Below are 72,089 nucleotides of genomic sequence, written 5' to 3'. Positions count from 1 at the left end.
TATTGTGGGCAGCATTACCTGTATACATGTCATTCCTGTAAAAATTGCTATGTGTCTTCTAGTGCTTGACACTCTGATTATTTATGTAGTCATTAAAAAAAAATAATGGCTAAATCCTATTTCTAGATCTTGTCATTATTTGTGACTCTGCCCCTTTGTTTAAAGGCCATTTAATACTCTTGGCCAATTAGAGCTAAACTGTTTCTAATTGCTACATGTCAACTTGATCTACTATTGTCAATTTCTAGCAGTCAACATCTGTGTTGTTTCATTTCATATATCAGTGTATTCTAATGCTGTTTCTTCTGCCCACCTATAACAGATGCTCAAATATCTTGGTGTCATTAATCCTCCACATGTGTCTAACTTAGCAAAATGGAATGACAGTGAACATCACTCCAATGCTGATTAACTAATCCCAATCTTAAAAGAGAAAGATCACATCTTCCCTTTAAGTACATGCTGTAATCTGGGATTCTTTATAACCTTCTTTGATTAAACAAATTAACATAATTATCCCTTTTTCTCCTTATTTACCATGCATTTTACATTGTACACCTAGTTTCTGAATCAATTGATTCTGAGAAGGCAAATTGTATTCATTTATTTAATTATTTTACAAATTCAGTGTTTTCTAGCCCTTAAATATGGCAAAATATGATGGTTTATTCTATTTAATGAATGGAAATCATACAAGTAGAAAATAAAAATTTGTGCAAGGGTGACAAACTATTGGAACAGCTATACTTTCCTTGTACCTCTTCTAACCAATGCATTTCATGCATTTGTAAGATTTCCAAATGGTGTGAGAGCACATCTGTGGCCATGGAATAAAACTCTTCTATGATGTAGAGAACCTATACTGAATACTGCATAAAATATCTAATCTATTTGGATGACAAATAACAACTTAGTACAATGGATGAGCGATTAATCCTAATAATTGGTGACATTTTAAGTTAGTAAAAATTATAGTGCTCTGTGGTGTATCTGTATTTATCTAATCCATCCAGTCCAATATTTTAATTTAACAAATTAAAATTCTGGCTCAAAGAGGTTCACATAGCTGGAAGTAGCATGGATTTAATTCCTATTATGAAAGTTGATTGGGAATCTTGAAAGATCTAGGGTAGAACTCCAACTCTGTTATTTTATTTATTAATTTATTTGTTTGTTCATTAATTTATTTATTTTCAGAACATGATCTTGAGCAAATTATTTCTTTCTAGGTCTCAGTTTCTTCCTCTATATGTCTTTACACATATATTTTAGCATTTAAAAAATAAACTGAAGTAATTTATCCATTTTTCAGGTATTACACTATTCACATTAAAAATGAAGTATATTGTATTTTTTGTCAGTTGATATTTTATTTTGTACTAAAAGTGTTTTTTTTTTCCTTCCCCTTTCAGTACTATACTGTTTATATTAAAAAGTAGTACCTTAACAGGGCAGTAGTTTACACATGGCAATGAGAACTTTAACAAAAGGAAAAGAACTTGAGACCTCAAGGACCACTTACAGCATCAGTTACAGTTACATTGGTTGCATGGCTTGCATTTGGAGTCCTCTTCTCACCACTTCTAAAACTTCAACACATGTAGTCCATTGACACATGTTGCTTGCATTAAAAGTGATATTCAGTTTAAGTATTTGGGGATTGAAAACAGTGCTGGTATGTGAAACTTGGCCCAAACTGTTCCTTGAAGAGAGGATTCTGATTTCAAAGAAAGGAGGTGAAAAGGATTGTGAATATGGCCAGCTATGACTAGATGGGATATGCCTTTCTGAATGTATGTCAATGATAAGCACTCATAAAAAGGTTTCTAGGTAAGCAAGTAACATTTGTGCTCCCTCTTTCAATGCCTTGTGAGCTTGGGTCTGGTTTGGTATGATAAGAGAATTTAGGCAGAGGGAATGATAACCTGTGCTTTGAGGTTCAGCACTACGGATTCCTACCTAAAATAACTCCTGTCATGAGGTTGCACTTGATATTATCTAAGTGCGTAACACCTCTAAAAAACAAAAAATGAAAAACAACAACAACCCTGCACCATGGAAAAAGTACCTGGTGCTTCTCATAGTTTGCTTTTGTGCTGTGCTTGTACCCACAAATCTGTGATGATAGAATCTAATTGTTTCAGTCCATGTGTTACTGACAGGAATGAGCACTTGACAAAGCTATGGAACAATGAGTAGCATGATTTAACTGGAATATATGAGTGTGTGGGAGGCAGGGGCAGGGTGGAGTGTGTGTGGTAAAAGTCTTGTGAAATAAGGCTGGAAAGGTACTATGGTCAAATTGTGCAGGGCCAGCTTACAGACATATTTGGTAGGTAATAGGGGCCTATAAAGAATTTTAAATAGAGTAATGTATTTTAGGTTTTATAAATGGAATATTAATCTGGCAATAATATGAAAGATAAATATACACATATATATATATACACACAATAGAACTGCCAAATATAGCAATTGATTGGATATGGGAGTTAAGGAGAAAGAGGAATCAAAGATAACATTGATGTTTCAAGCTTACATGATTGGTAATGCTATCGATGTATAGGAGTAGAAAAGTTAGGTGAAAGGGGGCAAAAAAAAACCCTTAAATACAAATGACCTTAAAACATATGACATTCCAGGTCTACCTGTAAACCTATGAAAACCATAGAAAATGATGGCTTTCCTAAGATGGTACCTCTGTTAGCCTCTGGGGGGGGGGAGTTAAGCTCTTAAGTAACCCATTTTTCAAAGTCGCAAAGCTGAAATAGTTGGCAGTGGTGGGTCTTTACTTTCTAGGAAAAAATGTGAGTAAAAATAACAATAACATTATTTTGGCTGGTCAGTTCATTAGTGGGATTATTGCAGGAGATGAGGAGCCTAGTAATGAGGAAAGCTTCCCAAATGGAAAAGGAGATCAATTACTTTGTCTAGGATCAGCTCTAAACATTGCCTGACGTGGAATTTGGCTATTGAAAAACCTGAACCTGGAAATTGAAAAAAAAAAAGCCATATATGTCCAGGAACTTGGTGATTTTCCTAAAGCAGAGAAAATAGGCCCTTTGCCACTCATAGCTGCTGCTCTTTTTCTATGACAGAAGTACAGAAAGAGAAAACTAGAAATACACATTGAAAGCTTGCCAATGCAATGACAGCCACACAAATGAGCCAGTGATTATGTCCTAGAGGAAGTACAGAGGGCTTGATCCCTAGTTCCTCACTGGGCATATCTTCTTTTAGGGTTTCCAGACAGGTGCTTGACCATAGAAAATACCAATTTACCACATGAAGTGTCAGTTACACTTTTCTGCACTGTCCCAATACCTATCAACCATGCATGAGAACATTCATTTATGTGAGCTCACAACCTCTTATGCAGAGGGACAGTCAAGCTCGTTACAAAAGTTCATAAGTCTCCATGGACATGAGCTAGCTGCTTAAAGCAGAATATTAATGTTTCAAGCAGAAATCAAAGAGAAACAAGGACACTGGCAATGTTCATTTCACTTGATGTAGATACTTTAAAAAAAAAAGGTGATGATTTGTATTTCTAGACCAAATTTTCCCAGAGTTTTGCTTTTTGTCAGTCTGATGGGGTTCATAAATTATTTAGAAACCTAAACTGCCTTCCCATCATCAAAGACTATAGAAACTACAATGAACATGGAGTTCTTTAAAAATCCATTCTCTGGAGTTGCTATAGCTCTATGCTACTGACAAATTCCTACCTCTGATGACTCTTTCAGAGGTAGTCTTTAAGAAACAGATGCTTCCTTCAACACTCAGTGAAAGAACTATTTCTGGGAGTCAAACTGTTTATAACCACAGTTAACAAAGTTAACAAAATGTGGTCCAGGTACCTCAGGATACCTGAAGCCTTTTTAGAGGCTCTGTTGCACTACGTGACACAATGAATAAAGTGCTGGGCTTGGAGTTAGGAAGACCTGAGTTCAAATCCATCCTCAGATACTTACTACCTATGTAACCTTAGGCAAATCACTTAACCCTGCTTGACTTATACACATATATGTGTACACATATACATACACATAATAATACTAAGATATTTCAGTTTATAATAAGGTAAATTTTGATGCATATTACCCACATAAACAAAAGCTCTTTGGCATCTGCTCAATAATTTTTAAAAGTGTAAAGAGGTCCTGAGAGAAAAAACTTAAGAATTGGGGTGCTATGTGATATAATTAGATTCACAGTAAATACCAACATCTGAGTAGAAGATTAGAATGCAAGTTCCTTAAGCAAAAGGACTGTTTTGATCTTCATGTCCCCAGTACCCAGCATAGTACCTGGCACATGGTATGTTCTTAGTAATGGTTTGTAGAATAAAAGAATGGATAAATTTAGAGCAGGAGGATAATTCATGGAGACTTAATCCAGCCTTCTTCTTTTGCATATGATGAAATTGAGGACATATCTATATTCACATCTATATCTATCTATATATCATATGTATATAATATATGTGTAAATAATGGAATGTGGTATAGTATAGAATCCTATGACATATACACAACATATATTTGTGAGTATATATACAATTTTGGGGGGCTGTTGATCTGTGATCAATTTGTCAATAACCTCATCCTGGAGCAGCATGTTTTTGTTTGTGTTCTTGTTTGTTTTAACATTTTGTGTGTATCATCTACCCTTTTTGGCAGTTTAATGAATTCTATACACTCTAATAATAATGTTTTTAAATGCCTAAAATAAAGTACATATTATAAAGGAAACAGATTATATTGAAATAGTTTTCAAAATATTTGAAAAGTAAACAAATTCACAGACTCTAGAATAAGAATCTTTGCCTTCTAGAGTGATCTATAAATAAAATTTTCACACTTAGAGGTATTATACATATACATGCATGCATATATGCAATATATTTATACTGACATGTGAAAACTAATACACACATATATAGTTATATGCACGAACAAATATAATTATGATTAAAAAAATCTTTATCTTGGCTAATGCTTGCTTTCTCAGACTTATTTCGTGCTGTTACCCTTTTAACACCCTATATTTCAGGCAAACTGGACTACAAACTAATCATTGAACTTATAGCTATCTCTGTTATCTTCATTTACTTATTGATTTCTTCATTCCTCATGCCTGGAAGACTCTTCCTACTCACCTTTACCTATTAAAACCTTTCTCTTCCCATACAGATCAGCTCATGTCATTTTCTTCACAAATCCTCCCTTCACATATCTAGATCTTCTGGAGGAAAAAAAATGATCTAATCTTTCCAAGATTTTTCTAGAATACTCTCTGTATCCAGCATTTGCCCCATCACATTAGTACTTATTTTCAGAGTTGTGATATAATCAGCCCCTTGGTTAATTATAAGCTTCTTTGGAGCAGAAGCTATCTTTGTTTTTCCCATTCATCTTTCACAGAATCAAAATAAATAAATAAATAAAAGCTCACTCTATTTTATTTTTTTAGGCAATTGGGGTTAAGTGACTTGCCCAGCATCACACAGCTAGTAAGTGTCAAGTGTTTGGTCTGAGACCAGATTTGAACTCAGGTCCTCCTGACTGCAGGGCTGGTGCTCTATCCATTGCGCCACCTAGCAGCCCCAGAAGCTCACTTTAGAAGGGACTATAATGATGATCTAATCCAACCCGTACCTAGAAATGGATCTGATTTACAATATACTTAACATGTAGCCATCTAATCTTTGTTTAATAATTTCTAATAAGGGGATCCCATTATTTTCTGAGGCAGCCCATTGCATTTTCTATTCCCAATTCCTTGTACATAATAGGGACTCAAAATATATTTATTGAATGTAGAATAAATATTTCATTTGATAAAATAATGTATTCAAAAGATTCTAATAGACTGGAATAGTTGACACACTAAAAATTTGAAATTTCCCAGCTCATGAGATCTTATGTTCTATTATTGTAAATAGAGGAAAGTAATAGTGACACTCTACTCTGTGCTATTCTGACTACATTTGAAAGACATTTAGTTCTAGTTGTCACATTTTAATAGTTCCATTGATAAAATGACATGTGCTCAGAGGAGGGTCAAATGTGTTCAGAGGAGGTTGAAATGAATAGTGATTACTGATATGTATATCACACTCTGTGGCTTATGAATGTTTTTCACGTATCATCTCATTTGATCCTAATAATAAGCCTGTATTAAAAGTATTATTGGTTACATTTTACAGATAAAGAAAAGGTGACTCAGAAAGGTTAAGTGATTTACCCAGAATTACACATACACCGAGCAGAACTAGGTATTGTAGAACTCTTTCCACAATGTTATGCTCCTTTCATAAGTTTGAGAATTGATTGGGGATACCACAAATTTAAATAGATTTGCTAAATGCTATAGTTAATATATTTTTATATCAGGACTTCAATTCATGTCATCCTGAGTATAAGGTAAAGTATAAGAACATTATCTACTAAATCATACTACTTCTCAGAGAAAATAAGATAACTATGTAGTTATTATTAAATCTCCTCATCTCAGTATCATCAGAACCTTAGACTGTGTCCCTGGAAACACCCTTAACTCTTGTATTTGAGCTCTTGTGCTATTTTTCCAGGAATCAGGCCTCAGTGTCACTTTCTGGACACCTTTTCCAGGATATTCTCTCCACTCTATCCCTAGAGGGAATTTGTGGATTCTCTCCGTTTGATCCATGTTTTCTGTATTCAGAAGTTTATTGCAGTTTTCTTATATTATTTCTTGCATTGTAGTATTCAATTTTTTTTTTAACTTTTCATGTTCTGGTGGCTCATGATCCTCAAGTTGTCTCTACACATCCCATATTCAAGACCAATATGTTTATATGCTTTTCCTGTATAAAAAATATATTTTATTTTAATGTTACTACATTTAGCTTCTCTTCTTCAAGGTTTTCATTAACCTCAATGCATTTTTATTCCTATTATATTGTTCTCTTTTTTATTTCTTTAGAAAAAAACTCCACCATGGATTTGTTATCTTATTTTTCTAATTATTTCTTCTGTGATGAGCATAAATTCTACCACTGGTTCCCTTTAATGTCTACATTCAAAATTTAGGAGCATCTTGCTGTGGTTTTGTAATCTCTTGGGAATTCACAGAATCTTCTGCCTCATTAGGGGTTGATTTAATTTCCTTTGTCTTGAAATATTTATTTAAAGATATTTGGACTTGTCGAGGTGTGTTAGTAGCTATCTTCTCTTCTGTTTTGCTATCTTTGCTTGTAATTTATCTCCTTGTGCCTTAGGTTGTAACTAAATTTACTCCCTCCTAAGATTTTGTTGTTATTATTTAGTCATTCAGTCATGTCTGATTTTTTGTGACTACATGGACCATAGCACACCAGGCCCTTCTATCCTCCAGTATCTCTCAAAGTCTATCCAAGTTTGTGTTTATTGTTTCTCTGTTATCTTTCTATCTCATCCTGTGCTATTCCCAACATCTTTCCCAACATCAGGGTCTTTTCCAATGATTCCCATCTGTTCATTATGGGACCAAAGTATTTAAACTTCAGCTGCAATATTTGATCTTCCAGTGAATAGTCGGTCTGATTTGATCTCCTTCCTGTCCAAGGGACTCTCAAAAATCTCCAGCATGACAATTTGAAAGCATCGATTCTGTGGCACTCAGCTTTCCTTATAGTCCAGCTCTCAGCCATACATTGTTATTGGAAATACCATTGCTTTGACTATATGGATCTTTGTCAGCAAGGTGATGTCTCTGCTTTTTAGTATGCTGTCCAGATTTGCCATAGCTTTCCTTTGAAGGAGCAAGCATCTTTCAATGTCATGGCCACAGTTGCCATCTGCTATGTCTTTGAGCCTAAGGATATAAAATCTAACAATGTTTTCATTTCTTTTCCCTATATTTGCCAGGAAGTGATGGGACCAGTTCCCAAGATCTTAGTTTGTGTTTTGTTTTGTTTTGTTTTTGATGATAAACTTCAAACCAGCTTTTATACTCTCATTTTTCATACTCATCAAGAAGCTTCTTAATTATTCTTCTCTTTTTGCTATCAGAGTGGTATAATCTGCATACCTGAGATTGTTGATATTTCTCTTGGCAACTTTAATTCTGACTTTTCCTTCAACCAACCTGGCATTTTACATGATGTACTCTACATATAAGTATGAATATTGTTCCTTATAATAGAATAGCTGGCAATGGAGAGGAAACTACCTAACTCCAAATTTCATGCTGTAGTTTTGTAACAAATAAAGCATTGCAATATTTTTTGTATTAAAAATTGTTGACAGTAAGACAAGTTGCCTTGTAAAGTAAAATTTTCAAAAGCAAATTAAAGACATTTAACATTAAAAAAAAATAAGATGACAATATGCCGCCTTGTCTTACTCCTTTTCCAATCTTAAAATAATTGCTCCGTGTTCAGTTCAAACTGTTGCTTCTTGTCCCCCATCCAGATTCCTCAGATGACATCTCTTTGAGGACTTACCACATTTTGTTGTGAACCACAGAGTTAAAGGCTTTAGTGTAGTCAATGAAGCAGAAGTAGATGTTTTTCTAGAACTCCCTTGCTTTCTCTGTAATCCAGTGAATGTTGGCAATTTAGTTTCTAGTTCCTCTGCCTCTTTGAAAATCAGCCTGCTCTTCTGGTAATTCTCAGTTCACATATTACTGAAGCCTAGTTTATAGAATCTTAAGCATAACCTTGCTGGCATGTAAAATGAGCACAAATGTTCAGTAATTTGAACACTCCTTGGCATTGCTTTTTAGAATTGGGATATAAGCTATTTTTTTCCAATCCAGTGGCTAATACTGAGTGTTTGAAATTTGCTGGCATGTTGAGTACAACACTTTAATATCATTGTCTTTTAGGATTTTAAATAGCTCAAATGGAATTCCTTTACCTCCACTAGCCTTCTTGTTAGTAATGCTTCCTAAGACGTCATTCTCCAGCATGTATGGCTCTGTATTAGTAATCACACAATCTTGGTTATCAGTGATGTTAAGATTGTTCTAGTATAGTTCTTCTGTGTATTCTAGCTACCTCTTCTTAATCTCTTCTACTTCTGTTAAGTCCCTACAAGGTTTTTTATCATGCTCATTTTTGCATGAAAATTTCCTTAATATCTATTTTCTTTAAGAGATCTCGTCTTTACCTTTCTGTGTGGTTTTCTTCTATTTCTTTGCATTGTTATTTTGCTTATTCTAATATTCCTTTATCATTAATTTTCTGTTTCTGTTGTCTTTTATAAACACACTAGCATGTCCCACTTCACTCCTTCCCTGCACTGCCCCAGGGCTAAACCTTAAAGCTCTCAGCCTCTTTCCTCATCATTTTCTTCCCCAAATTACTTCTGGAGCAATAGAATATGTTTCAATTAGAGTCCAAAACCTTATCCTTCAGACCTGATACAGCCACCTTTCTCCTATACACATACATATGATGGGATATGGGCCCAAAGTGAGACTGTTGTCCCAATTTGGGCCCCATTTGTCTATGGGCCCTAGAAAACCCTTGGACTGTCCTTGAATTCTCCCACTTGATCAAGGAGATCTCTGGCATCCCTCTGAGGCCATGATTCCATCAATTGGCCTTTCCTTTTGACTACACCCAATCCCTCAATTCTATTATCCTTGACCTAGCCTGGTCCTCCATTGTCTTGCCTCCCTATGGCCCCAGGCCACTTCCCACCCTTGGTCCTATCTAGGTTCCATTTCCCTGGAATTCTATTACCTCATAGACTACTTGGCCACTCCTAGATCCCTCCCACAGTCTTTCGGTATATAAGGTCCATCTTGTCTCCATTAAGATGGGCAGATTTTCACAATCTAGCCAATAGCCCACAGATGCTCAGATTCCTTAAGAGTCTGGCTAATATGGCGAATCTTCAATAAACCTTGTTTTTGGCTGAAAGAAGGTTTGGGTCGAATTCTTTCAGGCAGGACCTGCGTGTTGTGACTTTGGGATTCCAGGACCCCTGACCTCTAGACCTCATCACATACACATAGGTGGCCTGTCCATTTTTCTCTGTTCTTTCCTTTTTTTTTTTTTGGCTCAACACTGCTATAACATGCTGTCACACAGAGCAGAGTATATTTTTGTTTTTCTTTCATTATCCTCCTCCTCCCCAAGGGGATACTTGTAGTTGAGTTCTATTGTTCTCTTAAGTTATTGCCACATAGTGGTAAGATGAGGCAGGGTGTACTAGCAAAGTCTGCAGCAGCAGCAAGAAAGTGGTTTTGAAGTGGTTACACAGAGCATAAAGTGGTGGACCAGATGGTGCCACCCTTATAGAACATGGTGGGTGGGGAGAAATGGAGTACTGAGTGAGTAGATTAGGGCTTAACCTTTTCTGGTATTAATTTATCAGGTTGTTATCTTGTTCATCTTCTTGATTTTAAGTGTTGGAGACAACTACAATTGTTTCACCTCTTAAAAATTCCTACTTGAGGGAGTTTTGAGAATTCCTGAGGACTGGAGAAAATGTGACTACTGACCCCAGTCACCATTTCCAAACCATGCTTCCATGTACATCCCTCTCCTTTTTCTAGCTTCCCTTTGTGTTATATACTATCTTTCCCCATTATAATATAAACTCCTTGAGTGCAAAGACTATCTTTCTTTCTTGTCTTTATATACTCAATGCTTAGTACAGTAACTGGAAAATACTACATTTTTCACAAATGCTATCATTCAGAAGTGTCATGTAGTAAGGTCGGGTGGTTTGCTGTGGACATGTTATATGATTTGGTGTGTTTAAAATTGAGGTTAGTGTGTAGTAGTTATAGTGGGGTGGATCTTAGCTTTAAATGAAAGAATATTTAATCTTTCTGAAAATGGAATAGTTTAATCCATAAAGTCATAAGCCTCCCAACAATGGAGATGTTCAGTAAGAAACCAGATGAACACTTGTAGGGGCTATTGTAGAAGGTAGAGAGTTGAACTTGACTTCTAATGTTTCTTTTAATTCTAAAATTCTAGGATTTGTTCTAGAATTATAAGGATGTTATTGTAGGTCTTCTTCATGTACAGAGAAGAGGTAAAATATGAAAGGAGGGCCTTTGATATTATTTGCTATTATAGAAATTGTTTTTTAATTATCTTGAATTTTTTTCTAATCTCTAATCCCATAATCACCCATATCAGGAACAATTCATTCAATCTGTAATGAAAATAAGAACATATTTTTGGTTTGGGTTTGATGAATATTTATCTGTTTATTCAATTAACTTAACTTAAAATAAAACCCAGTCTCTACTGAGGTAATCTACATTCATTTTAATGCCTCTGTAGGGACCCTGAAATAAGAGATCAGTATTGCTTTCCTTTCTTGTCAAGATTACATTGCACAATAAGAATCAAGCTCCAGATTAGGATCGCTGTTGGAGTATTTAAGACAAATCTTTGGAGTTTAGTAGGATACATCTTAATACTAAATGTCACAATCGCTATAGATTGTCAGTCAGTATCCTGCAGCAAAGTGGAAAAAAAAAAACCAAAACAACTTGTTTTAAGGAAAAGTGCCCTAATCATTTTAACTATTCCCAAGATTGGGATGTCTGGGAAATGGCAGGATTCCCTTCATTAGAAATCTTCAATAACGGCCTAATGACCCAATTGTATGTTGTAAAAAGGATTTGTATCAGGTACAGTTTGGACTAGATTACTTTGATGTGCTTTCTGAATCTAACAGGGCATTTGAGTAGTGCAGTGGATAAAGTGCTGGACCTGGAGTCAGGAAGACCTGAATTCATATATAGACATTCAAATAGCTTTATGCGTGTTGCTTAACCTCAGTTTCCTTTTCAGTAAAATGGGGGTAATAAAAATCATCTACCTCTTAAGGTTGTGAAGATCAAATGAGACATTTGTAAAATGCTTAACACAGTACCTGGTACATAGTGGTTCTATATAAAATGTTAGTGCCACATTCCTATTTTCTTGTTTATAATGACTATATGAAAGTTACTAAGGAGCTCATAGAAATCTAAAGGCATTTTTTTTAAGTAATTGCTTATAGCACTATTTTAAAAATGTAGCAGTTTGTAGAATTCTAAGAAGTATCCTATCTAGCATCATAGCTTCTTAATATTTTGGAAGTGAGGGGCAGCTAGGTGGTGCAGTGGATAGAGCACCAGCCCTGGATTCAGGAGGACCTGAGTTCAAAAATCGGCCTCAGACACCTAACACTTACTAACTGTGTGACCCTGGGCAAGTCACTTAACCCCATTGCCTAGACAAAAAAAAAAAATATTTTGGAAGTGAAAAAACCTTATAGGTCATCTTATGTGACCCTTTTAATATATATAGATGAAGATGCTGAAAACCAAGGGAGTTAAATAACTCCCAAGTTTACCCATCTAGTGTGAGTAATTATTAATAACCAATATCTTGGAGAGATTCAGAGGCTCTCCCCTTTTTCTAAATTCCTCATTTTAAAAAATCTGTTATTCTTGAAGGACATTACTGATGATGAGATTGCATTGACTCTCCTCAGACTCTCCTCTCTTGGTCAGATCCTACCTAATCTAGCAAGGAATTTAATCTAGGGTGGGAAAATTCATTGTGTTCTGCTCAGGCTTTCGTGGGGTATACATTCTTTGAATTGATAGCCTAAAGCTATGCAAGGTCTGATATAGAGATATTTTCCCTATCTAAGAGATACTCAGCTCTTCATTTTAATATAGCCCACCTGGAATCACATTAACCAATTAGATTTGATTTCTGTTTGATGGACCATCTACTGTTTTGAAGGGTATATAAACCGTGACTCCACCACCATGATCCTCTTTGGTCTAAGGGAGATAACCAAATGACCATTGTTTTATTAATAACCTGCTGGCCTTATTAATAAAATGATTAAATAACCCAGAAACTATGTCTCTCCAACCTTTTAAAATGTCATATAGTTAGTGACAAAAACAGAACTGCAACTTAGGTTTCCTCATTCTGGATCCAGTTCTCCAATCCCTGTTGTAGTTGTTAAAATGTTTATTCAAGATGCAATATTTTATTCATGTAAAATTAGAAACACAGAACCAATTCACAATAAGGCCATAAATTAGCCACAGTCTGCATTTCAATAATACAACCAAATTGACCTCAAAATACGTTATAATGTATTTTTAACTATTTTCACAATTGCTTGTGTAGCAGTCAATCCTATGACTGTGTTGATCCAATATACTTATTGAGAAAGCTGATAAGGTCAGATTGACAAAGCTCTCATTTGTTTAGGGCTATCTTTTAATTCCATTTTTTTCTTTTCCAAATTTAATCATCTAAGCAAAGAAATATTGTTTACATAAGGATAGTTTTCCCATTTCAAGATAGAAACAAACGAACAAACAAAAGCTTTGAGTATCATTTCAATAATGTTATTACCACCTAAATTGTCAAGTATGACTTTTTTTTAATGTACATGAAGTGATTCTCTCTCAAGAAAAAAAATAAAACAAAACAAAAAACTTCTAATTTTAACATTCTTCATGGAATTAGGTTCTGGACTGTTTTTTTTAAAGCACTATTAATGAATTAATAACTATGTCCCAGAAACATATCTCTGGGTTTGTATTGAGTGGGTTCAACCATGGGAGTTTCTCATTAAATATTTATTTAACTGTTATGCATATCCAAGACTTCTCCTGGAAATCTTATAATTTTGCTCATATTCAAAACTTAATAGAAAATATAAATGCCCCTCAGCTCCAATGCAAGCAGGTATACTAAAACAAAAGCACAAACAGCAACAACAAACCAGAAACAAAAACTTACTACAGCAACAGAGATATTGTACATATAACTTACTTTATTTAACCTGACCCAAAATGTGTAAAGCTCACCCTTGAGTATGTATTACAGTCAAGGAAATTCTTTGTTCTCTAATGGGCCTCTACTTTCTTTTAACTTATAGTACTTCTAGGGTACTGAACCCCTAATGCATGAGAAATGTATTCAGAGTCACTACAGAGGCACCACCTAGCTGCCCCTCACTTCCAAAATATTAAGAGGCTATGATGCTAGATAGGATACTTCTTAGAATTCTACAAACTGCTACATTTTTAAAATAGTGCTATAAGCAATTACTTAAAAAAAAATGCCTTTAGATTTCTATGAGCTCCTTAGTAGTGTCTTCCTTCTTGTTGATGCAGTTTAGAGGTTTAGGGGTGCTGGGACCCCAAAATCACAACCCACGGATCCTGCCCGAAAGAATTTGACCTAAGCCTTCTTTCAGCCAAAGACAAGGTTTATTAGAACATCCATCATGTTGGGCAGACTCTTAAGGAGTCTGAACATTAGTAAGCTATTGGCTTATTGGCTAGATTATAGGAATCAGAGCCTCTTAATGGAGACAAGATGGACCTTATATACAGAAAGCTTGTGGGAGGGATCTAGGAGTGGCCAATTAGTTTGGAGTGATGGGAGGAGGGGCCTAAGAAGATCTAGATGGGAGTGGCCAGTAAACTGGGGTGAACAAAATTCCTGGGATCTGGACAATGGAGCCTAGCTAGGATTAAGTGTGGGAAATGGCTGGGGTCATAGGGAGGGCTAGGCTAGGTTAAGGGTATTGGGTGTAGCCACAAAGAAAGGCCAGTTGATGGGATTATAGCCTCAGGCTAATCAGAGATTTGGCCATGTGGGAAAGGCCAGGTTTTTTCCTTTCTGGGGCCCAGATCCCAACCCCATCATTTTGAGTCCCATTTTCCAGGGATTAGTAAAGCCCTCTTGATTTATAGTACTACCTTGGGCTTGAGGTACCCTTCCTTAGAAGAGCATTCAGTAGTGATAAATGGTGTACCTTTTTCCCTAAACCTGCACAGTTTACATAATTCACAGCACCAATGAAAGTTAAGGTGATAAAATCATGAAATCATAAATTTAGAATTGAAAGAATACTTAGATACTATCTATTCAAACTGATGGGTTAATCAGACCTGGACTCCTAAAGAGAAAAAAAGACTATATATTTTAAAGCAGCCCAGTCCCTGAATTTTCCTATACATTTCAGTAACCCAGATCACTGGTGCCTGTGCCCAAGTCATCTGGCCTACCCCTCCCCACCTAGATCACTTAATTAGCTTACTTGACAGTCCTTTCACTGTCAATCTTTCCCCACCTCAGATTTCTTAATGTTCCTTTCACCATTACACCAGTCCCAACCCAGACTACTTACCACTCCTTAATCCCAACCAAATTCTTTCACTGTCTTTTTTTTTTTTGGTATATAAGCATCAGTCTCATCCCCCTTAAGATGCAGGTTCCCTAAGAATCTCTGCCTCTAATATTGGCATTACAATAAACCTTGTCGCTGGAAGAAGGTTTGAGTGCATGAATTAATTTCAGTTGGAAGTTGCTCTGTTCCCTGACATTTCAGGGCTCCCAGCAACTCCAAAACACATCAGAACCATTACATTTTACAGGTGAGGAAAAAAGAAGTTAAATGATATACCCCTTTTCACACAGGCAGGTGACATCTGAGGTGGGATTTTAACTCCCTCTTCTAACTCACCATGGTTTATCCTCTACTTGAAATCAGAGAACCTGTGTTCGGATACTGTTTATGGTTTGTTCAATCAGTTTCTTATGGGCATCCTCTGCTGTCCAGGACTGTCCACACATGAAATATTAAGTTGGACAGCAGCTGTCTCCAGATGCAAGGTCTCCAGTTGTCTCCCCATTAATTGTGTTCAGGTTTCCTGGTGGGAAATGAATAGTTAGACTGAGGAGCAGTTTGCCTAATTTAACATTTATGTTTGTACCTATAGAGACTATATATTTCTTGTCCTTTACTTTTCTCAATTTTCCTTTGGTTTTTTTACATGAATTTTTCTCTCCCTTTGTGTGAAGTCAAATGTCTTTTCCATTCAATGTCTTTCTCGATTATTCTGTTTTTATCTTTTTCTATTTCCCTTATTTTTGTATTGCTATTCTTTCTGTCTCCTAAATCTTCCCCTCTATCTTTCTGTCTCTCTGTCTTTGTTTCTGTCTAGCTATCTTTCTCTTTTTCTCTCTCCCTCACTTCTACCAGTCATACCATCCATCACACACATACCTTTTTCCTTTAACATGGAACTCCATACATATATATACATTCTTATTTACTATTTTTTTTTCTCATCTATGACTTAGAGTGATTGTACTTTTCCTCTGGGACTCTTTTTAAAAATGCTCCTTTTTCAGGGTAAAACAAATAATAGGCCATTCTTATTTTTGATAGCTCTTTGATCTTGTTTTTGTTAAGTGATGGTTTTTTTTTTATAGATATGTAGTATAGGAATTTATATTTATCCCTGTTTCATCTTATCTGATTTGACCTGTCCTTCTAACCTGTCAATATTTTTGGGGATTCTGATTCTGTCAAACAAAGTTTTCCTATTCAGTTTCATGCACCATGCAAATTTGATAAGCATTTTGTGTCTAACTTTAAGTTACTGATAAAACTGTCAAATTATGTAGGACCGTGACTTTACTTCCTCCAGATTCTGTCATTAAGGAAGGAAGAAAGGAAGGAAGAAGGACGGAAGGTAGGGAGAAAGGCAGGCAGGCAGAAAAGAAATAAATGTTTATTAAGCACCTATTATGTGCCCAGCACTTTAAAAATATTTCATTTAATCTTCACAATGACACTGGAACAGTTGAGGAAACTGAAGCGAACAAGGGTTAAAAGACTTGCCCAAAGTCACACAGCTAGTAAGTGTTGGAGGCTGGATTTGAGTTTAAAATCTCCTTGGCTGCAGGCCAGATACTCTCACCATTAGTCACCTAACTTTCTCTTACAAATGGAAGTGCATGACAAATAACAATAGCAACCTCATCATTCTTCTTTCTAAAAATAACTAAAAGTTACAAATGTTACAAGTAGCATTATAGCTATATCTATTTGTATATGTATCTATGTATAGTATTTCTTTTACTTTACTCTCAGAATCTTACTCTATTACCTCAACTGGAGGTGACTCTGGGTTCTTGAAGTCTAAGTGTTAAGGTTAAGAGGTATAGGGGTGATGGGACTCCAAAATCACAACACACAAGTCCTGCCCAAAAGAATTCCACCCAAGTCTTCTTTCAGCCAAAGACAAGGTTTATTAGAACATCTGCCATATTGACCAGACTCTTAAGGAATCTAAGCATTTGTATCGCTAGTGCAAGCAGGCCAGATTTTAAGAATCTGAGCACCTTAATGGACCTTATATACAGAAAGACTGTGGGAGGGATCTAGGAGTGGCCAAGTAGTTTGGCTTGACTGGAGGAGGGATCTAAGAAAGATCTGGATGGGAGTGGCCAGAAAGCTGGGGTGAACAGAAGACCAGGGACCTGGAAGTGGTCAAGGGAGAATGGAGTCTAGATGGGATTAAGGGTGAGAAGTGGCTGAGGGCCATAGGAAGGTAAGACAATGGAGGCCTGGGAATAGAGAATTGGAAGTAGGCAATAATGAAAGGCCAGTTGATAAGATTATAGCCTCAGATGAACACCAGAGATTTGGCCATGTGGAAAGTCCAGGGCTTTTCCTTTTTGGGGTCCAGATCCAAACCCTCATCATATGTCAGTGGAATATTAACTCTGGAAAACATTGGCTTCAAGTAAAATGCTGAATTAATGGATTAAAAAAAAAATAAGAGCTTACCCTGTGCCAAGCACTGTGCTACTATGTATTGGGGGGGTTGGGGGGAGGTGCGAGGGGGAAGCAAAGAAGCTCCTGCCCTTGTGGTGATCACAATTTAATTTGTGGAGAAAACATCCAAAAGAAATTTCAGCTTCAGGTCATATGGAAAAGTTCTAAAGTCCTAAGGATGGAATGGTCGGGCAGATGTCAAGGTGCAAGTTTTCTTTAGGATGCTTACATCACTGGGTAAGAGAACTGTGCTAGGGTTCTACAGGGTTAGAGGTAGGAGAAATGGCAAGGCCTGGAGAATTTAAAGAAAAAATGTCAGAGTGAACGGTCAGGTGTGGATAGGCAAGTTCTTCTCCTCCTTGAAAAGAAATACTCTCTTCCCTAGTAGTTTGAGCACTAGTTGATTAATTCTTTTGATCATGGCAAAACATAAAACAAAACAAACAAACATAAAATGGTTTTCATTCCCATTTATCTCCCTTATGTTTCTATGGTGACAATGGAAGACTGGCAGAAAAGTAATCCTAAAACATACTTTTTAGGATAACTATAAATATTTACTTAACTATAGGTAGGTACTCTAAATATTTATTTCTCTAAAGGAAAATGAATGTATATAATCTTGGAAGAACTGAACCAAATCAATATTGATGTTCACATAGAAAAGTGGATGGGTTGATTAAGTAATCATGGATAGTCTAAAGGTCCCAATGGCATACTTGAAAAGTAAAAAGACGTATATTAGGGAATCTTAATCTGGGGTCCATGAGCTTTAAATATATAGGTATACGTATGTCTATGCCTATGCCTATGCATATGCATATGTATATGTATATGTATATGTATATGTATATGTATATGCATATGCATATGCATATGCATATGTATATATGTGTGTGTCTATATATAGGTAAATGTATTGACAGTTGGTAATTGGTAAATATATACATATATTAAGTATATAATATACAATAATACATAGTACACCATATATAATATAATACACAAAATATATACAAATATAAAATATAATATATAAATATAAATAATATATTCTATATATAAAGTATAATATAATATATATGCTGGTAAATGTGTTGTTACTGAGTTGTTTCAGTCATGTCCAACTCTCTTTAATGCCAATTGTGGTTTTCTTGGAAAAGATATTGGAATGGTTTTCTATTTCCTTCTCCAGTTCATTTTATAGATGAGGAACTGAGACAAACAGGGTTAAGTGACTTGCCCAAGGTAGTGAGTATCTTGCTCAAGTAGTATACCCAGCTAGGATGCATCTGAGGCCAAATATTTGAACTCAGGTCCTTCTCACTCCAGACCAAACATGGCATAATGGGTAGATATAGAGAGCCAACATCGAGAATATTCAGTTTCATGCCCCTTCTCTAACACAAACTGACTGTATGGACCTAGATAAGTCCCTTCATTTATCAGTGTCCCAGAAAAAGTTTAAAGACTATAAGAATAGTTACCAAAGGGTATAAGTAGAAAGAAATTCTACAATTTCAATAGGAATTTCCTATCCTAATAAAATTACAGGTCCAAAGGAAAAAATAGGCAGACATATCAGTGTAGATGGAGAGAGACAGCAAGAGAGAGCAAGAGAGAGCCAGAGGAAAAACAAGACAGAAACAAAGAGAGTGAGAGTAAGAGAGACAGACAGACAGGCAGAGACAGACAGAAAAAGACAGAGATAGATATAAACAGAGACTCAGAGACAGGGACAGACACCTACCCAGAGAATGAAAGAACAGATGATTTATCATTTTACATTTTTTACATGTTTTACATTTTTCTAAAGAAGAAAAAACAACAACCTCTAAAGTATTTAATAACTGTTTTTTGACTGATTTGCCTATTTTTTTTTCCTGTGGGTTAGTTCCCCTTTAATAAAAATTTCAAATTCATGTTCTACATGATACTTTTACAAATGAACTATGCTTTTTTTCCCCATTTTTTTTCTAACAGGCTATTTTCATTTAGTAAATGAGTAAGTCTGTCCTATGGTGGTGGGAAGATATTTGATTATTCAAAGGATGAGATCATTAATTCTACCCTTTTAGACAGACTGAGATACTGAGACATCATGTCAGTCTTTTATAGATTTTTTTTTAATTCTAGCTACCATCCCAAACCTCACTCACACTGATAGGTCAGATCTCCAATGGGCAGCTGCCACTTTCCCCCTCAGCCTCTAGTGTCAATCAAGAGGAGGTTAAGGGTGTTATTTTCTACTACTGTAGCTCATAGGCACCCCTACTCTTGTGCTTCACCAGTGGTTATCTGTTGATATAAATTAGCCTGTCAGTTTTCATTAGCTTTCAGAAAGGGATGTTTACTAAAGTAATATATTAAAAAACAATTGGCCAAAATATCACCCTGCCAAAAAATAAAACAAAGCACTGGAGGAGAGGAACACATTCTCTCATGGGTATGTACTCAACTCAGGGTAAAGTGGGCTCAATCTTCAAGCACATGATGTGGCAAAATGGGTTAACTCATAGTTCCTCAAACTCCTTTTCTTCCCTTGATGGAGCCTTATGCACCTTGCCCTTAAGAATGATACAGATTTCTATTGGGCTCCTTGTGGAGTTCTGAGTTTGTCAAGTTTGTCCTTGGCTCTGATGCTGAGATTGATATGAGCCGTGATGAGGACACTAGTAGGATAGCAGTGAAAATTCTGAATCCTCTGAACTTTCAAAGTTTGTAAGATTCCCGCTCTGGTCAAGGGTTGGGAAGGAAGAAACAACAAAGTTCTCCTCCACCTCCTTCCCCCAAGCTATCCCACATGTGTTTGGTTGGGCCACACTATCTTCTAAGCTGACCAAACACATAAATCCTGTTTTCTGGATTTTTTTTTTAATTCAAAAGTTACAAAGCATGACTGAGTCACTTCAGCTGATCCCTGTATTTTCTCCTTATAACATTTCATTTCATCCAATGGATGGAAGCATTCTTCTCTTTTTTGACTTGACTAACTAGGCTGTCATTTGGGATCTGGTTTTTGATTGAATTTTGGTCAGTTTCAAAGACTAGTGGCATAACAAACAGATACAACAATATTGTAAGTGCTTCAGATGAACCCAAGCAAAAGTAAATCTTTTAAAGAAATCTTAAGAGGAGTAAGCATCACGTATCTCAATCTTAAACCTGGTTAATCATGTCAAGTAACCAAAAATATTCCATTTAGTCATTCAGAACAATTTTGAATAGAGGTTAAAGTCCTACTTTTTTTGCAATTTGAATAATCCTTTTATCCAATAAAATTGACTTTCTTTCAGCTATTTATCTGGAAGCATGATAAATATGACAGAAGTTTGTGGTCAGGTGATATTGCTATTATTCCTTTCAAAACAGATTAAAAATTCTTAGACTTTTAATTTCTTGAGTTTTATCATTAAAATATTATGCCCAGCTATTATATGCATCACAATTTAAAGCCTTCCGAAGAGATGCAAAGCTGATCCCCTTCACATGCCTATTGATACCATCTGAAAGGTCCCTAGAGATTGGTCCCTATAGCAACTAGTCTGTCAAAAGCAGAGATAGCCTGAGGTGTCCTCAAGCCATAGTTGCCTCAAAATGAAATGTCATATTAGTAAACAAAATTAACATCATTAATGTATTTTATTTCTCTCTCATACAGAAATCATGATAATTTTGTTTCTCCCCTGGAACTATTTATTATATTGTTTGATTGCTTCTCTTTCAGGGTTCAGTGCACCATAGACACTAATCAAAATTGTGACAAAAGGAAATGATAGATGGCTGTCATTGATTAAGCAATAGGTGTAAGGGGAAGAAAAATAAAGCTTTATGCATGTGAATGTGATAGTCTCAAATTTTCCCTTTCATTTTCTGTTGCATTCAATAAATTTTTGTGTGTCCTTTCATGGATAGAAGCGGTCAATCTATTACGTAGTCTGTGCTTGTATATGTTACTGTGTCCTCATTGGGTTATACAGATTAGGTGTTTTTTTTTTTAAATGCTACAAATTTGCTTTTAATGTTTATCTATTGATTTCATAAATTACTGTATTTGTAATTGAGCTGTCTGCCAACTGAGGCAGGCCCACAGCAGGGCAGAAACATCTTAATGAGCTTTTTCAGAGTTTCTGCCCACTAGCCTACACAGCAGCCTTGTCTTGTTTACGTGAAAGAAATCATTCTATCAAAACCACTATAAAACTGTGGAATTTTTTTTTTTCTAATTGACTTTCCTTAATGTATGAAGGAGCCTGTTGTCATGCTGGATCTGATTTGAATGGACTTTGATCAGAGAGTCTCAAAGACTATTTGCTTATCACAATCCAAAATCCAATTACATAAAAAACAATTATTATTATTATTATTATTTTTAAAAATCCTTATAGTCTCATTCAGTGTTTCTTTTTTTTTTCTTTTGCAAATCTCAGGTTAAACCATCCTTTTGGCAAAAGTGCTAGTTGATTTTTTGTAGTTGTTGTTTAATTTCTTCTTGTTTATAAGCTAAAAACCAACTTTGATCTGTCTAATTCAAATGTATGTGAAGAACAAAACATGAAATCCAAACCAGGCTGAAGACATTGAGATGGTGTTTGAGGGAAAAGAAGTTATTTGAACATCATCCCTACCCTCAAGAATTTGTGAGTTTAGCTGAACTCATTGCTTTGGCATACTGAGACAAGGTCAAAGTAACATCCGGCAATAATACAATGACAGGTTTCAGCTAGCCAATCCAGGTAGTTCGTTACCAGAGAACCACTGTGAAATTAGTAATAAGGCACCCCTGCTAAAAAGCAGTAAGTAAAGGGAATCGTGTTTCTCAGTAACATCATGAAGTAATATGAAGCTAATTGCAGGCCTTAATATTGATTAAAAAGAGATAGAGTAACTACCTGGAGGGGAATCACAGGAGGCAAAAAACAATGGAAAAGGGAAAGATTGGAGACCATAAAGGGGAATGCTTGGAAAAAGTAGAGGCATTAATGGAATGCAAATCTAGGTCGACTGCCTAATTCACCTACCTATATACAATATTTCCCCCTCTATCAGGCTTTTTTAAGTTGTACAAAGTGACTGAGCCACATATAAATGAGGTTATTGAAGAATAAAAGGGGACCAAGGAGGTGACAAAACTTTATGCTAATAATAAAAGAAGCCCCTGAAGGTCATGGAAAAAATAGAGGGGAACACATGGTAAAAATTAGAGTTTTCCAATTGGATCTCAAGTACCTAATAGTGATGATACTAGAATTTAAGAAGGATACATTTCCAGTATTTAAAAAAAAATGGCAATTTAGAAGAAAGGATAGACATTTTTAAATATATCATTTTGCCAAGACTACAATTCCTTGGGCCTATAAAAGAGATCCATTATATCAGTTATATACATTTGTAATGTTAAAGATATGCTGAGATTTAAAATTGTCATTCAAAAAAGAAGTTAAGGGGACAGCCATGTTCCCTACTTGCCGATAATGTGAAACATACAAAGATTCAAAGGTGATATTTATCCTTTCTGCCCATAGAAAAGCTAACATCTTCACCTTCCTAAGATAATATGGAAAGTAAAACTGATTGCAAAAGAAGTGTACATAGATAATTCCAAAGCTATTTCAATGTCTTAGGTTTTTCTTCTTCTCTTTCAGAAAGAATTATAAAATCTCAGATTTGGAAGGGACAACAGAGATGATCAAATATAACTAGGAATCCCTTTATAACATTCATCATAACTGGTCGTCCAGCCTTTGTTACAGTACATCTTTTAAGTTAGAGAATTTATAATTTTACATGGCAGCCCATTAATCTTTTGGTTAACTCCAATTGGTAGAAATAGTTTTTGTTTTGTTTTGTTTTTTTCTTTTTAGGCAATTGGGGTTAAGTGACTTGCCCAGGGTCACACAGCTAGTAAGTGTCAAGTGTTTGGTCTGAGGTTGGATTTGAACTCAGGTCCTCCTGACTTCAGGGCCTGTGCTCTAACCACTGCACCACCTAGCTGCCCCTTTTGTTTTGAATTTACATATATTGAGCTGAAATCTGACTCTGATACTTCTACCTGTTGCATCTTTTTCCAAACTCTGGGGCCAAGAAACGCAAAGCATCTTTGTGACAACTGTTCGTGTACTTGAAAATAGTTAATACAGACATCTTAAGCATCCATTTCTATACTAACCTCCCCAGATCCTTCAATCAATTCTAGTGTGGGGTCATTTGTAATTTTCCCTCTCCTGGTGTTCTTCCTCTGCATAAACTCTAGCTTGTTACTGTACTTTCTGAATATGACACCCAAAAGTGAACTCAGTAATCTAAAGGATGGCCTGACTTGGGCAGAGTATAGCAAAAACAACACATCTCTAACTATAGATACTGTGTTTCCATTAATGTAGGAAAAACCACTAGCTTTTTTGAGAGATATGTCACACTGGGAACTCATATGGTGTTCACAGTTCAGGAGGTCTCAGACATTTTCTTCTCTCTGGCCATATCCTCCCCTACATTCCCATATTATGTTTGATTTTTTTCTAAACCTAAGCATCAGATTTGATATTTATTATAGTTAAATTTGATCTTATTAGACTCAACCACTGGATTCATCTTGTCAAGTTCATTTTTAATTCTGATTCTGACATCCAAAGTATTAGCTATTCATACTAGTTTTGTGTTATTGGCAAATTTCACATTGCCTCCACCCAAGTCACTGGTAAAAATGTTGAATCTTCTCTCAACTCACACAACCACCATCTTAGTTTAAGGCCTCATCACCTCTTGACTAAATTATTTCAAGACCTAATTGGTCTCCCTGCTTTAAGTTTCTCATCATTCTAGTCACTGTCTTCTAGACATTGCTACCAAATAACTTGACTAAAGCACAGAACTGATCATGTTCCATTCTAAAGCAACCATCTCAAATAAAATAGCTCCCTTTGCCAATAGGACAAAACACAAACTCTTTTGTTTTACCTTTCTTATATGACTTAATTTCATTGTGTGTGTGTGTGTGTGTGTGTGTGTGTGTGTGTGTGTATCTATAACTCAAAATCTTAAACTGGAAAAATAGTTGGTATAATATTTTAATTTTTTTTTAAATAATCAAATTAAGTCAAGCCCATAAATCTAATTTATTTTGAACAAAGTGATCATTCAGATATACCCTATTAGAAGTTTAGATGGCAAAGTATAACTGTTGATGAAATGTTAGTCATAAATGTCTCAAGAGAGTCAAAATGCAGTTTGTAATAATCAGAGCTGTAACTAGAATAGGATTATTAGAGTTTTTCCCTAGTGTGAGAAATTTAGAGAGAGCCAATAGCACCATTTCAGTCTATTCACTTGTTGATTTCCGGTCTACCCCTGTACCCTGTTCTGGTACTTTTATCCTTGGGATATATTGTCTCTCATCCAGAAACTAAGTTTTCTTAAAGCATCCTCGTTTGTATAATTTTAGCCTCTGATATAACCACCTGCTTCTAGTACAAAAACTGCTAGTTACAACTTTGTTAATAGTGTATATTTCTATGTATGGCAAACTTATGATCTCTAAACCAAAATGGGATAACCAAAGTTCTCTGGCCAATAACACCTTGAATTATTAATGGATGAGGGCCTATTTCAGTGTATGCATGTATGTATGTGTGTATATTATAGATAAATGTATATATATGTATGTAAAATGCACACATATAAGCCTATTCCACTGTATACACAATTATATGTGTATATTCACATATATATTCATATAGGAACATGTCTTACACATACACACACTGATATAGGTTCTCATCTATTAGTAATCATTTTTTAACAAAACAAAATTTGGGTTCTTAAATCTGAATGCATCCCAGCTGCTTGCTTAGAATTTTTCATTTCATTTTATTTTCAAAACTTCTCAAAGTTGCTTCTGTTTGACAGCACACTAGAAATTCCAAGGCTCCAAGTTTTACATAACATGTCAAGTTAATGCAAAGTTTTACATGAGATACTGTTATCACACATTTGTTTAAGTATTTTGACAATGTCATGCCACAAACTGCTTGACCTCATCCTCAGAAGTAGCAAGTTTTCTTTCTTCAGAATGACTGTCAATTTGAATTTTAATGTAAAATCAAAGATCTTTGCTAAAGCATTTAGAGAGTTTATTAAAACTCTACTTAATTTAAATGTGAAGGCAACCTTTTGACCCTACATAATTAATCTATATTAGACACAGATTCTCTTTGAAGGCACTTTCAAAAATTTATATTTGGGGCAGAGAATTGAAGGAAAGTAGCTGATCAGTCAAACTCCAGTAATTAATCAGACTAACCTCTCATAAGATTCCTCCCATGCATTAAAAATATACATAAAATTATTTGGAAAAAAATAAAAAAACCCTAATTTTGTTGAACTGCCTTGTATTGTAAATATCAAGCAAAAAATAATAAAAAAGCATATCATCAACATGTGTACCACTAACAAAGAAGATATCTAGGATTTGCTCTGTAAGACTTGACTTGGTCAAAATGCCACACCCAAGGACCTAGAAAGCCACGTCATCTCGAGGCCTAAGGTTCCCCACTCCTGATCTAGCTATGATATACAGGTTGATGGACAACCTATTGAGATTATTCTGTGTGTACATATGTTTGGGATAGACGGTGCAAAAGGCTATTAAACTCTATGCAGAATTGAGCAAGAGGATTGGATTACCTTTTGAGAATCACACAATTATTTTCATTACTCCACGTTTCTTACTAAAACAAAGAACTATCTTTGGAACACCAATAGTACTCTGGTTATATGTGTAAAATCAGAGAACACTATTTTGTGTAAAATTGAAATGGAGGATCACCTAAAGGATAATATATTACAAATGAGAAATTGCACAAGAATATATGTAAAAGATGACATCAGAAAGTGTAGGCCCAGGGGCAGGAGCAAAAAAAAAAACAAAGACGAGATGGTCATATAAAGTAAGAGATAGCCCATGAGCAGCTCCATGATCCAGTGGTTTCCACACAATGAAGTCCCTCTCATGTTTGTTGAATTTTTGTGGCAAATTTGCTAAAAGACATGGACAAAATCATTCAAGATGGGCAGGCAACACTGATTGACAGTCTGCATTGTTGCAGAGAATACTTACATTAATGAGTGTAATGATACATTAAAATATTAAAATGACCTTTGACCACACACACACACACACACACACACATACACACACACACACACACACACGAAAATAGATAGCAACTTTGGCTAGTTGGTCAGAAAATAACACATTCATATGTGGTATACCTGATGTGACATATTTTAGATCCTTAAAGGTAGAGCATATTCAGAGTAGAGCATATTCTATTATTCTATTAACAGTTGAGCAATTTATATATAGTAGTAATTTTTTTTCAATCTTTATCCTTGTTAAAGAAACATGTTGCCGAGGACATTTTTCTCTAGAAATCTGGTTGCCCAAACTTGAATTTAGGAAATCTTGAACTTTGGAACTCTCAATTTTGGGTCTCTAGAACTAAGGGTTACTAGTAAGGCATTATTTCAAGACTGTCTAAAATCTTGCTTCTCAGTCTAGAAATATAGGTTCTGAAATCACAGTGCCTAGAGAATTCAAACACCAACCTCCTCCACATAGGAGTTTGAGGTTCACAGACATTGTCCTTGAACTACCTTCAAGCTGAGTGGGTATATACATGTCTCGCTTCATTGTATGTCTGCAGAGATTTTTTTCAGTGCTCCTGTTTCTGTCATTTGTTGAACTGGGAAAATTCAGCTTCAGAAACTCTAGTTTCTTGTGCTCAGAATCTGTGGATGATGTGTAATTCCTGTGTATTTCTATTCAAGGTAATCTTTAGTGATTTTTGTGGGAGGGAACTGGTTTCCCTCCCTCTGGGACCACATATTTTTTTCTGTAAAGGGATAGGTGAAAAACTGATCTTTTAGCTAGTTTAGAGTGTCTCCATTGTTTATCCTCCTAAGTCAATTTAAGTAGCTATTAAATGCTTACTATTTGAGGGATGCCAAACCCTTTTCAGGGTTGCTTTCCACCTTTGGGGTCCACCTGATTCACATAACTCATATGTAACTCTAATAAGCTGTAGCATGCACTATAGTGGGAGACAGGCTAAACCAGTTTGAGGTAGCCAAGGAGTCTCAAACCCATCTGTTAGTTAGTGGATTGTCTAACTCAAGTATGTGAAGACTTCCTCCAGTGGAATGGGGACAATTTGTTCCAATGGCCATGAGGGCAGCTGAAGCAGATGCTGTGGAGCCCTCTACTGCACCACAAGTTATCTCCAGTTTTCTTGACTTTTGTCTTGCCATTAGACTCCAGTGAGTCACTCCAGAAGAGAAAATGAGACCAATGACTTCATGGAACTCTGCCTCACTTAAATCTAATTTGTATAGATATCAAAAGATAGTGATGTGATTTTGATCCTCTTTGAGGACAAAGGGCCAAAACCAACCACTATATGCTGGGCTCAATGTCAGGCATTTTGGAAATAAAGCAAAAATGGAAGAGAGCCTATCCTTACAATAGTTCTATTTTATCATTGTTCCTGTCAATAATCAGAAGTTTCCTTTGTTCTCTCAGCACCAGAAAGGGCAATGGACAAGCCCAAACTCCACAGGGAAGTGTTTTCTAGGGCCTTCAGATAATGGACCAAGCCTATAAATAATCTCATCAAATTGATTGGGGGAATTTATCAAATTCACAGGAGACTTCTGTGATCAACTCTACTTACAAAGATTTGTGGAATTAAATTGAATACACAGACACACACAGACATATACCTGGATATGTATATATATACATATAGGTATGTATATAATATACATATATACATATGTGTGTATATATGTATATAGTGTGTGTGTGTGTGTGTGTGTGTGTGTGTGTGTGTATGTGTGTCCTCAGTATAACTAAAGACACTTATCTGACTCCATGTACTCCCCTTGGCTCTGGCTCTCTTCTCTTACCATTTCTTTCCAGCCCTCCATTCTGAAGGTCCTCTCCTGGGCTTTTACCTTCACCTTAGTTATAACACTTAAATTTCTTAAAAATTTCCTATTTCCTGGCTCATTTTTTTTTCAGAACTTTTAGTTTGATAATCTTAACTCCTTTTTACTTTCTCCTTGAGTATATAGCTATTAGTTCAGGATGCCTTTTATTTACTCGTAGAGGATGCACTATCAGGCCGTCTTGACCTATTCAGATTACATTATCATTAATCCTATTTTGTCAGGGCATTTTGTTTTGTAGACATTTAAGCTGTTGGTAGAGTTTATAAATTTAATCTTCTTTCACCATTACTTCAGTGGTATCAGATGTTATCATTCTTTGTTAGCAATATTCTCATCTTGTTCAACATCCCCTGTAGAGATTCAACTCTTTTAGATAGAGTCCTGCTAAGGCATGATGAGAATTTGGCAAACTCACATTGTTATATTACACACTATATGTTCGTGTACATTTTTCTCCAAGGAGCTAATGTTGAAACTTGACAAATAATCTCACTGATTGGAAGGGAAGAATGGTTCAGACAAATGGTTTTAATCTTGGAAGAACAGATAGTGAGGAGTAAACTAAAAGGAAAGGGATCATTATAATAAAAAGAAAAAAAAAGAATCATTGAAAAACTGCTTCCATTTCAACTTTTAAGGAGCAGCAACATGAACGTTTGCAGGTAGAAATAGAAACTCTTGAGCTTGATTCTTCTTAATTTTATGTCAGCAGGATAGTTTCACTCATTAGAACTGTAAGACCAGGGAAAAGACTAGGAAAACTAATTCCCTTAGAATTGAAAGCTGAAATCAATTAGTCATTTTTGTCAAAATCTCTCATTTTTTTTAAAATAAAAGTCAGATAGTAAATAGCAGAGCTAGTATTGACAGTCCAGAGGCCGTGTTTATTGTAACTTAAAATCATGATCCTGAATAGCTTTTTTGATAAGAACTTAATTAAATTGTAGAGAGATTAAATGTCTTATAGGGATAATCCCAAGAAACTTTGTCTCAGAGCTCCTCTGGAAATTTCTGGAGACTTCAGAGACATGGTAAATCAGGGTCTAATACTATTAGGAATGACAAGCTTCCTGACTGCTTCCAACCCTGTGGTGACTCAGCTCTGAAGGAGGGGGCTCTTTGAAAAAGATTCTTGCTGAAGCAGCTAGCTGGCAAACTGGAGAGAGACTCCTGGGCCTGGAGTCAAGAAGGGTTCACTTCTAGACTCAGGTAGTTATTAGTTATATGAACTGAGTGAGTCATTTAACCTTTGTTTGCCTCTGCCTCTGTTTCCTCATCTATACAATGGAAATAATAATAGCACCTACCTCTCATGGAAATTATGAGGTAAAATAAGTTAATATTTATAAAAAGCCTAGCACACAGTGCTTGGCACACAGTAAGTGCTTAATAAGTTCCTTCCTTCTTTCCTTCATTCCTGCCCTCCTTCTTTCCTTCATTCCTGCCTTCCTTCTTTTCTTCTTTCACTAGTTACTGAGATAATGATTCATTGGACCTTTCAAAAGGAAAGACTGCTTCTGACTCAGTATGTTCTTTTACCCTCCAGGTGACATCATGTAACATCAAGGCATCTCGTAAAGGGAAGGAATGACTAGCCCTTCTCCAGCCTGGCATCATATTCTTGTCATTTATCTTTTTTTTTTTTTTTTTTGCAAAGCAATTGGGGTTAAGTGACTTGCCTGCGGATTTGAACTCAGGTCCTCCTGACTCCAGGGTCAGTGCTCTATCCACTGCGCCACCTAGCTGCCCCCTTGTGCTTTGTTTTTGAGGAAGACAAGTGTAATATTTTGACTTATGTGAGAATTGAATTCAATTGAGGCAGAGCTGTCACCAGCCTCACTCTCTTCTTCAGAGTCATCAAAGTCCAATGGAAAGACTGATAGTCCATATGACTGGCAATGACCTGGAATGAAGGGAGTATTATATACTGTGCGCACATAGCATCTGGAGAAGAGGATTAAACCGAGAGTTTTGGATATCTTAGCTATTTTTTCCATTTTTTATTTGTTTGTTTCCTTTTGTTCTCAAGGCAGGCATATCCAAGCTTAGGTTAGAACTTGTGAGTTTGGGAAGGTTTGGCAGTTCTAGGTTGCATTAATGGAGTTGACTGACCACCAAGAGAGTTTCTTTATCTGACAAGATGACCACTGGAAGGAGGTAAAAAGGATGGTTGTTTGGACAAAACAGAATTAAAGTGAAATAGTCTGTGCCAATTTGATGTTTCCACAAGTTGCTTCATGTACTGATGTAAATTAAGCATTAGGCTTCTCAGAGATTACAGCAGCAGTTATACATTCAGTAACAGTACCTTGTGTAAGTTGTCTTAGGGGTCCTTTAGCACTTCTTTGGTATATTGAAATACCAAAATGGATCTATTATCTCATTGCTTCAGGAGTTCCCTTTAATGATGCTGATTCATACTTATCTATAACTTCCCAATTTACATAACTGTCATCCATTTTCTCTCAAAAGATCAACACAGGAGGTCCACTTAAATTGCTGAAGGCTTTCCTTAATGTTCTCCTGACCTCTGAAAGATAGCTGTAACTGTCCACCAGTCATTCTTCACTCTCATCACATGACAAGCCAGTCTTTTCTTTCTGTCATACAATTATTTGGTGAAATCTTTTACTCCTGTTTTTTGGAGTTCCTCATTGGTTATATGTTACTGCCTGCTCCCACACAACATGCACCTTATTATTGCCTTCCTTGTGAATGCTATTTCTTTTCAGGTAGTAGTGTTCCAGCACTTGCTGCCATACAGAAAAATTTGTAAAATATACATGCTGAAAATCTGAGCTTTTGTTGTATGGGAAGCTTGGAGTCAGTAGAAGTGCTTTGTAATTTCCAAAATATTCCATATCACTCTCCTCTTTTTTTTTTTTTTCAATTCTGGTCCTAGTTCACAATCTGTATTAATCTTGTCTATTGACTAACTACTACTAGCTACTAATTAACTTCTAAGTAATCTTGTTTAAAGACAAGATCTATAGAGAGTTCATTTAGATTTTATTTAATATCTGGGCAATAGATATTCTCTTTTTTTTGAGGATAGATAAACCAAATGCATTTGAATTATGGCAAATCTCTTTGAATAGGCTTAGCAGTGTCTTGGCTGTTGATGCAGTCAATACAATGTCATACACAAAGAATATCTGAAGGACCTCACCATCCATAATGAATTACTTCTTGACCTACACTCCATGCTGGATCTCCTCCATCACAGTGACAAATAGCTTTGAGAAATAAGCATTGCCCATTTTTGTGTCTTTCTCAATGATTATTATTAAAACTAACCTTAAATGAGATTGGTATATGGTTGAGAAATATCTCTTTGTAAAAGAGCCCATAAGGAGATTTTTTTTATTATTCTATTTAGTTAACTTAAAAAAAACAATAAGTACAATGGGATATTATATAGTTTGCATTTATTAATCAGTTGTGTGATGATAAAGATGGCATCCATTGTTAAGTACTATCTGCCAGAGTCTGTTCTCTATGAATATCCTCAGTGAGGATGCTCTCAGTTCATGAATAGATGATTTTCATTAAAAATGTGTATAGGTTTGAGGGTAAGCATCCAGATGGTATATTGGCTATTCTTTTTTTTTTGGTAAACATTTTTGGAGATTAATTTTTCCTCCATGCCCTTGTTATCCTTTCTCCTTCAGATATGTCCTATTTTAGTCCCCTCATCAACCTCACCATTGTATTTATTCAAGCATGTATCTACTCTATTTACACTTGATCCAGTCCAATCCATCTTTATTTTCTCTATCTTTATTCTTTTTATTACCATTCCTACTTCTTTTGTTAGTACATTAGCAACTATGGTCAAGGGTCCAAATGTGGTAATACCATTTTCCTTGATGGAAAAACAGTTTGTTGTAGTCTAACCAGGTCTTCCTAATTCTAATTCTAGCCCACTATCCACTATACCATGCTTCCTCAGTAATAATTTTTCATCTGATTCTCAAAAGCCTATCAAAGACTTATTATTTATGTATCTTTTATTTCTTATGAATAATATAATATACCGTATAGATAATAAACATGCATATTACCAATATACATGCTTATTTTTATAAATATATGTTAATATGAAAGTCTTAATCAGGCATAAAAGTAATCATTGCCTATTAACTAACACTGCAAGTCAATTAGATAAAAATTTATACTATTTACATAGAACTTCCATGCTTCAGGAGGAATGTGGCATCCAGAGTTTTTAAGATCATATTTTTTTCCAGTTTTTCACCCTCTGTTTTTCCATATAGATATTTACTTGCCTGCTATCATTTAAAGTTGACCAGTGACTAGATCCAAATTATATGCAAAAAGAATAGCCAAAATTAACATTCTACATTGGCTGCTTTACTAGGAGACATGATATGGAAATTTGTCTAAATATGTATAAAATTCACATAGAAAAACTGGATAAATCTTTTATATTCAAATGATTTTTGCATTAAGAAAACTTAAATATAGTTTTGTTGGTCAATGTGAAGTTAGGAGAAAAAAGAAGTTTGAAAAACCTGATCTGTTCTCATTTTTTGCCAAAATCATATCTATTGGCATTATCCCAGATAGAAAGATGACCTGAAATATGATTTAATATCATACTGTGCCCTTATCCAGTGTGATTCATTTTCTTTCTTTAAGTGGTTTTGACACAATATTAATTCCTAACAATAAGAAATAATTTTTCACTAAATGAAGACATGGATTAATAGAATCAACTTAGTACTTGTGTTATTTCTATTCTGGGGGCCACAAAGGGTAAAGTTATTTAATCTAATTAAAATAGATAATAATTGAAGTTAAGAAGTAAAGACAAATACAGTTATTGACTTGAATTATTCTGATTTGAGCTGTAAGTATAAGCTTTATAAATATATTTGTTTTCATTATCAATGGAAACAATTTTAGCCTTGCTTCTATATCTACAGATAATCTTTCAGCAGATCATTCAGTAAACATGTATTAAGCACCTATTAAGTGCTAGGCCCTTTACTAAGCACTTGAGATACAATAGGAGACTAAAAAAATAAAAACAAAAAGAAAACAAACAAAATAAAACAACAAACAAACAAAACAAAACCAACAGTTCTTATCCTCAAAAAGCTCACAGTCTAATGAGAGAGACAACGTAGATACTATATACAAGATAAATCGGAAATAGTCAACAGAGGGAAGGCACTAGAGTTATAAGAGCTTGGGAAAGTTTTCTCTAGAAGGTGGGATTTTTTTTTTCTTAGCAGAGATTTGAAGGAAATCAGGGAAGCCAGTAGGCAGAAATGAGAAGGGAGAACATTCCAGGCCTGGGGGACAGCCAGAGAAAATGCTAGGAGCTGAAAGATGGATTGATGTTTTAAATTAAACATTTAATTAAGCATCTACTACATTGAGGCAATATGTTAGGCATTGGAGACACCAAAAAATACATAAGTAAATGGTCTCTGTCCTCAAAGAATTTACATCTCTTGGGTCAGACTATGCATACTCAAATAAGAATGTACAAGATAATTGGAAATGAAACTAGAAAGATCAGAAAAGTTTCCCATAGGGAATGATGCCTGTTATCTAAACTTGAAAAAAAGCTGTAATTCTAAGAGGTTGTGGTGTAATGTCAGTGTACCCCAGGTACTAGGGAAAGTTTGCATAAAGGTCTAGAGAAAGAAAATGGTATGTTGGGTTCAGTGAATAGCTAATAGGTCAATTTTGCTGGTCATTGTTGTTAATAAGAATAAATTGCCATACAAATGTCTATAGATATAGCTCTATAATATAAAGGACTGGACTTGTGACTTTATGAGTACAGGGACTATTGGGTATGGAAATTCCCCTCATTAATCATGTTAGTACCTTCTCTGAAATTTATAGTTACAGACCTGCTCAGATAATTTGTCCAGGGTCACAGAGCCAATATGTGTCAGAAGTGGCACTTGAATCTGCGTATTTCTGACTCTGAGGCCAGCTTTCCATCCACTATACCATACTGCTTCAATTATCCAATAAAGTTCATAATAAATGTGTTCTAGCAGATCAAAGAAATGTGAACATACTTTATTTGTTCTGCACACATTTGCCAATTTTGATTGACTATTAAAAATAATATAAAAGCATTAGTACTTCAGGGACCTTTAAGAAAACTTAAGGAATGCTGCAAAAATAAACCATCTAAAGGGTAAAAAATGTGCCTAATCCAAATATGTAGATTTTCAGGTGAGACATCTAAGTAGAATATAACTGTAGAAATAAAACAATCTGATTCACCTTGTTAATCATGGAAACAAAATTATATCCATTTCATCTGTATCTAATCAAGTCTTATATTATAAAGTCTCAAGTTGTTAGCAGGACCCCTTTGTGTATATTGAGCTAAACTAAATTTCTTGTTTAAGTGAAAATTACAAGAATATAGGAAAAATTATCCACAGAAACATGAAGGTTTAATTATTTTTCATAAACAAAAATGAATAAATTATTCCACATCTTTATGGTATAGCTTTAAATAATCCCTTTATTCAGTTTCCAACTTCTACTACCCTTCTTTCTTCCCACTTTCTTCTCTTTCCAGGTTTGCCTACCATAGGAACTCAGCACATTTTTTAAGGGATGAGGTGGGGTACAGGCCTTTGATTTTACAGTTATAAAGGCAATTCCCTCTACCAAAGCCAATACCTCTTTAGCAACTTAAAGTTTTAGAAAACTGCCTGGTGTACTGAGAAGTTCAGTGAGTTACTCAAGGCCAAATAGTCAGCATGTGTCAAAGGTGGCAGTAAGACTAGAATTTGCAAAGATCCTACTGATCTGCATTGGTAGAGGGAGTTGGCTCACCAAATAGGTCATTATACCAGTAAAATAATAAGAGCAATACTAGTTCAAATAGGTCTCCTAGGAATAAACTTCAAAGACATTTTTTTTAAAGAGGTGTCAATTCACAGTACGTTTTATAGATCACAACTTTGAACTCTGCAGAGGATGGAAGGTAGAAATAAAGGACTATATGAAGAATTTAGAAATGCCTATTTTTTAACCAATGGGAGTACTTGGATGAGGACCGAGGAATTTACCAATCAAACATAATAGGTCATCTCTTAGAAGCCATACTTCATCAAATAGATGATTAGCAGTTTTCTTTCTGAAGAAGAAGCAGACACATGTAATTTCAGATAATATTTGAATACATTTAAGTGGAGATCCTTATTTGTATTGAATGATTTAAAATTTTATTCAGTGAGTTTTTGCTTTCTTCCAATTGATTATATTATTTGATGATAAGCAAATTTATTACTTTATAGATAACACACTTCTAAGGATTTTGCTTTACCTGATAATGTACACGTTTTTATTTAAAGAAAAGTAAGAGTTGTTTACCCTTAAACTGAGTACACTTGCCTTAATTGTTTGCTTGAGCTTTCATGGAAAGGATATATTTGGATAAGGTTTACTACAGATAAAAGTTGCCAAAAATTCCATTTATGTAAATTATATTAATTGTATAAATGTATTATTTTAAATTATATTGAATTTGACTTATTACAAAACAATCTTAAAAACAAACCATTTCCCCAAAGTATAAATGACAATGAGTATATTCCTTCCCAGTTAAGTACAAATTAATGATAATAGGCAACTAAGTGGAGTCAGGAAGACCTGAGTTCAAATCTAACCTTACATACTTACTAGCTGTGTACTATGGGCAAGTCATCCAACTCTGTTTGCCTCAGTTTCTTCAGATATAAAATGGGGATAATAACTTATCTACTTCCTCCCAAGATTGTTGTGAGGATCAAATGAGATAATATCTGCAAAGCATTTAGCACAGTGACTGATATAGTAGGAACTACATAAATGCTCATTCTCTTCCCTTCCTCCACCCCCAAATTTATCTAAATTAAAATTATAGCTATATATCTGAAGTGAACATGCAAAATGAAAGTAATTAAAGTAATTACTCTGAAATCATGGCAAATGTTTTGTCTTCGGTATGGTGTGAATAATTTCTTTAATTTTCAACTTCTCTTCACATATGTAGACAAACCAAAAAATGGTTTTGTGATTTCAGTTGGCTAGGGGAAGAAAAAAAAGTGATGGTTTAATGTGTTAGCATACTAAACTTTGGATTCTTATACTTTACACAGTTGATGAAATATTTTGTACTTATTTCAGTGGAAATGAATTAATAGACTACAGAATAATTCTAAGTATAAATTGAATACCAAAAGCCATACAAAATTTCTAAAATCTATATTTATAAAAAAGTGAGTGGGGCAGTTAGGTGGCACAGTGGATAGAACACTGGCCATGGAGTCAGGAGGACCTGAATTCAAATTCGGCCTCAGATACTTGATACTTACTAGCTGTGTGACCCTGGGCAAGTCACTTAACCTGAATTGCCTGACTAAAAAGCCAAAAAAAAAAAAAAACAAAAAAAGGGAGCGATCAGTCCTGTGGAGAAAAACAAAGGATAACAGATGGATAGCCTATGTGCTCATTTGGAATCCCACATCATTTTCTTGAAATATAGAACAATGAACTTATTAGGTTGGATGGATCTCTTGTAGAGGATCTAGGAAGGCAATACAGATGAGAGACTCCTCAGAGAATAAGGAGTGGATGAATTGTAATCTACAATGTGGAAGGGAGTACTTACATAGATGATCATAGATCTATTGAAATTTCAAAGAATTCAACTGAAATAAGAAATCAAAAGTTTTGTTTTGTTTTGTTTTTACAAAGGAGTAGCACTGAAATCAAGGAGTGTGCTTATCTTTTATATTTTTGTTCATTTGGACAAATGTATAGTTTCTAATATGTATGTGTATGTATATATATATGTATACACACATACACATATGTAATTTTGTTATGGCCCCTGATATATTGGCAAAAGATAATAGAAAAGAAAAGGAAAAAAGGAATTGTTTTAATTAAGTTGTATATGTTTACTGAAGGAAAAAAATGGATTAAGGCTCTGAAAACTGCATAAAGCTAAACAGTCATCTGGCAAAATAGTTCATAGTATACTTTAGGGCTTCTGGTATGTTGCCTAAATTAAGTAAAGCATGTATAAATTTATTTGGAATAGTTCTAGAAGTGATTTTTCTTTTCCTAGAGTCTGATGTTGGACTGACTGCATCTGAAAATCCACAGAATGTTAGAGCTGAAAAAGCACTAGAGTTGGAATTCAAGGTCCTGTGTCAAAACCTGTCTCTACCACTTACTGTCAGCATGAACTTGAGTATGTCACAACCTCTCTAGATCTGTTTTATCAGACATTAAATGAAGGAGTCAACCTTGATGAACTCTAATATTCCTTCCAGCTCAAATTTTCTGCTTCTAAGATCTCCAAACAGAAAGACAAAGAGGAAAGGAGAAAAAGAGAGAGAGAGAGAGAGAGAGAGAGAGAGAGAGAGAGAGAGAGAGAGAGACAGAGAGACAGAGAGACAGAGAGACAGAGAGAGGGAGAGATGAATGACTTGAGCTGGGATTGTGTGACTATAAGAAAATGATTTTCTGTACACATTTTCTAATAACTACATGGTTGCTGTGCTCATATCCATCAGATATGCTGTCATAGAACTGGAGCTCCAAGTCAACCATACCACTGGAATACAGATTTGATTGAGTACCTGACCCAGGAGAATAGTTATGGTAGATCGTTTCCTGACTTTTCTACAGATTGGTACAAGAGAAACAAATATCCTTCACACATTCTAGAATACGAATATTCCTTTCACATCATTTTCAATACATCTCTCCTGTCTTTCTCAAGCATCATATTTTCGAAATCAGGTATAAATTAAACCTGAGTTGCAAAATGCACTTTGTAACTCTTCCAGCAGGCTCCCTCTTTACTGTGCTGAGACATCACTTTTAAGGCATGTCACTAATGTTGAGGTCCTGGTTTTTTTTTTTTTTTGGTTGTTGTTGTCATTGTTAATTTGTTTGTTTTTTCCCTGAGCACATTGCTTCGAAATGTATCCTATGGTGATTTTACTCGGCAGACAGAACAAGACTATCATCCCAGCAATTTTTCATAAAGGTTAGAGCATAAACTGGTGTTCAGTCAAATAGGTAAATATAAAGAAATAGATATATAGATATGTTTCTACATATCACAGTTATGTGCCCATCTTGTCTGGGAAGGCTTCCAATATTCATTGGATATGAAGAGGTATTTGTCTTCCCTTCTTTAAACCATTCATTATCCCCTCTTATTGACCAGGAAACAGAGGGGAAATTAAAGGTCCTTCACCAATTAGCCTTCCTCAACTAAATACCTCTATTGCTCATTTCTTGATACGTCCTAACTTGACTTAAGAATTCCACCCATGGAAATATGTCTACAATTACAGCTACATGATTTATCCACTTTCAGGTGGCAACTTTAGCATCCAAGAATATCCTCAATTTCCTTTCTTAAATGCCACTTTAAAAAATTAGAATTAGAGTTTCTCTTTTTCTCTTCTTACAGACAAAGTCAATGACTCACACTTTACTTCTCAAGGACCGCAAGTATCCAGTAGCCTACTGTTAAATGGCTCATTTCACCCTCTGAACTCTGTATTCCAATATAGAACCTCGGAAACCATTAACTTGTAAATAGGCTAATGAATCTTGTTGATGTAGGATATCTGTGTGAGATGGGAAATTAAAAGCTATATAGGTAACCTAGCCATCGGACATGTGAAAATGTTTCTCTGTTTACACATAGAAGACAAATATGCACACGTACATATATAAATGTGTGTATGTATGTGTGTATATATATATACGTATACACATATATCACACACACACAGCATGTAAAAGCATAGTAGAGAGCTGGCCTCAAAGTCATGAAGACTTTCATTCAAGTTATATTTTATATATATATATATATATGTATTATATATATACACACACATATATTTTAATATATGTATATGCATATATATACATATATTTTATATATGTGTATGTATGTATGTATGTATGTATGTATGTATGCATTATGTTATCCTGTTCATGTTTTTTCAGTGATCCTGGAAATTTTCTAACAATAGAAGTTGAAGATCACTTGTTAAACTACATTATACAGAGTTTTCTTATAAGATTTCTTGATGAAATTTAGGAGGTCTTATCTAGGAAAAAAAAAGACAGGTTATTATTATGTATTATTATATATTGCAACAATGTCATGGTTGGTCCCCCTGCCTCAAGTCTCTGCTCATTTCAGTATATTCTTCACTCAGCTGTCAAATCAATCTTCCTAAAATGCAAGTCCAACCATGTCACCCCCTGTATTCAATCAACTCCAGTGGCATTCTACTGCCTCCAGGATCACATGTAAAATCCTCTGTTTGACTTTTAAAGCCTTCCATAACTTCACCACTTTCTGTCTTTCTAGTCTTCCTACAACCTGCCTTTCCCCTGTCCTCCAATACAATGTACCCTGTGATCCATTGACATTAGTCTGTTTCCTTACTGTTCCTTAAACTACATATTTCATCTCCTGATTCTGGGCATCATTTATTTACTATATCCCATGTCTGGAACCAAAGGTGTGCAAGAGCCAGCTTGTCCTGGCTTAATTATTAAATTTTCAATATGTGCATTTACATTTTGGAAATCTGCAAATGCTACAAATACAAGCTTGATTTATTGTTTTGTTGCTTGTCTGCATTTTGGAAAGCAATGGAGAAAATGTTTAAAATGCAGATCAAACTTAAATGTGTATAGTGCATATATTTTTGGGAAGGGCAGGAGGGGGAAGAGGTGGCTGGTAAATATTTATTAGCACACATTTGCCCAAAACTTTCTCTCACCTTGTTTTCGTGACCTAGCTTCCTGCTCTCCTTCATGCCTCAACTTTTCCAAGAACACTTTCTTGATTGCCTTTAATGCTAGTGCCTTTTTTTTTAGCACAATGCTTGGCATATATAAGGTATTTAATAAATGTTATTTGACTATCTTTTATATTCTCATAAAAATAATATGCTAAAGCATGACTTTGACTACCTTTCTTCCCTTCTAGCCATAGTCCCTATTGAATCTCATGTAAAATACAAAATCATCAGTCTTAAATTTAAAATCCTTCATAATCTGACTGCAAACTACCTTTCTGGAATAAGTTTTGCATCACTACTCTTCACATATCTTTGTTTCAATTAAATTAATCTATAGACTCTTTGCTTTCCATAGGATATTTAAACATACTTGGAATACCATTCCTCAAGATTCCTTCTTGCTTTATCTTTGGAGGAACTGAATAATTTCCCCAAAATAATCTAGCTGTCTCTCTTTCTCCAACACAATTCTGGACCCAGCTCACTGACCATCTCCTATACTTTTCTGAGGATTATACAATGATAGAGTCTGAGGTCAAAATCAAGACAGAAACAGGGATATGTACCTAAAGAGATATGTATTGACTCACTTGGTGGGCAGTCCCATCCAGTTCTATCTCATAGATTACACATTGAGTATTTTTCATCCACTTTATTTTTCACATCATTTTAAGTTATTAAGCATTTATTAAGTGCTTTTATGTGGCAGGAGCTGTGATGAGTGCTGGTGATACAAAGAACAAACAAAAAGAAAGAACAGCCTTTGCCCTCAAGGAAAATACATTCTAAAGGCATTGTTAAATGGGAGTTTGTGAACATAGTATATGATTAGGATAATCTCATGCACTAGTGTGGAATTCACTGAATAATTGTAGTATTCTAGGGCTTCATTAAATTTGAAAAATGTCTAATAATTAGAACATTTGCTGAACCTCATTAACAGTAAAACATCTTTCTGTCTGTCTCTCTATATGTTTCTGTCCTACTGTCTCTTTGTCTTTCTGTCTGTTTCTGTCACAGTCTCTCTGTGTCTGTCTCTGTATGTCTCTCTCTCTCTCTGTCCCCCTTCCTTAGGTGAGCACTTTTCTCCTGGTTTTATAACTCACTTTATGTCATTATCCAGTGTATTGCTGGCAAAAACTAACTCTATAATAACATGTTTTAGAGTATTGTACACTGTGGGTGTAAATGTGGGAGACATCTGGTGTGAGGAGAGCCTTCAGGATTACATTTCATTTTACTTAGTCAAATGGTTTTAAGAATAAGAAACTGAAACAGCATGATCTTATATGCTCTATACCTTATGGTTGTACCACAGTATAGATGGAGCATCCTCAATAATACATATCATTCTCATTTATTGCCCAATTATTGCCTATTATTCACTTCCGAGTATTCGTAAGTAAAACCAGGGTTTTTTTTAATAAGGAAAAATAATTTTCCTTTTAAATGTTTATAGATAGAAGGAAAGAATTGAGGAATTATTTTCATTACCTTAACTACTTCTTATTTTCGTTCTTAAAAGTGAAATAGATCACAGACAAAGATAATATGTTTTGTAACATATTTATTATTAGATTTTTTAAAAAATGTAAACTTCATTTCTGTTTCAATTTATTAAAATTCCACATCATTGTGATTATTTAAAAATAATTTCATTAAAGGAATTATAAAATTAAAAAAAAACTTTCTTACAAGTACTTACATTAAATAGCATTCCCTTTGTAAGGATTTGTCAAATCCACTATACTTCTCTCTTACATGCCTTCCCTACCACCCCTGAACATTAGAAATTTATGGAAAGCAGGGGTAAAATGAAAGATACTTAGAGCTATTTTTACATGGCTTATTTTAACTAGTTCATTTAGGTGGTTAAAAGAGCAGATGAAAATTAAAAATGAAAAGAGAAAAGAAAGCCATGGTTCATAAAAATATGAATGACTTTATTTGAATTCAGTTTAAAATGTTATGTTTAAATGAAATGAAATGAAATGAAATGAAATGAAAATGAAATGTTTAAAACATGGAAGTTATGATAACCTGACAGATGGCCACTGAAGTTGAGTACATTTGTGGTGTTTAAAATCATCCAGTCATGTTGAATAGAAAGAGTGGCATTACCACATGTGAGGAAAATGATAGGTTCCTTTAGTCAAATGTTGTTGCTTGCTACATGACCACATGCTCTGGGTCAATGGTTTTAAACACATAGAATCATAGCTTTGGATATTTTGTGGTTACAAAGCATTTCACATCCATTATCTCATTGAATTCTCACAATAACCTTATAAAGTAGTTATGTAAGTGGCACCAACTTCATTTTATAAAGAAATTGGGGTTCAGAGAAATTAAATGATTTGTCTAAGATTACTCCATCATTAAGTGATTGAATCAGAATTCAAATCCAGTGCTTTGATTGAACTTAACAGACATTTATTAATAATTATTATGTGTGCAACAGAGTGGAAGGATGGTATCGTGGATAGAGAGCTGGCCTCAGAGGTGGGAATATATTAGGTGAAGTCCCTCCTTTGATCCATACCATCTATGTGACCTTGGACAAGTCATATAACTGTGCAGTCAGTACATTAAGGTAAATTGCAAAATAGTTGCTGTTCTGTATTGATAAATCTGTAGAGCTCATTTCCACCAATGAAGGCTTTCTACTCTTAATAAACTTTTGTTAAATAAAACACACACAAAAAGTCCATGTTTTTAAGGAACTTGTATTAAAATGATAAGGCACATAAAATATCTACATACATGGTATCTAGAAAGAGGGATAAGAGAGATAGAGCACTAAGGACCATGAGTGAGGGGAATAAGAAAGATCCTGTGCAGTTTTTACTTACTCTCATTGTACCCTCCTGACCATCTCAATATTCAAAGTCTTTTTTTTTCTCTAATGTTTATTGAGACAGCTAAGATGACATGATGGAGTGAGTCCTGGACCTAGGGTCTAGAATACATGAGGTTTAATCCTGACTCAGATGTTTACTAGCTCTGTGACCCTGAACATTTCATTTAAAATCTCGTAGTTTCAGTTTCTTCACTTGCAATATGGGGAACATAAATAGTTAATACTAATAATATCCATCATGTATGTGTTGTTCAATGGTTTCAGTTGTGTCCAACTCTTCATGACCCCATTTGGGGTTTTCATGACAAAGATTCTGGAGTAGGTTGTCATTTCCTTCTCCAGATCATTTTATAGATGAGGAAACTGAGACAAACAGGGTTAAGTGACTTGCCCAAGATCGCACAGCTAGTAAATGTCTGAGACTTCATTTGCTGCCCAGCAGCTAGGTGTCACAGTGGATAGGGGGTCAGGCCTGAAGTACGGAAGACTCATTTTCCTGAGTTCAAATCTGGCCTCAAACACCTGCTATGTGACTCTGGGCAAGTCACTTAACCCTATCTGTCTTAGTTTTCTCATCTGTAAAATGAGCTGGAGAAGGAAATGCCAAACCATTCCAGTAACTCTGCAAAGAAAACTCCAAATGTAGTCACGCAGAGTCTGACTGAACAACAATTACATAGCTTTCCAAGATTTGCAAAATACTTTACAAATATTATTTCATTTGATCCTGGCATTAATTGTAGGAGGTAGGTACTATTATTATCCACATCTTATAGATATGGAAACCAAGGCAGATAGAGGTTAAGTGACTTATCCAGGATCACACTCCTAGTAAGTATCCAAGGCAATATTTGGATCCAGGTTTTTCTGACTCCAGATCAAGCAATTTATCCACTGAACTACCAAGATTCACCATTCCAAGCCAGGGAGATGGTCAGAGCAAAGGCAATGAGATGGATAAGAGGCTTCGGACTAGCAGGAATTATAGATCATAGAATCAAAGTTCTAGATCAGAAATGAAAATAAAACCCTATCCATTCAAAACCCTTCCTTTTACAGTAATGGGAAATGAGCCATAGGAAGTTTAAATGATTTGCGCATTCATATGAATAGTAAATGGCAGAATCAGGATTAAAAGTCATGTCCCCTGATGCCAGATTGAATATTTGGGAGAGGTCAGATCAAAATGGTCATCAGAGAACAGTCCACTTTGATTGCAATGTCCATTGTATTAAAAGTAGTAGAGCTTCAAATTTCATGGCCTCTATTTCATTTTACTTCAGCCACTAGTGAGATGGATCAATATGCATTCTTATGCCCAGAATCTATTCTGCCTCCACGAACTCTAAAATCCCTTTCTTTAATCACAATCTTCTAGAGTCTCAATTCTTTTCTTAATAAGAGCTCCAGAATTTCCTTCTTATTTTTCCAGTTCTTTTAGTCTCTCTCTAGATTCAGGCACTCTCCTTAGGAAGGTATCTTGTAGGTCATCTAATTAAACCACCCAAATTTATTGAAGAAGAAACTGAGACTCTGGGAGGTTGTGACTTTCCCAAAGTAACCAAGTCAACAAGGGGTAAAGATAGGATTTGAACCTAATTCTTCAGATTCCAAATCCATTGCTATTTTTACCACCACCTGTTTCTCAGACTTTTCCAATAGTGTGCTAATTGGTCTCCTTATCTCGAGTTTTATACCAATCCATCCTTTATACTTCTGCCAAATTAATCCCCCTAAATAGTGCTCTATTTATTGAATTTCATTTGTATAATTTTGTATAGGCTTTATTTTTACTTATATGTGTGCATGGTGATGTACACCCTCCCCACATTCTGCCTCCCCCTCAACAAGAGAATGCATTCTCCTTTAGGGCAAACACTGTTTCATTTTTTTTCCTCATTTTATTCCCCCCATTTAGGACTGTTTTTTACATATATTATTTATTCGATGCTTCCAGAACAGAATTGTACTTGTTTTCTTGTATATCTTACTGCAGAAAGATCAGCATGAACTTTGAACCTGAGAAGACAAAGTTGTCCAAAACATAGAATTGTTAAGAATACCACATTAAAATAATCATGAAGTGAAGTGAGATTAGGTTAACAGGGTTCTTTCATACATCTTACTAAGGAACAATTTTTTTAAATTTTATTTTATTTTTCCCCAATTACATGTTAAAATAATTTTTAACATTTTTTAAAGTTTTAATTCCAAATTATGTCCCTCCCTCCATGTACCCCTTTTTATCCTCCCCCCACTGACAGTAAGCAATCCTACATATGTTATACATGTGCAATCATGTAAAACATTTTCATATTTTTCAATTTTTACAAGAAGGCTTGATTCCTCCCCCCACCAAAAAAAGAAAGAAAGTGAAAATTAGTATGCTTCAGTCTGAATTCAGACAACAACAATTCTGTCTCTGGAGGCAAATAGCATGGTCCATCGAGCCCTTTAGGGATTGTATTGAATCATTGTATTGGGGAGAATAGCTGTCATTCACAATTCTTCATCTTACAATATTGCTATTTCTTTTACGGTGTTCTCCTGGTTCTGCTCATTTCACTTAGCATCAGTTAATGTAAGTCTTTCTAGGTTTTTCTGAAATCATCCTGCTTGTCATTTTTTTATAGTTTTATTTTTTTCAATCAATCAACATTTATTAAACACCTACTCTTTGCCACATACCTTGCTAAGCACTAGAATAAAAAAAAAAGGCAAAAGAGAGACCCTTCCCTTAGGAAGTTCATAATCTAATGGGAGGAGACAATATGCAAATAAATATAACCAAAAATAACCAACTGAGGGAAGACACTAGAATTTTTTTTTCCTCTTAAACATATTTTCACATTAGTCATTTTGTAAAGAAGAATTAGAACCATTAGGAGGAACTACAAGAAAGAAGAAATAAAACAAAACAGAAGGGAAAAAAAAGAGCAAATAGGATGCTTTGATCTGTATTCAGACTCCATAGTTCTTTCTCTGAATGTGGATAGCATTCTCCATCTTAAGTCTTTTGGAGATATCTTAGATCCTTGCATTGCCGAGAAGAGCTAAGTCTATCAAACTTAGTCATAGCACAGTGTGCCTGTTACTGTGTACAATGTTCTCCTGGTTCTGCTCACTTTACTCAGAATCAGTCCATACAAGTCTTTCCAGGGTTTTCTGAAGTCTGCCTGCTCAGCACAATAGTATTCTTTTACATTCACATACCACAACTTGTCCAGCCATTACCCAATTGATGGGCATCCCCTCAATTACAAATTCTTTGCCACCACAGAAAAAGCTGCTATAAATATTTTTGTACTTGTGAGTCCTTTCCCCATTTTTATGATCTCTGTGGGGTACAGACATAGCAGTGGTATGTATCAAAAGGGTATGCATAGTTTTATAGGCCTTTGGGCATAGGTCCAAATAGCTCTCCAAAACTATTGGATCAGTTCAAAACTCCAACAACAGTACATCAGTGTCCCAGTTTTCCCACATCCTTTCCAACATTTATCATTTTCTTTTTTTGTCATATTAGCCAATCTGATAGGTGCGAGGTGGTACCTTAGAGATGTTTTAATTTGCATTTCTCTAATTAATAGTGATTTAGTATACTTTTTTCATATGAGATTAGATAGCTGTGATTTCTTTGTCTGGAAATTGTCTGTTCATATCCTTTGACTATCTATCAATTGAGGAATGACTTATAGTCTTGTAAGTTTGAATCAGTTCTCTATAAATTTGAGAAATTAGTCCTTATCAGGGACCAATTTTCTGCTTTCCATATAATTTTGGTTGCATTGGTTTTTTTTGTGCAAAAACTTTTTAATTTTACATAATTGAACTTATCTCTTTTATATTTTGTAATGCTTTCTATATCTTGTTTTGTGAGGGTCAATTTTTTAATTGCGATGAATAATAGCGATGAATAACATCGCTATAAGATGATACTCTATGTAGAGAGTCGAATGGGACACCAGGATACGTGCATCCAATTCAGCCCTCTTATTTTACATATGTAGAAACTGAGACTCAAGGAGGTTGAGTGGTTTGTCCAAAGTCACACAGATATTAAATATCAGAAGCAAGATTTAAACCTTAGTTTCACTTTAGTGTCATTGCTTTTTTTTCTACATGCAATGAAAGAAGTAAAAGTCATTTTAATAAGAATTATATAGTGTAAGCATCAATCAAAAACACTAAGGCATATCATAAACAATAAATCACAAGGCAATTGTAAGCTGTAGAGTGGTCTGCAAAGGCCACAATAATAATTGCTAATTTAATGAACCTCTGAGAATCTGTTGGGTTTTACAACAATTATTATTCACAAAATCATCTGTATTAAGTGTTATTTTGGTCCAGTAAGTTGTCTATTTATTTCCTTTAGTAAATTTATATTTCATGTGTCTGTCTTAAGAAATAAGAATGCAATCTTCATGTTTGAGGTTCGTTGTCAAAACTAAATGAAGTAATACATGTAGAATGCTTTGTAAATAGTTACATACAATTTATATGTAATTATTCTTAATAATGTAGTAGTATTAATAATAAATAATATAATTATTATCATTACAACTATTAATCTTATTATAAATGGGGCAAGGTTCCTTGTAGCACCAGGGTCATACTACAATTTGTATAAGAATTATATGAAGTTATATATTTATCACAAGGATAAACTTGGGTAATGTTATATATGAGTTATGCCTAGAATTTAAGCAATGATTATAAAAAATGCTATCAATGCTGGAAGAATATATTAAAAGAGAGTATGGGACATTATGCAAAACTACTAATTAATAACAAGTACTTTAGCAGTTAATTTGTATGTTCATGTTATATTGGAAAATTATTTAGTTTTCTGTGCTTTCTTTATATTTCCAAAGTAATCTTGACCCAAGGGATCTGTTATTGTTAAAAGGAAGTACAAATTATAAAATGAGACATATGTTTAATTGACTCATGGAGCTTTTGTTGTGGCTAATGATTTCTCTCACTGTAAACATATATGGGAAACTATTTTCTTTTTAAGTAAATAATATTCATTACCTCCTAAATCTTTTGTCTCTTAAAAACATTAATATGGGGGTACTTCTACCTTCTTGATTAGCTCTCCAAATACATCTAGAAGCTGTAAATTAAAGATGATCAAAGAGAAACTGTCATGGACATAAAAATACATTTCTGTATTTAAATATATTGATGAAATTAAAATATTCTGGTAGGTCCTGTAAAGACATTTACATATTCTTACCATGAACTTCACTTTGCTGTGTTCCTTTTAATAATCAAAAATTTTCATTTTAGAAAAATAACATAAAATTATTATTTAAGTTGGCTATCTTTTTGTTTGTTTTAAATCTAATCCTCAGAGCATTTCCTTAAGGTTCAATGAATCAATTATTTGCCATCGTTCCATAGTTAGCAAGTGTCTGAGTTGAAATTTGAACTCTCTTCTTCCTGACTCCAAGTTCATCTATCTTCAGTTCTTTATAGATTTTTTTCCTCCACATTGTACTGGTTTTGTTTCCTCATATTTTCCAAAACCAAACTGGAAAGAAACAAAAAACTTCTTAATGATTAACATTATTCAAAAGTGGAATTGGCTGCTTTGGTTGGTCATGATTTCCCCATCATTGAAAGAATTTAAGCAAAATCTGGACTGCTATTTAGTGGGAATATTGTTTGTAGATAGCATTCTTAATTTGTGGAGGGTTTGGATTAGATGACTAGATTAGATTAGACTCTAACCCTAAGAGTAAGATATCTGAACACTGTGATCAATGGAAAATTACAAAACACTTAATATCTTGTTCAGAAATCACTACCACATGATATTATTAATGTGGTCCATTTAATATCCCTGGTACTCAGTTTTTTTATTTATCTAATAAAAAAGTAAAGTAGATGATTTTTAATGTCCTTAATTTTAATTTCTGGGAATCAAAGTTCTTTTTATGAACTGGTTGCTGAGGATATCAGAGACAACCACCCACATTTCGCACAAAATTAAATAGCATAGGCAGATACAGAAAACAAACTATCAATTTAAAAGAGGATTTTGAAAATTTTAAGCACAATTAAAACTATCTTTATTTTAGTACCTTTATAATTGCAAATTTACTCTATTGTAACAGATCTCTTCCTAGTGATTCTCTTCCATGACACAGATGTGATAGTGGCATGTCTGTGGTCCTCTGTGAAAAATCAGAATCATAGAAAGGAGCGGCAGTGAATAATTAACTCAGCAACTCCACCACAATAGATTCTCTCTCTCTCTCTCTCTCTCTCTCTCTCTCTCTCTCTCTCTCTCTCCCTCCCTCCCTCCCTCTCTCTCTCTCTCTCTCTCTCTCTCTCTCTCTCCACACACATGCATATACACACCTATCTTTTTTTTTTATAAAGCAATAGGACTTATTCAGTCTCTGTGGCTCTATTCCCTCTATTCTTTATTACTTCCCTTCCTTTGCCTTCTTTTTCTTTTGCTTCATTTATCGTTTTCTCTCAAGTCCATGCTTTAAACACATAATTAGATCAGTAAATGTGTTGTAAAAGTAGTAGCATTAATCACACCTTAGACAGAATATGCATTGCATTTGACCTGTAGACCTTGACCCTTCCAAAGGAAGAAATTCTTTTGGATGGATTCTATCTCTGTCTGCCAGCCATAGGACAGAACTATGTTATTTTATATTTTCCTTATTGGATTTCATCTTATAAAGTTTGGTCCAATGATCTTTTTGGATCTCAATTCTGTCTTATAGTATATTAAGACTATCTTTCCAAGCCTTGTATTGGCTGGGAAATAGAGAAACATACACCCATGTCTTTAGTAAAAATGCTAACAGCATTAGCTAAAGCATGGAATACTGGTAAACTCAACTGGGGACTTCCTACCAAACTAATACTGAACCATTAATAACTATCCTTAGCCTAGCCATTCAATCATTTCCAAATCCATTTAACTATATTATTGTTTAATCTACATTCTGCCATTTCTTCCATAAGAATGGTATGTTATAATTTATCACAACTTTGTTATAGTCCAGGTAAGCCATCTCTGCAAAAATCCCTTGATCTACCACTAATTTAGTAATCCTGTCAAAGAAAGACCTAGAATTAGTTTGCTATCCCTTTGATGAACTTATTTTGGTTCTTTTTAATGTACCAAATAGTTAAATGAATAATAGAAATGAATAGGATAGAATAGAAACAGGTAAATTTTATTAAGCAAAGTGTATCCCTCTGGATAAAGCATGTATTATGAATGAAAATCCCTAGAAACAGAGTTTCTGTGTAGCTAATAACCAATGTATTAATTAGGCCAGCTAATAATCAATAAATTGATGATCATTGGTCTCTCTCAATAACCAAAGACCCCACCATGGAGATCACTGAATGCTTAAATACCTTTGGAAAAAAGGGGGTGCCCTTGACAGGTGAAAATCAACCCTGATTGGTGAACAATTAATGAAAGGGTATACATATTAATGAGGAGGTAGGCTGAAAGTCTTCAGCTCCTCTTACCTGAGAACATGACAATCATGAGACTCAGCTTCCTCCAGCAGTCTGGACAAAGAAATCCATCTCCACTCAGACCACTCTGGCTGATTTTCTACTTCATGGGCTGTTACTAAATTCCAATGGAGGGGTACGATGATATGGTCTGATTATCGAAGGGCAAAAAAATCACTTAGATTAGATCCTCTATATGTTTTATATAAAAGGCCCCCTAGTTGGGTGGGCTCCTGCCCAAGATCATAAAGTATATACTCCAAGGATTAAGCTAATCTTATTTATCAGTCCTGTCCTTCAGAAACTTGCTGAATGATCTATAGGGACTGGTCCCTAAATGAGGAAATAGAACAGAACACCTCAATCCTAATTTAATAGTGTTGTTAGTCTAATAGAAAAATAATCACTTCTCTCAATAAAATCCTCAGTCTTTTTCTCTTTTTTTTTTCTTAATCAGTTTATTTTTAGTTTTCATCAATCACTTCCATAAACTTTTGAGTTTAAATTTTCTCCCCCTCCCTTTCTGCCTCCCTCCCCAAGATGGCATGCAATCTGATACAGTCTCCACATATACATTCCTATTAAACCTATTTTCACATTAGTCATGTTGTAAATAAAAATTAGAACCAATAGCAGGAACCACAAGAAAGAAGAAACAAAACAAAACAGAAAAAAAAACAAAGAGCAAATAGTATGCTTCAATCTGCATTTACACTCTATAGTTCTTTCTCTGGATGTGGATAACATTTTCTATCATGAGGCCTTTGGAGATGTCTTAGATCTTTGCATTGCTGAGAAGGTCTAAATCTATCAAAGTTAGTCATCCCTCAACATGGCTGTTACTGAGTACAGCATTCTCCTGATTCTGCTCACTCCACTCAGCATCAGTCCATACAAGTCTTTCCAGGTTTTTCTGAAATCCACTTGCTCATCATTTCTCATAGCATAATAATATCCCATTACATTTATATAATACAACTTATTTAGCCATTCCTCAATTGATGGGCATCCCCTCAATTTCTAATTCTTTGCCATCAGAAAGAGCTGATATAAATATTTTTGTACATGTGGTTCCTTTTCCCATTTTTATGATCTCTTTGGGATACAGCCCAAGAAGGGCTATTGTTGGATCAAAGGGTATGCACAGTTTTATAGCCCTTTGGGCATAGTTCCAAATTGCTCTCCAAAATGGTTGGATCAGTTCACAACTCCACCAACAATACATTAATATTCCAACTGTCCTGCATCTTCTCCAACATTTATAATTTTCCTGTTTTGTCGTGTTGGCCAATCTGATAGGTGTGGTGTGGTACCTCAGAGTTGTTTTGATTTGTATTTCTCTAATCAACAGTGTAAATTCAGTCTTGCATTTAAGATTCTTCACTATATATCTCCAATCTATCTTTCCATACTGATTGAATATTACTCCCTGAATGTACTTTATTTTCCAGCAAAAATGGCACTTTTTATTCCTGAAAAACTAAATTCCACCTTCTGACTCTACACAATCCATTCCCATCATTCCCACAATGCCTTCAACTCTCACTTCTGCATCTGTTTCTTTCAAAGAATAGCTCAGGTGCCACCTCATTCAACTAGAAAAAATCACTTTGATGAGTAAAGGTCCAGACTCATAGAATGAAAATATGCCAAGTCCAATAAGCCCAGAGACTCCACATGGACCTTTTCTGGCCTCCTGCAGGAATGGAACCATTAGAATTAAGTTCCCCAACTCCCTACTCCTCATCTCCAATGTTCTGTTCTGTATCTCTCTCTCCTTATTAAGAAATTTAAAAAATACTCTCATTTTATTGGTCCAATAGATGAGAGACAGTCTCCCATTGGTATCATATTGGCTCTTTATCTCAAATAATATATAAAGTTGAGTACTGAGAGACTCTGGGCCTTTGACTAGAATATGAGTATCCCTTCCTATGTGCTGCCTGTTGAGGGCACACATGGTGGCTACACACTGAGACTTTCCTTACTAATATCTATACTCCTCTTCCCTTTGTAAAAAGCAAAAAATGTTTGTTAAAACTATCTCTGTATGCTAACTGTCTTAATATGAACTCCCTTGCTCAAAAACCTTCTAGACAGTCTTTCCTCATTCCCCTTTCCCTCCAGACCCCCAGTTGCTTGTGATCTTGTCATGCCACCCCAAATTACTTTGTATTTACACTAAAATATTTTATAAATATATGAAAATTGGCATGATATTAAGTATCAGAGCCTCAGAGCTAGAAAGACTTGTGTCCAGGCTTTGACATTTAATGGCGTGAGAGTCATTCCAAGTCACTTATATCCAAGTCACTATAGGAAGTTCTGAGATTATAAATTGCAGAGTAAGTTATTAAAATGAAAACACAGACTAGTTCCTCATCATCTATATTTTGTACATACTTATCTTTATGCATGTTGTTTCTCTCCAGTAGAAGGGAAGTTTGTTTGAGATAGATACTGACTTTTTTTTTTTTTGTCTTTGTGTCCTTTGTTCCTCAGTTAGGGCCTGGTACAAAGGAGCTCAATTAATGCTTTTTTGCCAAATAGAGTTGGGATATAGAACTCTGCCTGGAGAGAGGCTTGGTAAGTACAATTTGTTGGAGACTCTGGAAGTTGCATGTTCACACTGTATGTTTCGCAAGAAAGAAACATTATGAAGTTAGGAAATAGAAAAGAGATATTGAACCAAAGAAAAAATTTTACCTGACAATTTTGCCTGAGGATCACTCTGTTTGGGATAGTCTTTTTTTTTTTTAAGCTGTATAAAAGTTTGAAGATGAACTCTAACAACTACAAAAATAACAACATAATGTCTGCACTCTGTAGTTTTAATTATGTACTTATATGACAATTTCAAGCAGACAACTTTTTGTCTGACTGAAAAAAATCTTAAATTGAAGAAATTGATTGTGTGTGTTTTTTTCTTAATTTAACCAACAAACAGTGGTGCTGTTTCTGCAGCTTATATATAATTTTAGGTAGTTCCTTAGGCAGCTGGTGTCAGATTCAAATAGAATTCTGCAGCTTCATAGTGACTTAGAAAACCACAAATTATCATTACCTATGTTATGTTTCCTTTTTATTTAATTTATTAAATTCTTCCCAATTACATTTTAATTTGGTTCTGGCAGCACTCAGAGTTTTGTCATCTGCTGGGTCCAGAACACAGCAAATTTGACATTTCTAATAGAGCACTGAGAAGATAGTTAAGTGACATACCCAAAGTCCCCCAACTAGAATGTTTCTGAGGAAAGACTTAAATCCATATATTCCTGGTACCAAAATCAGCTCTCTATCCACTACTACCATGGTATCTCTCACTTTGCCTATTGTTATTAAGAAAGTTTCCCCTTTCCCCCATCTAACATTAAGAAGCTACTACTAGACCCGCAGGAGCTGGGATACTGAGTCCATTACCTTTTTCACTGAAGGGAGGGATCTAGTTTTGCTGTGTCTAGACACACAGTCCTTTCAGATTCTGTCCTGGGAAGCCTGGCCTCTAATGTAAGGGGAGGGGAGCTAGGGTCCTTCGCATAAACATCAGCTCATTAAACAAATACCCTATCACTCTGGGATTTTATAGATTAAGTTTAGACTCAAGTCTAAGGTTTTCCCCAAAGGAGGAATAGAATGATAACTCAGTATACAATATGAATCAGGTTTTGGCCAGGTATTTAATTCCCGTATGAAAAGAGAAATTCTAAAATGCACATACAATAAAATCACATAAATACTCATTGACAGTAAAACTTAAAGCAATATTTAGTGACAATTTTTAACTATGGTTATAATCACTCAGGAGGTTGATACTTGAACCTCATGAAAATGTAAAGATATTTCCTTAATATCTGACTAGGCATTTAACATTTCACCTAAACTGAGCACCCAGTCAAACAATCCCTGGAATATATTTCCTGGGAAAGTGGGCAAGACAGGACAAATGGTTAATTTGGTGGCTATCCTCTCTGATACAAGAGTTTCCCTCATAGTTAGTCAGTCCCACTCATTTGGCCCAGGACTTCAGGAATTCTTGAATTCATGAGATCATTTCCAAATCTGATCATATCCATGTTGAAGTTGATAATCAGTCACTTATTAAGGAAAGGAAAAACAAAATGGAAAAGGCAGCCAGGGGTACAAGTTTGCCTATTAAGTTCAAGTTACAAGTACCTGTGACAGTAGGGTGGGAGGAAGAACCTGTCTTCTCACTCCTTTAGGTGGGGAAATTGATACAAGAGGCAAAGGCTCTTTTTTCACCCGAACAAAGAAGAGTGCTGTGAGATTGTCACCTCCCAATGCCTTGAAGCGTGTCTCTCTGTATCCTGCCCCAAATATTAATTTTGGTTTCAATTGCTGTTTCGTCACATTTTGTTCACTTCTTGATGCCTCATTTTAGTAAGGTCAACAATAAACTGGAAAACGTCAATGAGAAGACAACAAAGGAAGGCAAGGGTTTTGAGTCCATCATATATGAGGCTCACTTACACGTACAGGAGAATACCCAGACAAATGGTGGACATAGTAACTGCCTTCAAATATTGGAAGTGCTATTCTGTGAGAGAAAAATGAAGCTCGGTCTGTTTGGTCTCAGAGAACAGAACAATGAGCAATGGGTGGAAGTTAAAGGGAAGCAAATTTAGGCATAATGTAAGGAACACTTTTAATAATAAAAGCCATATGAAATGTTATGGCTATCTTGGGAGGCACTTTAGAATTTGATTTGTCACATTATTTTAAAGGTGGTTTAGAGGGGGATGATGGAAGATTTCATCAGGAATACTTCCTTTACTATGTCATTTAGGCTTGGCTACAGAGAAGTGAAATATAGATAGAGCTAGAGATATAGATAGATACAAATATATTCATTCATTCATTCATTCATTCATCAATTCATTCACTCACCCTTGTAATCTACTCCTAGACTGATTTTCCTTATTCATATATTGCTTTTGAAATATCTTTAATGCAAAAAAAATCACATAATTTCAGTTGAAAGGTCCCTTAGAGACTATCCAGTTCAAGCTTTATCTAATAAAGAATCCCACTTATTGACAAGTCATCATACTTCCTTTGCTAGGAACCATTCAGTAAGAGAGAGTCATTTTGTCTAACCAGTAAAGTTCATAATCTTTAATGTAGCATGCAAGATTTTTCAGTCTGTCACTACCACATTTTTCCATAATTTGGCACATTCATCTTTACTTCCTTTTCGTTTGTTTAATTTTTAAAGTATTTGGAGGTGTTTAGGGGAGAACTCAGGTGAGTCCATGCCTTTACTCTACCATCTTCACTCCACCCTCAGGCTGTATTTAAATTCAGGTCTTCCTGACTTGAGGCCCAGAATTCTATCCACTGAGCCATCTAGCTACTTATTTCTAACTGACCAAAATTACATAGGCTGAAAGTGCCAGGATTTGAATTTCATTCATAATCTAGATCTTCTGTCCCTTTAACTTTCTTCCTTTTGACTATTTATACTAATAAGATAATTCAAGTCTTTATAGAATTTTATGTTGTGCTTTCAATGAAATGACTCATTTGGCCTTGAATCAGCTCAGGAAGGTAATAAATAACCTGAGAGTCATTATCCCTATTTTATTGATGTGTAATTTTGTTGAGGTGTAGATGCTAGGGGTTCTGGGACCCCAAAAATCTTGATACATGGGTCCTGCCCAAATGAATTTGACCCAAGTTTTCTTTCAGTCAAAGACAAAGTTTACTACAGATGAACCATACAGGCTAGACTCTTAAGGAATCTGAACATTAGTGATGCTCATAAGGACAAGCAGTCATAAGGAAATCTCAGCATTTAAATAGGGGTCAGGATGGATCTTGTATACAGCCAAGTAATTTGGGGTGACTGGAGGAGGGGCTGGGAGGAAGATCCTGAAGCTGGGGTGACTGGGGTGGGGAAGAGTTTAGAGAGAATCCAGATGAGAGTGCTGAGAGGTTGAATGGGGTCATTGAATAGACAATGGAGGGCTAGGCTTTATTAGGGTAACAAAGAACTGGAAGATGGGGAAGGGGGAGGTTGAATGCGATCTGGATAAGATCAAAGATGGGAAATATACTAGGTTTCACTAGGGTATCAAAGGGAGATTGTGCCTAGGTGATAAGGCCAGTTGATAGGAATAAATAAGAGAAACACAAACTAGATACAAAACCAAGTATAATTGGTCTAGGGATAAGTCTGTAGTAGGTGACAATTACAGGAAAGGTTCTCGAGGTAAATTGGCACCTGAACTGAACTTTAAAGAAAATTCAGGATTCTAAGAATCAGATGTGAAAAAGCAGTATATTTGAAACATGAGGGAAAACCTTTGCAATGGCATATAAATTGGAATGGATTTTCAAGTATAAGGAAGAACAAGTAAGCTATTTTCTCAACACTGTACTTTATGAAAAGGAGTAATGTTTAATAAGGATCGAAAGGTAAATAGGGGTTCAATTGTGAGGTTTTTAGATGCCAAAAAGAGGAATGATGAGAAGTTTGGATATTTGATTTAGGGAGAATCCGTATTTTCATATACTACATCATAGGATTTAGAGCTACAGCTACCAGACCTTAGGGATCATTTTGTCCAGGGGTGCTTAACTAGGGTCCACAAATGTTTTATTTATTTGCTTATTTACTCATGTGTCCATTTGTTTATAATTATCTATTCATTTATTTGCTTGTTTGGTTATTCACCCAGTTATTTATTTATTCATGCAATCACTAATTTATTTAGGAAATTATTTCAAAAGCATTCATTTCCCTCATAATCCTATTTAAAAAATTTTCATATTGATAATAAAGAAACTGAAGCTGAGAGAGGTGACATGATTTTCCCAAGATCCTAAATGCAGGTCCTCTGATTCCCACTGCCATAATCTTTCCAATATATATTTCAGTAAGATTTTTTTTACAGCATAAAATTAAACATAAGTTGTCTATGAAATATACCATCAACATTCATGATAACTTTAAATTTTTATTGATTTATACATAATTCTGCTTATAGAGTTTGCTTATAGAGTATATACATACACATATACTTACATACATATTTGTGTATATATATATATATACATGCACGTACTGCCATATTCTTTCCCACTGTTATGATCTTTCCATTATATTAGGTTTGCTTACAGTGTATATACATACATACATACATAATACACACACATATAAAATAAGCAATAATACAATAGAAAGATCATAATGGGAATCAGAGGACCTGTTATATATGTATATATATATATGTTTATGTGTATGCATCTGCATATATGTGTGTATAAACATGCATATATCTAAATACATATTTAGAAATTATATATTCTTTAACTTTTTTCTTTGGAAACATTAACATTAGTCAAGACATTTTAATAATTTTTTATTTTATTTTGAACTTAAATACAAGATGAGAAAAGAAAAGAAATATTTCCATGTACAAAACTATTGTTAATAATCAACATGTCACCATTGTATTATACTACTTGCCATTAAAGGAAATGAAAGGACAGAGTCTTTGCCCTCTGAGAGTTAATAATCTATAAAAGAAAGATGGTGAATCAATCATTTTGGATTTAGGCTTTTGGGTCTTTCATTTTAAGGGGATTCATGTCACTTTCTTGACCATCCACTCCACATTTTCCTGCCCAGCCCCCAATTCAGTATCTGTATAGTTTCCCCTGGGCTATGACATTGAGGGTTCCATCACCAAGGTGCTCTTCTCATAGGTGCTACTTCATCTCCCATACCACATCCCTCTGCTTCCCTCTAATGACTGGAGAGTCAAGATAAAATAAGATAGCATTTGTAGGGAGCTTAGCACCCAGCCTGACAAGGAATAAACATTTTATAAAAAAAAAATGCTTATTCCTTTCCCTTCATCCTTAAAGGCCTGCATGCAACGGACTGTCTAGGAAACTGAAAGCCTCATCTTTGGTAGTTTGATTAACTGCAACCAAGAAAGACAGGAGAGAGTTACCTCCCTCTCCTTTCAGTCCCCCAAGCTTCCAACCTCCTACTTCAGGATATAAGAATTTTGAACTTTGAAATGCTCCAATGTGTGCAAAAGCATCTCTTCAAGGACAGAGTTGGCCAAATGTATTTATTGAGTCAGTAACCTTGGTTCCAGTTTGATACAGTTGTTCCAATTAGACTAAATGATTGAAAAAGCAACTTCAATCAGTCAATCAACAAACATTTAAACTCCTAGTGCCCACAGAAAGGCATAAATTTTATGGGAAAAGGACACTTCCTTCACATTCCATGTAGTTTTCTATCTTTTTAATGAAACTATAAAATGTTAATTGTCAACTATGTAATAAATATAAATCAGTTCTAAATCTTTTAAATTTCAGTAAGATTTTTTTACAGCATAAAATTAAACATAACAGTTGTCTATGAAATATACCATCAACAATTCATGATAACTTTAAGTTTTTATTGATTTATACATAATTCTGTCACTATGAAAAGCTTCAAAAAGAACTTATCCCAATTCATTTTCTGAGGGGAGTTAGCTCTACAGAACATGAAAAATTTATATTTATGAGAAGTAGATAAGTTTAGAAGGTAGCATAGCTAATGGAAGCAGCATGAGAAAATAATCAAAAGGCCTGAGTTCAAATCCTGTCTCTGGCACTTATCATTCATGTGACCTTGAACAAGTCACTTAACATTTTCAGTCCTTTAGCTTCCTAATTAGTAAAGCTAAAAGTTGTACTAGATGATATCTAACTTTTTTGTTTCTTCTAAAATTCTAAATCTCAATTCCCACCACCTACAGAGAAGTTAAAAAAAAAACAAACAACAAAAAACCCAGCCAATCTATAATAATCTCTTCCATCCAGGACTCTATATTTTAGTAGGCTGTGGGGACAATAACACATTTACAGTTAAGTAAATACAAAGCATAAAGAGAAAGATGCAATTTTTTAAAATTTATTTTTTTTTTTTTAAGGATTGATTGTACTAGCAACTGGGGAATCAGGATAGGCATTGTGATGGAAGTAGCAGTGAGTTGAATATTGAAGGAAATCAGGAACTCCAAGAAATGGAGGTGAAGAAGTTATATTGCAAACATAGGGGATAGTCTGTGCAAACCTATGGAGACTTGTAAAGAGCATGTGTATTTCTGGAAATAAGCAGGAGTCCAGGTTGCCTGTAACATGGTACAAAGAAAAGATATTGTCAAAATTTTGGAAAGGAAGTGATAAACCACACTATTGATAGTTTTAAATTCCAGGCTACCATTTTACATAACAGAAAATCTATTAAGAGGAGCAGTATAAATTGTATTTTATTGACTATCATTTTCTTTGCCTTCCAGTGAAGTTCTACTATGTTGCTTCTTGGTGTCACAGAAGTTCTTGAAGGCTATCTCACTGAAGAGCTTGGCACAACTCTGGTAAGCCATATCAAAGTAGAAATATGTCTAATGTGAACTTGGCATGAAAGGATCAATTAACCTCCCATGGTTCAAAGAAGTCAAGTTGAATGATTTAGTACAAAGAATCCTCTATATGGAGTTAGGAGACTTGAGTTTGGATCCCTTATATGAAAACAATTACTGTTGAACCTAGCCAAGTCTATTACAATTGTTGAGCCTTAGTTTCTTTATATATAAAACAGCAATCATATAATGTACTTCACAGAGTTTCCATAAAAAAAATGTCTTATATTCTTAAGAATGTGTAGACATATGAAAAATGTTCATAAGACCTGAGTTCAGATCCAGCTTCAGATACTCATTTGTAGTATGAACTTGCCATTCAATCTCTGTCTGCCTTAGTCTCATCATATATTAAATGGGCACAATAATAACACCTACCTCCCAGAGTTGTTGTGAGGTTAAAATGAGATAATACTTGTAAAACATATTGCAAACATTAAAGAATTGTATAAGTACATACTACTAATAGTTATGTAACAGTTTTATCAGAACACCATTGAAATGTGAATTAAATAACAATGATGATGATGATGATGATGATGGTGATTAACAACAATGATGAGAATAACAGCTGCCTGTAGCTACTGGAAGGAATGTTAGATGAAAAATGTATTTTATTTACTTTTATTAAGAAATATCTACGACCAATGAATAAAAGATTCAGAAGAGAGCTTATCAACAGAATAAAGAACTTTTGAATTGTTAGTTATTCAAAAATTAAGTGGGGCTACCTATGATTTAGTGATTTCCAGCCACTTAAATTTGTTTAATCTGAATAGAGCAATATGTGGTTCAATGATATAAAATTTCTACATTGGATCATATGATCACACATTTAGAGCTAGAAGGAATATTATAGTTCAGCCCCTCATTGATGAATAAGTTGAAGTTCAAAGAAGGTAACCTGATAAAGGTCACACAAGGAGTAAAAGGTAGAACAAGGATTCAAACACACATATTCTGATTTGAACACAGCACTATTAACCCCCACACCATTCTGAGAAAGAAGTTGGATGCCGGATTCTACTTGTAAGAATCTGTGATTCTATGGAGGGGCAACAAGCATAAATGTACATGAATCTCAAAATTTAGGAATTAATGTAAGTAATCATGATTCCAATGTCTTTCATTTCAATGGAATTCTGTGACTTGAATGAATAAATAGGAAGAACAGTGAGGGTACTTGTAGGAGACAGTTTGGAGTATGATCTCAATGCATAATTTATTTTGCTGTTAATTTCCCTGTGTACTGTCTTTATAGTTATGGTCTTTGAAACAAGGAAGAACTGTGTATGCATATTCATAAGAAACTATTATTTAAAGGATTGATAATACCAATAACATTAATAAATTTCATTAACATAAAAGGAAGAAGCAATATTTTATGTATCTTTCTTTTCTTAGCATTTTTCCTTGGGAGAGGTGCCAAAGTCAATATTCATAGAACATGCATTTAAATATATCTCTATGTTCTGGACTAAATAAGCCTTTTGATTATTTTAAGGACAATTAGCATAATTCTTCTGTCAGATATAGATTTTGGATTGTCAAAGACTTAGGTACATACATCATTCAAGGCACTTTGGGGCAGAGGGCAATTATTCCATATGTACCATAGCAATCATGTAGCACTGTATATTAGCTAAAGACTAGTGCTGGCTCCTATTCCTCCCACAATTCACTAACCAGGATAAAAAAAAATAACTATCCTTTCTTTGCATCATGCATTCTTTGTGCAGTAGTTGTATCAAAAATCCAAAACAACTGGAGAATTTTGTTTTCATTTGTATTTGTTCTATTTCCCCATTTATTTATAAATTTCTTAAGAAGATCATAATTTCTCATCTTTATAAGTTATTCCAGGAAACTACTGTGATGTTATGTATACATAGATTCTCAGAACCACAAAATTAGAGAAACTTAAAAGCTTCTACTATGTTTCATTATTTTTCCAATTTTTAGTTTTCAGTTTTATTATAGGAGAGTTTCTCATTTTGCTGCAAGTATCATAAATTTTCAGTTGTACCAAGATTTTTAAAAGATGGTTCCTTCTGTTCAAATATACACAAATCATTTAATTGATTAATCTCATGATATATGGTTATATAAATTCACCTTAAACCAGACTCCCATATGAAAAATGTAACTATAATATATACTATATAAGTGTATATTTATAAGACAGCATATTTACATATCTTTATAATTATATAATTTATATATATTACATAATTCACATATATGTAGAAATCTGTATACTTTGTATTTGTATTTATATGCATATCTGAATATATGTATGTGTGTGTGTGTGTATATATTTATATATATATATATATATATATATATATATATATATATGGAGAGAGATGGGAAATTGGGGGTGGAATTGTCTCTTCTAAGCTGGTGACATTTTGGCATTTCACTAGTGGAATTAAATCCACATTAGGAAAATTATGCTTCCCCCCTCTAAACTTTAAGATTAAAAAGTTGAAATAAATTCCATTTTGATAAAGGAGCAAAACTCTAAGGTATTTGGAAGAAAATCCATTTCATTTAGTGTATTAGTTAAAATTTTGGACTGCATAGTTACACCTCTTTTTTATTTTTGCTTGGGACAGTAAGTCATTAGCATCTAAGGATGTAGACACATCAACAGAACTTATAAATCAACCCAAGAATGTGGTTACAATGCAAATATAATCTAACACATACATACCCACTCTAATTTCCAACTGGCTTCCAATTTAAGATAAAATAGTGAAGTTCTTCTGAAACTCTAAGGACCTACTGTTTCTCCCTCTTCTAGCAATAGAGCTATTTAGAAAGAACAATGAGGGCTGGTTGCTGTCTTACTACAAGCCAACCAACTGTGCCAGGGAGGTGTAGCTATGTCAGGGCTGCACTCAACCATCTGGAGGCTACAGGATTTCCAAATTCATGGAAGTTTAGAGAGATAATCATTAGACTAGCCTAGAATAGGGGAAAATATCTACAGTGGGAAATCTTTCCATTTTCTTTCACAAAGCTTCTTGTTTTATTCAGACTTTGGATATTCTCTTAACCATTCCAAATAGATATAGGAAAATGGGGGCACTACATTCTTAAGTTACCTTTACTGGGAAAATTACTGCCCTCCAGATCTATCATGTCTCTTTACCCTTGCAAAATATAAGCACTTGCTTCATGGAGACCGAAAGACCCAGGGACCCTTTTTTTTTGTTACTCATCTATTCATTTAAGTGTTCATTCATTTCATCCAGACTTGATTGCTAATTTCATTCATTCATTCATTCTTTTTTTTTTTTGTTACTCTTGTTCTTAATTCAAATATGGATTACCTAAAGCAAATAGTTGAGTTTTTACACTTCTTAAGAACCTATGACCTGGACAGTGGAACATGGGGTGATAGTTACGAATCACTTTATAGGAAGGATCAAATCCAGTTAAACAAACTCAATTGGAATTGGGGGAGTTTGTATGCAAGTCACAGAAACTATTACAGGACTGACTTTTATTAGTGTTGATTATATTCTAGATGCTATATGTAATAAATATATCATTTCTTCTTGTTCTCTGCCTCCTCCATTTTGTTCTCTTCCACATCTTCCTACTTCTGTCATTTTTATATTAACAAATTAATAATAATAATATTAATTAATAGCTAGTATTTATATAGGCTTTAAGGTTTTCAAAGTCCTTTACACTTTCATCTGATCCTCACAACAACTCTGAGATAGGAGCTATTTTTACCTCTCTCCTCCCTAATTTTACAGATGGGGAAACTGAACTTGACAGAGGTTAAATGATTTGTTCAGAGTTACTCAAGTAATATCTGAGGTAGAATTCAAACTCAGGTCTTGCTGAGTTCAAGTCCACACTCTATCTACTGAGTCATCTAGCTAAGACTATAAATTGCAGAATAGGTGTCTAGCTGTATTGCTGGAGGGGTTTTCTTTATTGGGCGTTCTATTCTCTTCACTAATAATATCACAGTCCTGTTCAAAAGAAAAAAAAGAAAAGATTTCAGATTATAAACTATGCCTAAGTTTCCTAGCCAACAAATAACAGGCATTTAAAGAAAATTCTAGTGATTTCTCTCTTGTCTTGTATTCTCCTTGTGATATTATTTTCTTGTATTTCCCCCTCCCAAACTGATAGAAAATTACATTTAATCACCCTCACAGGTTAAATATGAAAATGAATATCCATATGCATTCTCCACTTCTTTATCATCTTCTCTCTTAGGTGTGAAAGTATTCATTCAAATGTCAATTGTTCCTGCTGGTATTAGAGTGCATGAAGTTTAAAGGAGCTTAGGTCTGCCATAGGAAATTGTCTCCTTGCTCCCTTTCACCTCCACCAGGTTGATTATTGACTCTATCAGCCTTGGTCTTCAATTTGAGTAGTATAACTGTCTCAACTTTCATCTCACTTCTCTTTTACAGACATGCTTCACAGTATTATCAGAATTTCTAAGCCACTTCTGAATGAGATCCATCACCTTGTGAACGACTCTGACTACTTATCCAATATCCAATTCAATTTGACATTTTGACTTTTGTTTTCACTTTTTTATACTTTTGCTTCCACACAACCTACCAACCTGGAATCATCCTAAGGAAGAAAGTGAAATGGCATACGAAAAGGAAGAGACGTCTTAGAGACCATAGACTCAATATTCATTAAAAAAAAGGCATTCCAGATTAAATGTATAATGGATATGCAATATGCAAATATCTGTGATTATCTCAGCATGGGGAGCTCCCAGGTTGGCAGCTCTTTCCATTTATCCAATTTGAATCTCATCTGTGACTTAGAAGATAGATCCTTGAGAGTTTCCTTAGATACATAGACATTAAGTGATTTTACCAGGATTGCAGAGCCAGTAAGTGTCAAAGGTAAGATTTGAACCAAGGTCTTTCTGACTCCCAAGCTCAGTATTTTATTTGTCATTTCACACTTTCTCTCCCTACACTATGCAGGGTGAAGCTATTAAGGCTTAAAATCACCCTAAGTCTTTTCAACAATTGTTTTGGATAATTTCCTCATACTTTCCTGGATAAAGAAAGGAAAATGAAATAAACATGCATTATCCTTCATATTAAAAAAAAATGATAGTAATAAACCACCAGAGCTGGACATCCTTTTGACATTGTGGTGATACATTTCTACTGATTCTTTTATCCAGTCCTCTATTTATAGTAAATTTGTAAGGTATTGCTCTGAACACAACCAGTATTTAGAACATATTTTTGATTGATTTATAACAGTAATTACCCTGGCCCCCACTGCCCTAAATCAAGTACCTTAAATTTTCACTCAAGCTCCAGAGTTCTCTAGTACCCTTAAGGTGACTTGGAGTGTTTTGGACCTTTGTCATTGATTCTAGACCCCACTAATTGTGTTGCCCCACTTTTAGCAGTTCTCTTTCACCTCAGCTATAAGCACTTACTTCAAAGGTATAGCAAGTCTATGCATACAAACATTACCTGCAACACCTGGGGGTATACTCTCCTCCCCCCCCCCCCACAGGTGATACTCAGAAGAGAGGAAGAGGATAAGGTTCACAGTTTAGTGCCATTGTAAACCCAAAACCTCTCCCCCTTCTTACCTCAACCCCATATGCCCCCACACAAACACAAAACTGGTCTTGAATCTCAGGATCCCTGGCTTCTCAGAGCTTCCCTACTGGAGTAGCTGGCTGTATAAGGTTGTCATTGATGGATGCTAGATTTGGTGGAGATTCTTCCACCTGCAACAGAACTGAAAAAGACAAATCAAATAGAGACAGATCAAATTAAAATCCAAGCCTGTTTCTTGGTGCCACACAAAGAGAGGGTAGTAGGAGAAGGTCACTCCTCTTCTGATCCTGTCAGTTCAGGGCTCCCATTCTTTGAGTGAGCATGACCTTCACCCTCTCTGGATGAACAGAAAAAGAAAGGCTGTCCTTATTCTGGCTATGTTGCCAGAGGAAAAGCAATTCCCACCCGTATAGTAGAGAAATACAGAATATCTTCTCTCTGAAACAGCTTGCCTCTATCTTGGGAAATTGAACATGTGCATAGCAAAGCCTGGGTTAGCTGGGTCAGGGGTTAATCTGACAGAATGTCTTAGATGAGGATTTGATCACCATTTTCCTAAATGTCAGGATTTTTTTCTGGAAACAACATCAAATAACTTCAAAGTTATTTAGGTTATTTACTTTTAGTGGCATAGGATAGCTACAGTACCACATCTAGTACTATTTTCAGTTCTGGTACCACATATTATCAAAAAAGTTAGACAAGTAAAAGTGTAACCAGAAGAGAGTGAAGGGTGACCAGGAAGACGAAATAATTGGAGATTATATTATCTGAGGACCAGAGGAAGGAAGTGAGGTTCATTAGCCTGGAAAAGACAACCTTTGGGAAAATTTCCATGATAACTGTCATCAAGCAAGCGAGAAAGAATATATATTAAAATTTCTCTTCTTGGTCCCAGAAGGTAGAACTAGGGACAAGTTGGAAAGAGGCAAATTCAGACTTAATGGAAGGGAAGAGAAAATATTTCCCTCCAATTAGAGATGTCCTGAAATATAATGGGCTGCCTTAAGAGTTAGTAGGTTTCTACTCACTAGAAGTCTTCAAATAGAGACTCCATGTTCACTTTTCAGGAATATTACAGGGGAGATTTTTGGTCAATTAAGGGCCCCTGAGATCCTTTTAAACTCATAGCTATTTTAATACCCTCATTGTAGAGATGAGAATACTAAGATCCAGAGTCCTCAAGTGGTTTGTTTGAAGTCACAAAGCTATTTAGTTAATGTTAGAACTGGGGCATGAAACCAGGTGTCCTAATTCTGGGCCTTTACAATGTATAAAAGATGATTCTACATTTTTATATATGTAAAATCCTATGATGATACCAAATCATGTTGTAGATTTAACCTTGAATCCTCAAAGATTGGCAATAGCACAAGATCTAGAGAGTGCTACGAGGGTGAAAATGCCTCAAGTACAGTTCAAGTGACAGACGGGGTCTAGGAAGTCTAATGCTTGCCTAACTAAATTCCTAAAGGATTTTAGTAACGGGTTGGTGGCAAGGTGATGGTTTTGTGTGGGATAGGGGAATACCACACTCCTCAAAAAGTCTGAAGAATTTACCCGGCATAACAAATAGAGCATTATACATAACGCTTAGAATCAGCAAGACATTGTTTTGAATCCCACAGCTATGTGACACTGGATAATTTACAACCTAAGTTTTCCCTCCTCATCTATGAAATGAATAAAATGGTAGCACTTACTTTTTAGGGTTGCTGTGAGGATTAGATAAGATAATCAATGCAAAGTATTTTTGAAACTTATTTTTCCATGTGAATATTTGCAATTATTATTAATACACACTATCTAATCTACTAGAAGTCAACTTTGCAAGTGTAATAAACTATTTTGCCTTGAGTCAGGACCTATCTAAACTCAACTTGTGGAATAAATGCATATATACACGTATACATACATACATATACACATATCTTCAGAGATTTCCAGGGAGAAGCAATGTATTTCACTAGAAATAGTGTTGTTACAGATTATCATAATTAAGAGTAATTTATATATGTTACTATCACATAGATATCCATTTTAATTATCTGATGAATATTGAGAAAAAACAAAAGATTTCCCTTTTGGTGTAAGGACAAGCTAAGTATTTTCTAATTGAAAAAAAAATAAAACAACTACATTTACATCCAATTTTGAAACTTATCCACGTGATCTGAGGCAAGTGATTCAATTTCTTTGAACCTCAGTTTCATCATCTGTAAAATTGAAAGGGCAACATGTGCCTTTCCTATTTGTTAGAAGGTTTTAGTGAAATAATTTATATAAATGACATTGAAAATTTGAAAGCTTTCTAGAATTGTCAGTTGCTATTTTGGTTCCCCACAGATGTAGTGGAAAGATCCTCAGGTCAAAAATCAGAAAAAAACCATGTTCAAAGTGAGTACTGTAACTTAGTTCCAATTTTATCTGAGGCAAGTCATTTCACCTTTGAGCTTCAGTTTCATCAAGTAGAAAATGGAAATAGAAAACACTATTTCTATTAAAAACACTCAAAAGTATAGGGATAATTGGAGTTTTCCTTAAAATAATAAAAGCATTTACTTAAAACCACCAGCAAGCATTATTTGTAATGGAGACAAGCTAGAAATCAGGTGTGATCAGGTGTGAAACAAGGATGTTCACTGTTACCAATATTATTCAATATTGTATTGGAAATCCTAGCAATAGCAATAAAGAGAAGAAGAAAAGAAGCAATTGGAATAGGGAATGAGGTAATAAAATCTCTCTTTTTGTAGATGATATGATGATATGCTTAGAAAATTCCAAAGACTCAACTAAAAAGGTAGTTAAAACTAATTTTAGGAAAGTAGCAGAATATAAAGTAAATCTACATAAATCATAAGCTTTATTATTTATCACAAATGAAACCCTGGAAGAAGAGGTAGTAAGAGATACTCCATTTAAAATAACTCTAACCCTACACAGTATAAAATATGTGAGGATAACCAAAAAATATATGAACAAAAATTTTAAAAAATATATGAATAAGATTTTAATAATTGGAGAAGAATTAATTGTTCATATGTAGGCAGAGTTAATAAAGAAAAATGACAATTTTACCTAAACTAATTTATATATTTAATGCCATCTCAATTAAGTTATTAAAAGGTATTTTAATGGATTAGAAAAAAAAACAAAATTCATTTGGAAACACAGAGGGTCAAGAATATCAAAGGAAATAATAGGGGGAAAAGGAAAGGAAGAAGGTTTGGCAATAACAAACCTTAAAATATATTATAAGGCAGTAATTATCAAAAATATCTGGTACTGGATAAGAAATAGAAAGGTAGATCAGTGGAACAGAGTACATACACAATTTACAAGAGCAAATGAATATAGTAACCTTGTATTTGACAAGTGTAAAGACTTAAGATTTTGGGATAAGAATTCATTATTTGGGGAAAAATTTTGAGAAAACTAGAAAGGATTCTGGAAGAAATTGGACATAGACCAATATTTTACACTTTTACACTTCAAGATAAGGTCAAAATTGATACAAGACCTAGATATAAGGAGAGATATGACAAGAAAGTTTGAAGAACATGGAACGTATCAGACTCATGAATAGGTGAACAGTTTATGACTAAACAAGAGGTAGAAAGCAATGTGAGCTGTAAAATGAATAATTTTGATTACATTAAATTAAAAAATAGTTTTGTACAAATAAAACAAATACAGTAAAAATCATAATGAAAGCAGAAAATTGGGGAAATTTTTATAGACTTTCTAAGCTAAAGGACTCAACTCAAATATATGAAGGACTTTGTCAAATCTTTAAGAGTATGTAATTTCCTAATTGATAAATGGTTAAAGGATATGAATAGGCAGTTTTCTGATGAATAAATCCAAAGAATTTATAGTCATATGAAAAAGTCTAAATCATTATTGATTAGAGAAATACAAATTAAAACAACCCTGAGATGTCATTTTATATCTATCAGATTGGCTAAAATGATTGAAGAGGAAAGTGACAAATATTGGAGGGGATATGAAAAAATTAGGGCACTAATTCACCGTTTGTACATTTTGAAGAGTAAACTGGAATTAAACCTCCTACACCTTTGACTCAACAATGCCACTGATAAGTCTATTTCCAAAGATGATTAGGGAAAAAGGGAAAGAACCTATGTGTTCTAAAATATTTATAGAAGCTCTCTTTGTGGTAGAAAAGAAGTGGAAATTGCAGGAATGCTCATCAATTGAGGAATGGCTGAACAAGTTGTGGGATCTGATTATGATGTAATGCATACAATATAATTGTGATGTCCTATAAGAAATGATGAGCTCAATAATGTTATAAAAACATGGATACACTTGCATAAAATAATGAAGAACAAAATGAGCAGAACTAAGAGAACACTGTTCACAGCAAGAGCAATATTATTTTAAGAATGACTTCGGTCAATCAAGTCATTTTGACTGTCACAAATACTCAAATTAAATACAAAGGAAGTATGAAGGATGATGCAATATGCATCCAAAGAATAGAAGTATATATAAATAGAAGTATATATGAATGATTTTACATATACATACATATTTGTTTCTAATGGTAGGCCTCTCCAAGGTGGGGGGGAAATGGAAGAAAAAAATGAAAAAAAAAGTGACATGATAACTTTATTATATATTTAAAAGAAATAGCAAGTTGTACATAATAAATTTGCAGTTTCATGTGCAATCATCTTTATTTTTGATTCTACTATGTTATGGAAATGGTTGTTTTATTTCATAAGTTCAAAATAAAATAAATAATATTAAAAAAAGAAAATGGAAATATTTCTATTGTACTACTTTAGAGAATTATTGTTATGGTCTAATGAGATAAAGTAGTTAAAGGGATTTGCAAACTTTAAATCATTAAATAAATATTAGCTATATCATAGATTCACAACGATAATGACGTGATATATGTGCATATATGGATAAATGTATATGTATATACACATATGTCAAATGTTTTCTAAAATATAGCATTCCTCCTAATCTCACAACACACATATATATACACATGAGTGTATCACATACACATATCACATGAATATAAACATGTATTATGTATCATATCATATCATACTTATGTACACTCTTAGCTATATAATATGTATTCAAATCTGGCAACATATGTGTATACATATATATAAAACATATGCATGCATTGCATAGGCATATAAACATTGATATATGTATGCATGTGTATATACGTGTTTTACATAACGTTTCTGTGCATATTTACATATATGTGTATGTGTATGCATGTATTCTACAAAGCACTTAATTCCTTTTAAGCTCACAACAATCCTCTGAACTAGATATTTTTATGATTTCTATTTTGCAGATGAGGAAAGTAAGGCAGATAAGAGATTAAATGACTTACCCATTGATCACTCAGTTAGTATTTGAGACCTTGAACTCAAGTCTTCCTGATTTTAACCCCTCACTAGATCCACTGTACCACCTAGTTGTATGAGAAGACCTCATAAACATCAGTTCAGCCGCATACCTGCCATTACCAGAGAATATGCTGTGTTCACAAATATGATACTAATGCTGCTCGTGAAGCTACTACTACTCCTAGTAATACCCTTCCCTCAAAATAATCTGCTGTACATATTCTAACAGATTCCCTTGCTAATATATGAATTATTAGGTTCTTCTGAATGCTAACAACTGGGGATAAAGTTTGTACATATCAAGGGCAGGTATGTGGTTCAGTGAATAGAGCACTGGCCTGGAAGTCAGGAGAACCTGAGTTCAAATCCAACCTCAGACCAAACACTGGACACTTACTAGCTGTGTGACCCTGGGCAAGTCACTTAACCCCAATTACCTAAAAAAAAAAAGTTTGTACATATCCTAGACATTACATGATTCTTATAATAATGGTTTTAAAAGTCCTCCTCTTAATTATTTGATAAAAAATGCACTCATATTTTCCAGAGAGATTTTTAAAAATAGCACTTATTGGCCATTCAAATATTCACTTTTATTTCATTCAAAACCATATTTAAAATATAAGTTCAATTGTAATGTGTGTAAAAAGGGTGATAAAAGTACTTAATATATATAGAAGACCTTTTTATCTGTAATTGGCTTTCCCAATATTAATTAAACAAAAACTTAGAACGATAACAAAAAAAGTTCTTATTTTGATATGAGTGGCTTAAATTTTTATTCAATGCGACATGACTATTAAGTCAAATTAATGACATCTCTATTTTAACATTTAATTT

Source organism: Vombatus ursinus, unplaced genomic scaffold (assembly GCF_900497805.2).
Source record: "Vombatus ursinus unplaced genomic scaffold, bare-nosed wombat genome assembly UNPS02012179.1, whole genome shotgun sequence".
NCBI lineage: Eukaryota > Metazoa > Chordata > Mammalia > Diprotodontia > Vombatidae > Vombatus > Vombatus ursinus.
Note: the sequence above shows the minus strand (reverse complement) of the source record.